This window comes from Triticum aestivum, chromosome 3A (assembly GCF_018294505.1).
Source record: "Triticum aestivum cultivar Chinese Spring chromosome 3A, IWGSC CS RefSeq v2.1, whole genome shotgun sequence".
NCBI lineage: Eukaryota > Viridiplantae > Streptophyta > Magnoliopsida > Poales > Poaceae > Triticum > Triticum aestivum.
The window spans coordinates 698,024,536-698,096,624 of record NC_057800.1 but is presented as its reverse complement, the minus strand read 5'-3'; the positions used below and the strand labels follow the sequence as shown (position 1 = coordinate 698,096,624).

The following is a 72,089-nucleotide window of genomic DNA, read 5'->3' as shown; positions in this document are numbered from 1 at the left end:
CATTAGAGATCTTCTTCTTCCTCCATGGGAAGAGACCGCCAGCTGCTAAAATAACACATAAGGACAGCACAACACCAACATAGGAAGATATCGGTCGTTCCATGTACTTGCAGCTAGAGCAAGTATGCAACGGAAGCGACTGCATTACTCCCGATTGCTGTCTCTAAAGACAATGTGCTCCTACTATATACAGTACTTTAATACAACAAAAGGCTAGCACTATAAATAACATCTTGCTTGCTCTGGCCATGGAATATTATACTCTCGACAAGAAATACACAGCACATTTTCTGGACAGAGAAATAGACTAGCATCTCAGCACAAGTAACTGCAAACTGACAAAAATGCTCGGGGACAGAATTATCAAAGTGTTTTATAACCTATAGGTTAAAATAACAACATTTTTATTGTCACTTGTTAGTCGGTAAATCTAGCTATCTCTCCTGTGTAAACATGTACATGTTGGCATTAATTGAAAAAATGGATATGAACAAGAAGGCGCTGCTGCACAATAATGAATGAGAACAATCAGGTACTGGCAGGGGTATATGGCTGCACCATTGGTCAATGCAGGACACTGCCAGGAATGTTAATGCAGTAGCAACCTTTCTAACGTTTAGAGCACTCTCACTATGCTATAATTAACTGCATTTTCATTTTCAGCAAACACTTACGGAGCACTTAGTTCTAAATAGCAGTCATGAAACTAGGAGACCCATCTATCTGAGATCTAGCAAGCAAGGTAGCTAGTTGCACTTGCACCACTAGTTAAAGTTGGTCTTAACTTTCATCAATATACATGCTCACTGTACTCTGGATCAATGGACAAGCATTAGTGAAGCAATGTCAGAGAGTGAGATCAAACAAACAGAGCATATGAGAGCGCATGCAGGATGGAGTCGGCGGTCATGAAGTTGTAGGCGTAGTCATTGGCGCTGATCTCGCCCACCCACGTTCTTTTGGCAACAACCCGGCGCGTCGAGGTGCGTATCGAACCATAGGCGTTGTTTTCTGAGAGGAGGGGGTCCGGTGGCGGCCATGAGCGGATCCTGTGGTGGAAAGAAGGGGATCTAGTTGCCGACTGTTCAACACACAAACACATCAGATCGGAGACGCACCAAACAAAGCTAGCCGAGAGGAAGGAAGGTAAGGGGATCACCGGGCACTGACCTTTCTCGAGGTTCATGAAGGATTTGGAGGAGAGGGTGATGCGGATGTGGTGCTGCACCTCCTGGGTAGCCTCGAACCCGAGCTTGCTCGACTTCATGGGCGGCGCGTAGGAACCTCCATCGCCATGGCTGTTAGGGGAGGACGGGAGGAGGCCGTGGCGCTGGGAGCGAGATAGGGCCGAGGCGGCGGCGGCGGCCGGTGACGAGGTCGGAGACTAGCACAAACTCGTTGCTGGAGTTGCAGACGGTGAAGATGGGCGTGCCGGTGAGTGCACACGTGACCTCGTCGGGCCCGAGCGCGAGGAACTGGGCGGTGCCATGGGGCCCCGGCGGGTGCACCGCGGCGAGCGCGGGTCAGCGAAGCAAGACGCGAGGTGGGAGAGGTGGTGCGGGAGCAACGAGGAGGCGACGGCGAGGGAGTTGGGAGGCAGGGAGGGGGTGGCGGCGGCGTCGATCTGAATCGGGGGCGGATGAGAGGGGATCTGATCAGCGGAGAGGGTGAGTTAGGGTTTGGGGTAGTTGGGCTGTGGGACGGGGAGGGGCAGGACATGCGGCGACGGCGCGGATCTGGATCGGGGGGAGGGGATGAGAGGGGATCGATGGGAGTTAGGGTTTTGGGTAGCTGGGTTGCGGCTGGGGGTTTTTTCTCCTTTTTTTCTTTTAGATAAATGAGATGGATGGATGGATGAGTGTCATGTCATCAATCCATGGCACAAACGTTTCAACAAATGAGAACAAAGTTCTTTTTGTTTCTCTTGTATTTTTTGCACAAGGGTGCATCTTGAAATGGCATAGTTTGTTCAAATGACATCATATTTTGCACAAGTTTGTATCTTGGAATGGCAAACAATGTTGTCTAACAAAGTTTTCATTTTCTTTGCATGAAAGTTTCATTTTCCATTTTCCGAGTGCCCAAAATGAGTTTGTTTGTAAAGAACCTACCAAATATTTATTGCAAAATTAGACCAAATCATTTTTCTAAAACATTAGGCGATATTTAATGTACAATTAACCAAATGATTGGGTGCTAAATGCTTTGATCTACCTCTCGTGGAAAAGACAAATTTCCGTCGATTCAGGAGGAAGCGGGTCAAATTTGAACTACATTTGCCTCATAGTTTGATTTTTATTTTTTTCAAAAATCATTTTTGGGTACATAAGTATCTATTTAAGCATAGAAACACCAAAAGTTTTCCAAGATTCAACCACTAGGTAGGAACGGTCATGCCCGCCATTTCGACCTCATTTTGAAATGGGCAGGAAAATTTCAAAAAAAATTGGAAAACCTTCACATTGTGTCATTACATGTGACCAAGTTACCAGGAAAATAATAAACTATAAATACATCATTTAAGAAAAGTGTTCTTATAAATGAGCTATCATGTGTGAAAATTCATGGCTTTCAAGCCAAATGATCAATCTTATGGCCACATCATGGCACAGTTTGTTCAAATGATCTCAGATTTTGCACAAAGGTGCATCTTCCAATGGCAAACAATGTTGCTTAAGGAAGTTTTCATTTTCTTTGGACGAAAAATTTATTTTCCATTTTTGAGTGCTCAAAATGAGTTTTTTCTGAAGGACCTACCATATATTTATTGCAAAATTGGACCAAATCAATTTTCTAAAATATTAGGCCATATTTAATATACAATCTTCTATATCTAAATAGCTAGCCCCCACTAAGGTATTTCTCTCAACATGCAAGCATGTCACCTCATCATTCAACATGCATAAGAAAAGGCCCACCTCAACATGCAACTATGCATATTAAAAATCCACTACAACATGCATGCATGTAAAATTCCATTTTTTATTATGCTATTTACATTTAATTCTTATATACTTTCAGAAACTATTGTTTCAAGAATTCATGTTCCATATAATCAAAATCTCATTGAAATATTGCAAACATTTTCGCAACAACGTGCGGGGCATCATCTAGTTGATCAAATGGTTGGGTGTAAAAAGTTTTTGATCCACCACTCGTGAAAAGGACAATTTTCCGCCGATTCAGTAGGAAGCGGGTCAAATTTGAACTACAGTTGCCTCATAGTTTGCTTTTTACTTTTATCAAAAATCATTTTAAGGTACATAAGTATCTATTTAATCAGATAAATACCAAAAGTTTTCCAAGATTCAACCACAGGGTAAGAATGGCCATGCCTGCCATTTTAAGCGCATTTTGAAATGGGCATTAAAATTTCAAAAAATTGGAAAACCTTCGCATTGCGTCATTATATGTGACCAAGTTAACATGAAAAATAATAAACTTGAAATATGACACATTTTTTAAAAGGTGTTCTTATAAATGAGCTATCATGTGTGAAGATTCATGGCTTTCAAGCCAAATGATCAATCTTATGACCACATTCATGGCATAGTTTGTTCAGATGATCTCATATTGTGCACAAGGGTGCATTTTCTAATGGCAAACAATGTTTCCTAAGAAAGTTTTCATTGTCTTTCGACGAAAAATTTATTTTCCATTTTTGAGTGCCCAAAATGAGTTTTTTTATGAATAACCTACCATATATTTATGCAAAATTTGACCATATCAATTTTGTAAAATAGTAGGCTATATTTAATATACAACTGAACAAATGGTTGGGTGTAAAAAGTTTTTGATCCACCTCTCGTAAAAAAGATAAATTTCCACGGATTCATTTTCCATTTTTCGAGTTCCTAAAATGAGTTGTTTTGTGAAGGACTTAACAAATATTTGTTGTAAAAAATATCTCCATTTTTCAAGAATATTAGACAACATTTTATGAACAAATTTGTGTAGACTAGAAACATTTTTTATACATATTAAACAATTTTTATTTACATCATTAACATTTGTAATAAATATTTTGATGTTTAAAATTTTGAACACATGTCTACATTTTTTAGGACACATTGTACATATTGTTTATAATGTTTAACATTTTTTAAATACATGATTAACATCTTTTCATATATTCCCAACAAAAAAAATCTTTGCATACATACGTTTTGATGTCTATATTTGTTTTTACACATTGCACATTTTTTGTATACATATAAAACATTATTTATATAGGTTAGAAAAAATTAAATACATGATTAACATTTTAAGAAAATCTTTTTTTGTTATCTAATTTTCCATATATACGTACTCATGACTATTTTTTATACGCATGAAACTTTTTTATACATATCTAATATTATTTATGATTATCATTTTTTATATGCATGAAACTTTTCAAATAAGCACTTAGTTTTTTAAGCACATAATTGCTAAACCATGTAGCAAGATTCACGAAGGAGTTCATTATTTTCCTAATCTTATAACTTTATATTGTTTAATTGGTTTCGGGATTTTTCTATAAGGGAAAACCTTTTTAGAGTTATACAATGAAAAACCTGTTTTTTGGACAATAATGAAAACTTTCTTTTTGCAGATAACTGACCACCGTTACCAAATGGTAATATTGAAAAACTTGTTATTTTCCCATTTTTTCCTTGGGCAGAATATATGTTTTTTTTAGAAATATAAGGGCATCCCACATTTCTTCCTGGATGGGCCAATGCCTACATGGCACACGGAAATTTAAACAGAAAAAAGGAGGTGGCCCACCTCGAGGGACACCTTAAGTACCGATGCATCCACATTCACAACCTCATGACCATTTATATTGGTCGTAATCAGGTAGAAATAAGGTCGTTGAGCACTCTTGTCTGCTTTATGACCATTTGGTGTAAGTCAATTTCAGGGTTTGAGCCCTTCCAAGCAAAATGGTCGTGGATTTACGACCAATTCAGCCGGGGTCACTGAGAGAAGGTCACAAGTTGACATATTTAGTGAAGATGCTGAGTTGTTCAGATGTTTACAGGGCATCAATTACTCTGGTATTCTTGAGAAATACAATGAAATAGATATTATCATGCCCTAACAAAGTAGATGAGAAGAGCTTCACCTTTTAGTCTTTTTACCATCTTGTGGCCTGACAAAAGAAAAGAAGCAACGACAATTTGGTAAAGATACATTAAAACCTATTTGTTTAAGTTATATAGGTAAGGTGAACACATTTCTTCATGGCTTCCTATTTGCATGTAAGAGCAAATCGAGCAGAATTATCATAACAACCTAGCCGACATAAGAACCGCTAGCATGGTGATTTTGACCGAAAAGGCCACTCTACCAAAGTCGCCACCCATCCCTCAACCTACATAATTTATGGAGTGCACTCCATATTCAACCAGCAAGCCTCCATATTTGATGGCTTGAGGCGTTGATATGGTGTGGCCCCAACTGATTATTCATTGGGAAGAACACCCATTCGCGGGTATATATATAACCCACATCTTCCCCATCGCCGACGCCACCACACTTGGCCTATCTACCCCCATCACCACTACCCCACCCACTATCTTTCCCTTTCCCAGTGGCCGCCACCCCCATCGACCATGTCGTGGCTGCGCCCTCCTCACGTAATCTTTCCCCGACGAAACCAAAGAGGACCACGGCGAGAGAGTTCTTGGAGAGGGCATGGGAGTACTCGAAGTGAGGCCAGGACGATGCTTAAGGCTGAATAAACCATCGGTTGCGTTCTCCTCCCCTCCGCCCTGGAGTAGTTTGGCTGCATTTCGATGGTTGCCGCCATAGAATGGCAGTTGATCTCACACCGGCCTTCAATATTGTGGCATTATCCCACATCCAAGACACACAGGGAGTTCGCACCCATGGCAGCCATCATTGGTGCCACCACACTCGACGTATGTGCCGCCATGGCCAGTCGCCACCCCACTCCCTATCCCCCCTTCCCAATTGCTACCACCCCCATTGACCATGTCGTTGTTGTGCCCTCCTTGCGGACCTTTCCACAGCAAGACCGAAGTGGCCCGCGCCAAGAGGGAGTTATCGAAGAGGCCATGGGAGTACTCGGAGTGGGTCAAGGACCATGCATACCTAAAGGTCGAATCAACCATTAGCCGCATGCACCTCCTTGCCGCCCGGGAGTACTTTGACCGCACTTCGATGGTCGTCGCTGCATAAATGGTCGTCGAGCTCATGCCGGTCTTCAAGACTGTGGCCTTATCCCGCATCCAGGACGCATATGTGTTCATCGACCGCATAGTCGCGGAAGTAGCAACAGCCGAAGCCTCCCCTGCATGTGAGGTCACTCCCAAGAGGAGGAAGAGCCCATAGTTTAGCGAAGAATCTTTGTAATCATTCTTGAAATTCACTTTGTAAATCCATGTTGAAATCAACGTTTAATCATGTACCAAATAACTAACATTGTTGAGGGTGGGAATGAAATTGAATTGCAATCTGAATCAAATTGTTCTAAATTTTGGATTTTTTTTGGGAAAACCCATTGTAGTCAATGATGAATGACACACACATGTAAGAAAAATATGAAGGCTGCCTTTTTGACCAATCCGTATTTGATCATAGTGGATGTGGCCTCCATACGTATGAAGTGCTCAATATCCCATATGAAGACCAAAGAAATGGCAACTCTGGTAGAGTTGCTCTAGCAGTTGTGGCCTAACACAACATAACCAAACACACGGGTGAATATCTAGTGCTCCCATGGCTTAGATGTTAGTATGAGACTTCAATCTCACAAAAGCCATACTATAAAATTTCAAAAACTTCTGTTTTTTTGTGTGTGAATGTTCACAAGATAAATGTGTGCAGCCCGTAAAACTTTCAACTCCAAATTCCAGATAAGCATAAAGATGAAGGAAAAAAAAGAGGACAAACTCAGACATGAATAGTACCATTTTTGTTTTTGTCTTCTTGTGACAACATTCATGTTGGAATTGTCTTTTTTTTATCTCCATGTGAATCTTGAGTCTGGAGTTAAAAGTTGGACCCTGATAACGGATTTTGCCCATAGCAAATCAAATGTTTTTTATGGCAACTTTGGTCGACGCGATGATGACAAGTCCAATTATCCAGAAAATTGTCATGTGTGTCTACTAATTTTCTCATCCTTGGGTCAACTGAATTTGTCCTAAAAAAACATTCGATTTGCCATGAGTAAAATCCAAACGTTCGGGATGTATCTTTACCGTAAAATTTTTAGTGGTTGTACACAATTATCTTGTGAACAACCACAATGTCTTTCGAATTTATTTTTTTGAAACTTCAAAATTTCAATTTTGTGAGGTTTTGGTAGCACCTAGTCCTAGGCAGGCTGCTGGGTGTGCATGATGGCAGCAGGAGTGCATCATCACGGGACGAGCGAATCCCGCACCGGCTTGGCGTGTGTCAGTGATTCAAAGATATTTGACCCTCTCCCTCCATTTCCTTTTCCTCTTCCGTCACCCCCTTCCTGCGGTACCTTGTGCTGCCTGCCACTCTCGTTTTTGCTCGTTTGCTCCTCTGGTATGCAAATCCTCTCCCACTTCTCCATTTCTCGGCAGCCATTTCTTGATCCACTCTGTTCCATCCATCCACGTCGCTGCTCCTCGCTCACAAGCGGCATCCCTTTTCCTTTGCAGGGTCGAGCGAAGGGGCCGTGTTCATGTCCCAAGAACCGAAGCGTGCGACAATGGCGGCCGCGCCCGCTAGAGCTCGCGCGCCGCGGGCCGCCTCTGTCGCCCCGCCCGCCAAGAGGAAGAAGAAGGGCCCGCCAAGTCGTCTCCGAGCCTCGCCGGTCCTTCGGGCCGCGGGCTGGTCCGCCCTCCCGCCCGACCTCGTCCGCCGCGTCGCCGACTGCCTTCTCGCCACCAACGACCTCGACTGCTACATGGACTTCCGCGCCGTCTGCTCCGGCTGGCGCGACGCCACCGACGACCCCAGGAGCGACCCCTCCGACCCCCGCTTCCGCCCGCGCCGCTGGGTCATCCTCCTCGACGAGGGCTTCCAGCTCCAGAGCGACGGCGACGCCGACGGCGGCGCTGGTGGCGAGCTGCTGCTCCTGCTGAACGCCGCGACGGGGCGCTTCATCCGCAAGAGGCTCCCGCTGCTCCGCCGCTACTACGTCGTGGCCACCACCCTCGGCGGCCTCTTCGTCCTGGCGAACAGGAACCCTCCCCACGCCGCCCGCGTCTTCAACCCGCTCACCGGCGTCCTAGTCCGGTTCGCGGCGCCCGTGCCCGCCGAGAAGGAGGTGTCCGCCTTCGTTAAAAGTGACAGCTCCGGCTTCTGGCCCCTGCTCGGCTTGCTCTGCGCCTCATCTCGCAGGCCGTGCGTGGCTGGTCCCGACAATGATAGTTTCTTCTGTTAGGTTTAATCTTGATTCATGTATCTGCATATTTAGTTTGCTTTTGTTATGCATGTTGCATAGGTTAGAGAGTAGCTAGTCCGGTGAAGTTTCAGCGGAGGCATGCGGAGACTGCGAGATGCCGGGCTGCCGTGTGATACGGCGAGATGCCGGGCTGCTGATGGCGGCGTGACACCGCGGTGCCGCGCGAGGCGGCAAGGTCGTGTGATACGGCACACACGTAGATGGCTGAAGCAGGACTGGCCGGCTGGACGGTGAGTTAGTTTGCATGAATGGAGTCGTCGTTAGCTGCATGTATGGGTTGGTTAGTGGGCTAGCTAAAAGGTCGGTCATGTAGCCATGCATGCGTTGAGTCTGTTTGTGCATGACCGAGTGTAGGTTAGTTAGCAGGTGATGCATATCCTGAAGAGATTCTAAGAGGAGATGGTGTTATGCCGACGTGTGTAGGATAGTGGCCGAGTGCGTCGGTCAGCCTAGTGTGTGCGTGCGTGAGTTAGTGGCTGGGTGTGAAGTCATTTGTACTGCCTATTTAAGTTCAACAAATGAATGAGAATAGGGAGGCCGTGAGGGCTGAGCACCAAAGATGTAGCCAGTGTATTCATCAAGGAGAGAGCGCCTCGGCAAAGCTCTTGTGCTTCTTCTTGATGTATGCGTGTGTGTGTGTTGAGTCTTCTTTCCCTTGTGTGTGTTCTTGAGAAGAGAGAAACACAAGTGAGAGTTGTGAGAGGCAACTCGAGGAAGAAGATGAAGTGCGGCGCTGCGGGAGGCGGCGCCAACATCTTCTACGGTGGGTACAAGGCCAAGGAGTACCCTAACTACAATTCCGCACGGATGGCGGTCGCAGGTGGTCTCTACACCAACGACGCCACAACGGGATTCATTGCAGAATCAGAAGGCTGGTTCCCCAAGATCTGCGATCTGATTCATGTCAATCCTCATAAAGAAGATGTCTGGCGTTTCCTGGTTCAACTTGGTGGACAGGTGCTGATCGTCGTCAGGCTGCGGGGGCGCGTCAAGGTTTTCAAGTACGACGACGCCGAGCCCGTGCCCGTCGAGAGCATCGGCAGGCATGCCATCTTCGTCGGGCACCACAGGTGCCTCGCCGTGGACGCCGACAGGTTCCCGTCCGTCGAGGCAGACTGCGTCTACTACATTGATCGACGGGGTTTGTCAGCCCACATCTGCGTGTACAGCCTCAGGGACGGGAAAGAGGAGAGGGTCTCTGCTGGGGCCGTCGATTTCGTGAAGCCGCACAAGCTGTTCGTCCTCGTCGCCGACCGCCCTTTCACCGTCATCCAGCTTCTCTGCAGCTACACCATCAACGCCCGGGATTCTCAGCTGCCTTTGAAAGAAGACGCTGGCAACGTTGACAAAAAATGGTTTTAATTTTCTCTCTAGTCTTCGTTCTGTTAATTTTGGCTAAGAACTTCAGAAGAGGCTGACTCTAGGTTAATTAGATCACCTGTGGTGGATGGAAGGAAGTACTGTTTGTGGCCTTAACTAATTAGGACCTGATATGAACCCAATGCTCCATCTATTTTAGCCTGATGCTATCTCTCATCTCTGTTTGTGTACACTTGTTCTTCCCTTGTTTCAGTTTGCAATGCAGTCTGGTGCTAGCAATAGTTGGTTCAGACTTTTTTGCTGTTTCTGAATTTAGCCCTGCAACTGAACCGTTGAATTTATGCGGTTCTCTGCAGCATTTGTTCATTTTTCAGTAGCAAATGCAGGCTCTGTTTTTCGCTCCTTTCTGAATTTGGTTTCGCAGTTGATCCGTTGAACATTTGTCGCGTAGCTGGTTGTTCTCCAAAGGTTTTGTTTCTTGTTGCATTCTCTGGTCTTGCTAAGAAACCGGTTTGACTCTTGATTAGATTACCTGTGTTGGCACTACTGTTCGTGGGCTTAATTAAGGCATGATATGAACCCAATGCTCCATCTGTTTTTCCTGAATGCTATCATGTGTATATGTGCACTTGTTCTTCTCTTATATCACTTACTACTAATGTAGTATGGTGCTAGCAAATAAGTCATTGAATGTATGCGGTTCTCGGTAAGATCAGTTTATTTTTTACTAGTTGCAAATGTAGTCTCAGATTTTTTTCACCTTTCTGAATTTGGTTGTGGAGTTGAATGGTCGAGCATTTTAGTGCCAAATGTAGGCTTTGTTCCTTGTTGGACTTTTCATATCCTGATAAACTGATGCTCGGCGCTACTGCAGAATGGTTTGCTGTGTATGTCCAAATTTCTGACAGTTTACGATTTCTGCTTCTAGAGGGGTTTTGTAGACTCAGATGTTTTACATTTACATGTTTTTTGCTGGATGATACATGCGCACTGATTGAATCATAGTATGAACTAATGTTGGTTTGATACCAAATTCATCCTAAGTTGCCAGATAGTAGTAGATTTCAACTGTTTGCTATCCTAGCAAGCATTGTTTCAGACTATTTGTGTTTTTATTTTTCCGGCTGGTCATTTCTTGCTTTTATACCCCAAAAATGCTCCGCGCCGCCGGCTCCCGTCACTTCTGCGCCGCCGACAACCTCCGTCTTCACGCCGGAGGAGATGACCAGCACCCTGCGGGACCTCGTGACGGCCGTCCAGGGCATGTTCCTATACTTGGCTGGCCCGCACACCACCCCGCCGGCTACGCCCCTCGCCTACAGCCACCCGATGACGCACTGGCCGATCCAGAATGCGTCGGGCCCGAGCGGGACGCCCCTGCTGCCATTCCAGGCGGGCTACACCGGCGGGCCCCCGCCGCTGCTGCACCTGCCCTGATACTCGGTACCCGTGGCGATCGTCGGGGCCCATCCGTCGCTCCAGCCGCCGGCCGCCCCAGCGCCGTCCTGGCCGTAGTGGCCCGCGCCGGTTCTCGCGGTACCACCTGCGCCTCCCGCACCCGCCCCAGTGCCGCACTGGCCCTCGCCGCCCGCGCCGGTCCAGCTCCCACCGCCGCTGCCCAGCTTCGGACCGGGCCAGTCCACACCGGGAGGATTTCCGATCCAGCGGGTCTGGTTTCCGCCGTCACCGTCCCCGATCCTGGCCTGGCTAACCGGGACGTCGCCACCGCCAGTTTACACAGAAGTCGGGGACCCACCGGTTCCCACGCTGCAGTCTGGGGCTTCGTCCGGCTCCACGAGAGCCTACGACGGCCTCCCCACCATTGACTGGGCGCCGTCATCATCACTGCTCCGCACCACCGAGCCGGTCGGCCATGGCGCGCCGACCCAGACGCCACCACGGTTCGCCAAGATCATTTTCGCCACTTATGACGGCACGGAGGACCCGCTTAACTGGCTCAACCAGTGTGAGCAGTTTTTCCGTGGCCAGCGCACGCTCGCGTCGGAGCGCACTTGGCTGGCATCCTACCACCTCCGCGGTGCAGCCCAGACCTGGTACTATGCCCTCGAGCAGGACGAGGGCGGCATGCCCCTTTGGGAGCGCTTCTGCGAGCTCTGCCTCCTTCGCTTTGGGCCTCCGGTCCACGGGAGCCGCCTGGTGGAGCTCGGCCGCCTTCCCTTCACCTCCACGGTGCAGGACTTCGCCGACCGTTTCCAGGTCCTGGCATGCCATGCGTCGGGCATGACGGCGCAGCAGCGGGCCGACCTCTTTGTCGGTGGACTTCCGGATCACATACGCGTGGACGTGGAGCATCGGGGACCCCAGGATCTCCAGTCGGCCATGTACTACGCCCGCGCGTTCAAGCGCCGCGCGGTGGCCATCCAGCAGGAATCACCGTCCCGGACCACTGGGTCGCTACCCGGGCCGGATTCCACGTAGGGTCGGCCTGCGCAGGCTTTTGCGGCACCCCTCGCCGCGACCGCGGCACGCCCGTTCCGCCGGCTCACCTCAACCGAGCTAATCGAGCGTCGCCGCCAAGGGTTGTGCTTCAACTGCGACGAGCCCTACACGCCCGGCCATGTCTGCCCGCGACCCTTCTACCTGGAGGTTGCAGACTACATTCCGGAGGACGCCGTCGCCGCCGACCTGGCCGCCCCAGCTGTCGAGAAGGTGTTTGACACTGGTTGATCGCCTCGAGGAGTTCCGCAAGCGCTTCCCCACCTTACAGTTCGAGGACGAGTTGTCTGTGCAGGCGGGGAGAGGTGTTATGGCCGGTTTAGCTAGGCCCACCGGGCAATCTTAGCCCACAAGTTATCTTAGGTTAATTCTTATGCAAGTTATCTTAGGTTAATTCTTATGCAAGTTATTTAGGTTATAAATATAGGTTGTAAGACTCTTCTTGTAATTAAGCAATAAGAATATTATTATCCCTATTGCCCGGCTCCCAGAGGAGCCGGAACCCTAGCCGCCTCTAACCGTAGCCACCGCCATCTCCCTCCGACGCGACGGCGCCCAGCCGCCGACGCGCCCGATCATCGCCCTGTCCCACTCCATCCTTCCCCTACAACCTCCGAAGCAGATCCGGTAGGACCCCTGGTTCCACCAGTGGGCCATCCTAGTGTCGGTGTTGCTTGTTATCTATTGATAGCCGGTTTTTCACTTATAGCACATATGCCCGTGCGTTGCAACGGAAGAAAAATAGTGTGAATTATATGTGCAAACAAGACCCGGTATGCACACCGAGAAGGAATATTTAGGTTCTGGGTTTGCTGCGTGTGAAGTAATCAATTCGCTATTTTTCTGTTCATTCATCGAGGGGATTAAAGGTTTTTTTAGGTCATCGCGCGCTAGAGAAGCCCTGCGAATTATTCAATCTATTTTTCCATCATTCGATGGGATTTTAATGTATGGAGTTCCATAATATGGAAGTGAGGCGGGTCTTCTCTTTTTCCATGTACAAGCCACCGATATAGTACAACCGGAGTTAATTCTACTCTGCTATTTTTCTTTGTTCATTGATCGAGGGGATTTAAGGTGTGAAGTTTCATAAAATGGGAGTAAGCTGGGTCATCTCTTTTCCAGGCATCTAGTTCACATAGTCGGGTCTTCTCTTCTCTTTTCCCCGGGTAGCAACCTCAAGAAATTTAGGATCGTTTTGTACCTAGTTCACGTAGCAATTCATCCATCTAGCTCATGTAATGGAGTTAATTCTTTTTCTTTAAAGAAATTCATGGTCTTTTTCTAGCTGGCACACGTACCAATCCATCCATTCTTCATCCTGCTTAATTCATCCTTCCTTCATTCAGCTTACTACATTTAGTTTTGCATAGGTATGTAAATTGGTATGACTGTATGTGCAGGAGCAATCTGAGACTATTTAAAATATTTTTTCCTTATTTCCTAGGCAGTTGGGCCGGCTAAGTTGTGTGGGCTGTGAAAGGCCCAGGTACCGAAACGACATGTGTTTGTAAGGCGCGAGTAAAACTCCAAAAAAACCCAGGTTAAACGATTGAACTCATGACCTCAAAGACCCCGACCAAGTTCCTAAAAAAAGTGTTGCTGGCCACCTGGACAAACATGTCTTAACCAATAGCCATCACAAATATTTAAGTACATATTGCAGCATCATATTCGAGACATTTTTTATCTTTTAGAAAAATAACGAATTGCCAAATATTCTTGGAAACATGAACAATTTTTGAAAACCCAAACAGTTTTCAAAATTCTGTAATTTTTTTTGAACAACACGAACACAATTTGAAACGGAACATTTGTAAAAATACACAAACATCATTTGAAAACCTGACCATTTTCAAATTTTTGTGAATTTTTTTTGAAACGGGAACATATTTTCATGATTCAGAACAATTTTAGAAATGTATATTTTTTTAAACACGCACATTATTTGAATTGTGGACATTTCACTAAAACAAGAATATTTTTCAAATTTTGAGCACTTTGAAAATGTAATTATCTATCTAAAAATCTTGAACAATTTTGGAAAACACATTTTTTTTGAAAAAATGGTAAGTTTTTGAAGTTCTGAACATTTTTTCCAAAACACCAACAATTTTGGAATTCTTAAGATTTTGCCAAAATTATAAAAAATATCAAATATTTTTAATTTACAGAAAAATATAAAATTTAAACAATATTAAAATTTAAATAATAAAAAACAAACGAGAAATAAAAAGACAAGTGGATAGAGAAAGAAAAATAGAAAAGAACACACGAAGAAACTAAAATGGGCCGGGCCATTCTGGGCGCCCTGTGTGAAGCTCTGACTGTTTGTCGCTGCATGCAGTAAATAGGGTTTTCCTAGTGCGAAGGCAGGAAATTAGGTGGGCTGGCTTCGTTGGGTCACATCGTGCGCAGCTCACGTACGAAATACTGGACAAAGTAATTTTCCTCGAGCAACTAGTTAACAATCGCTCCTTCGGGAGCCTCCTAACGATCATTTGGGGTGGGCTAAGAATGCGCCACTAGGCGCGTTCCCTGCGGACTCCACGTGTCGGCTTTTGGGCTTTCCTTCGGATTTTGTGTCTTTTTTTGCTCACGCGTTTTCGGTTTTTTAGACAACTTTTGTTTGGATTTTTTAGGCTTTTTGGTTTTCCACTGGTCTTTTTTAGCGTTTGGACATTTTGTTCATTTTTTTTGCGAGAAAAAAGGCTTGTCTTTCTTTTGCTTCCGGGAGAAGTATGGTTTTGCTTTCGCGAGAGGCACCTCTCGGAAATGGAAAAATGTGTTTTCCTTTTTTTCCTAAGAGGTACGGTTTTGCTTTCACGAGAGATACGATCCTTTTTGCTTCCGTGAGAGGCACGCTTTTTCTTCCGTGAGTGGCACGATTTTGCTTCCGCGAGAGGCACAATCGTGCTTCTCGGACGAAAAATACGCATTTTCTTTTTTTTCTTCTTCTGTGAGATGTGTGGTTTTGCTTTCACAAGAGGCACAATTTTGATTTTGTGAGAGGCATGACCGTGCCTTTCGAAAACGAAAAAACGTATTTTTTCTTTCGCGACAGACATGATTTTTTCGTCTGATTTTCATTCTGTTTTTTTCGTGGAAAAAAGTTCATCAAAACCTATCAACATGGATTCTAGTTTTGAAGATCTCGACGTGGGGATTTCAAAGGTGAAAACGGTTTGAGATTTGGACGCACGGTTTAAGAGATAAACCATTTTGAATGAACGGATCTATAAACTAAGGAAAAACTCGCAGGTTGCGACAAGTGGCGCACATGCAGTGTGCCACTTGTCGCAACCTGGGAGTGTGAGGTGATCTTTGGAAGGAGTACTTCTTAATTAGTGATTTCGTAGTATTTTTTTTCTAACAAACATATGCATAAAAAATTAGTACCACCTTGATAAAAAAAATCTACGGTGAGCGGATTTAAAAAATCAAAGGAACGCACCTTACTTTATTAATAGGTAAGTATAGATACATATGTAGTAATGCAAGAATAGAAAAAACATCGCCCCACAATAGACATCACAGTTTGGTTGACATTATTCAAGGAGAGCAAGTAAGCATTTTGACCTTTATGTAAGCAGTTTTGTAGTCTCTGTTTATAGAACAGTACTGGGAGCGCCGTGGCTTACACTCAAACATGCTCATAAAATCTTTTTTTTTTCCGGGGAATTTAGAGCTTTATTCAAACAAAAGCGTTCTCTAAACAGTCAGCTAAAAGGCTGCTGATCAGGAAGCTGGGAGTCTCCGTAAGCCAGCTTTCGGTCACAGCCACATTGCATGCACGTTTAGCACATAGGTGAGCTGGACCATTAGCTGATCTACTTACATGCTGGATTACAAAAGAATGAAAACTAGCTGAAAGCTCTTTAATTTCTAAGATAATTGGTGCCACAACCGAACGACTGTTGAGGCGAGTGTTCCAGAGGTTTACCACCTCCAGGTTGTCTGTCTCCACCACCACATGCTTGAACCCTCTGAGATTTGCAAAGATTACTCCGTCTCGAACAGCAAGGGCTTCTGCAATCATGGGTTCAGTAACTCCAGGGTGTGGTTTACACCAGGCACCCAATAAGGCCGTAGACGATCTTGCCACGCCGCCGGCTCCACTCTTCCCCTCATCGTGATCAACTGTCGCGTCGGTGTTGATCTTAACCCGATTTGGTTCTGGAGGGCGCCAGCCGTGCCCGGGTAGAACGTGTGCATGTTGTATGGGAATATCAAGGAGGGCCAGGGCTTCTCGAGTGAGCTTCATCGAGTTGGCCGGGTCTAACTTGTCCCCATCATGCGTCCATAGATTGCATGAGGTCCAAATGGACCACATTATAGTAACGATTGTAGCGCGCTTTCTAGCCGAGAGCCCTGGTTCACATAAAATGTCGGATGCCCAAGTTGTGGGATGTAGCCTTGGTAATTTGATGTCCAGAAGCTAGCGTGCTTCATCCCAGAATCTCCTGGCATGTGAACAAAACATAAGAGCATGCTGAAGATCTTCATCATGTGCCTGACAAAGCTTGCAGGTGCTAATGTCTCGGATATGACGGTATTTGAGCGTGCATTCGTCCGGCAGTATACCACGAAGTACCCTCCACCAGAACACACGCACCTTAGGGACCACCTTGAGAGACCAAAGAGCTTTCCACAACTGTTGTTTGTTCGCTAAAGCTTCTGTAACCGGCCCTTCTTCACGAGCTTGATGCTCTTTCTGAATCACTAGAGCTCGGTACGCTGACTTGACAGTGTAGTTGCCTGTCCTCTCATGTGCCCATGCAAATGAATCTTCGCCTAGCCGTGTCGCAAAGGTATGTTCAGTATAGCCTCGGCGTCAGGTGCAATAAAATTCTGCCGAACTAGGTCTTGTTTCCAAGTCCAGTTATCTGTGTCAATTAGGTCACTGACTAGTGAAATGATGGGAGCCATTGGTGTCAACAGTGGCGTTCCTCGTGAGTGTTGTTGGGATCCACTTGTCAGCACATGCATTGATCGTGGTACCATCACCAACCCGTGTGACAATTCCGGCTAGCAAAGCCTCTCGCCCTGCGATGATAGCTCGCCAAGTAGCTGACGCCGCCTTGGGTGCCGAGGCCTGCAAGAAATCTGAATCCGGGAAGTACCTTCCTTTCATAACTCTCGCACAAAGTAACATTGGGTTTGTCAGGAATCGCCACCCATGTTTGCCGAGGAGAGCCAAGTTGAACAAATGGAGATCTCGGAAGCCCATTCCTCCCTGACATTTCGGTTTAGTGAGCTCCTTCCAAGAAACCCAATGGAGTGACCTCTTGTCGATTGAGCTACTCCACCAATACCGTGCCATGCTTGAAACAAGCTTTGCATAAACCTTCTTCGTTAGCAGGAAACATATCATACTGTATGTGGAAATTGCCTGAATGATAGTTTTGATGAGTGTCTCTCGACCAGCACACGCAAAGAGCCTCTCCGACCAACCCTGCATTTTACTCCTGGACCTTTCACCGATGTGGTCAAAAGTGCCACTCGTGATCCGTCCAACTGCCGTAGGTAAGCCAAGGTATTTGTCACTGAATGCTTCTACCATGACTCCTAGTGTTCCTTTGATAGACTGCCTAGTGGATCTGGGTGTATTTGGGCTGAAGTAAATAGCACTATTGTCCTTGTTCACACACTTTCCGGACGCTTCGCCGTAGATCCATAGAATATCATTCAGTCTCTCCGCACTTTGGGAGTAAGCATTGAGAAAAATCAAGCAGTCATCTACGAACAACAAATGACTAACCCATGGTGAACAGATGCTCGCCCTAATCCCTCTATCAATATGTCCTCCATGATATTTGAGTAGTGACGAGAACCCTTCTGCACAGAGCAAAAATAAATATGGTGATGCGGGATCCCCTTGCCGAAGCCCCCTAGAGGGCGTGAAGTAGGGCTGTTGTTCACCATTAATCCTGACAGAGAAGCGCACTGAGGTCACACACTTCATGATCAAGCTAATCAAAGTCCTGCTGAAACCCAGCTTCGTCATGATGGCCTCTAAGTAGTGCCACTCCACTCTGTCGTACGCTTTCATCATATCGAGCTTCATTGCACATGCATGATTTTGGCCTTTCTTCCTTCGACGTAAAGTGTGCACACTCTCGAAGGCCACCAATACATTATCAGTAATGAGGCGTCCAGGAACAAATGCACTTTGTTCCTCGCTAATAATTTCATCCATACAACCTCTCAATCGGTTAGTAATAACCTTGGCCGCTATCTTATAGAGTATTGAACAAAGAGCAATTGGGCGGTATTGAGAGATTGATTGGGGGTACCGTACCTTGGGGATCAAGGTAATGGAAGTATCATTTAAGCCCGTCGATAGTTCTCCCCCGTTTAAGAAATTTAACACTGCATGAGTTACGTCATCCTTCAACACCGGAACATGATCTAACAGCGTGCTTGTATCAGACACTCCTTGAGAACTATAGAGTGCTTGATAAAACGCCTGCACTTCATGCTTATCTTCACTCTCGTCGGCGCAAACAGAGCCATCAGCTCTTTTCAATCCTCTAATCTTGTTCATTCTTTGTCTTTGTTTGGCTTGAGCCTGGAAGTAACCTGTGTTACGGTCACCCGCCCGTAGCCATAGGACCCTGGAACACTGCCGTAACCATATTTCTTCCTGTCGAAGGGCTTCACGTAGTTTGATGACAGTAGCTTTTTCTTCCTCCGACGGGCCACGTCCAATGGACTGTCTTCGCAGTTTGTCAAGTTTCTTTTGAAGCTGCCTGACTGTTCTAGCGAGACATCCGAATTCTTTTGCCCCCCATGGCTCAAGTTCCCTTTGTAGAGCATTGAGTGACTCTACAATCCATTGCAAGCCTGGTGCACGCTCTTGCTTTCGCCATGAGTTTGTTACTAGTTTCTCATAATCAGGATGGGTTTGCCAAACAGTCTCATATCTGAATTGCTTCGCCCGCGGTGAACCATCATTCTTCCTTGTCCCATGAAACTCTGCCACCACAAAGCAGTGATCGGACTCGGTAGCGTTGATGTGTCTCACCCGTATATCCTCATAGTGCTGCCGAAAGGCTTCATTAGCAAAAGCTCGATCTAGCCTTGCTTTAACATTGTGGTGTCCACCTTTCCGGTTATCCCATGTGTAAGCCATTGCAGACCAACCTAGGTCTTGGAAGGAAACGTCCTCAACGACTTCTCTGAATGCCTTCATTTGCCATTCCGGCCTCGCTGTCTGGCTAAAGTGTTCATCTCCAAACAAAGTCTTGTTGAAGTCACCCATGCAAATCCAAGAGGAGTGTGGCAGGGTATGCAATGTTCGAAGAAAGCGCCAACTGTGGTGCCTCTCTTCAACTCTTGGTGCACCGTAGAATCCAGTGAATCTCCACTCCGAGGAGGCTTGATCCTTGACTCTCACCAGCACATCAATGTGACTCTTACTATAGTTTTTCAGGTCGACATTGACGTCATTGGACCAGAAGAGGCCACCCCCTCCGCTAAGCCCAACATATCCACGGCAAAACAGCCTGCAAAACCCAGTGTGTATCGCAAATCTTCTACTCGTTTAGCCTTGATTTTAGTTTTCATGACAAAGAGCAGGGCAGGACCTTCTTGCTTCACCAAGCGGCGAAGCTCTCGAACTGCCTTGGGGTTCCCAAGCCCCTGACAGTTCCAATTGATGCAAACCATTGGGATGGGCAGCGCTGCTTTGCAGACGCTGCCGAGTTGTCGGGCGTTGGCTTTTTCTTCTTTGGTACTCGTTCCACCACATTCTCATCTCCCTCCTTGGCATACAACGATGCTTCTATTGGTACTCGTATATGAGGTAGTAATAGGAATATTAGCCACTGGATCTTAACAATCTAACGGCTTATATTAGCTGGAAAACCTCCGAGGTCCCAGCCAATCAGCTCGGTTGCCGTATATCAGCAGCATACACCATAGGATAAGCACACCCATTATGTGTGACAAGTTCGTTGGAGAACTCTCAAGGTTCGCATGAACTGATGGTATACTTGAAGGCAGACAGAAACCAAATTTCTGGTAATCCACACCTGGTGTACAAAACCAAATTTCTGCTAGTAAAACCCCCTCTGTGATGGACTCTCTTACAGTCCTATGCTAATCCTCTCATGTAAAAATGTTCATTGATCTTCACAGTAAAACTAAAGGAACGTTGATCTGTGATTTTGCTGTGTAATTAACTAACCAGAATGTACAGCCCCTCTCTATTCTTGTACCGACTGACCTCAGGTTCAGGTCCGCCCCTCAATGATGTGCCCGTCGCGTGTACTCTACCAAATCGAACAAGACGACAATGGCGAAAAACAGAGCAGAAGTCATATCATGTCATTCATATGCCACTAGACAGCACCGAGCTGCCAACGAATCTTCCACCACTGCCGGCGCCATTTTCCCGGTGCTCCATCTCGACGGCCCTCAGGTCCGGGTGGCCGTACTTGGCGGCGGCGACGGCGTAGCAGCCGAGGGCGTAGGCGAAGACGAGGAAGACGTAGGCGAAGAGCTGGAAGTCGGCGAGCTGCTCCGCGCGCTCCCCCGCGGCGTGCCCGTGGCACTCGATGTCCCCGGCGGCGTCGCGGTGGCACCCCTCGGGGAGCATCGGCCCGTAGAGCGTGAAGGCCGTCTGGTAGAACCACAGGCCCTGCAGGGTGATGAGCAGGCCGCTGGCCAGGTCGGCGGGGAAGCTCGCCGGGAGGAGCGCGCCGAGGACGTTGGAGGCGACGCAGAGCCCGACGAGCACCACCAGGAGGTAGTGGTAGTACCCCTCCAGCCCCTGGTGCGTGGTCGAGTGGAAGTAGAAGAGCAGCAGCTCGGCCGTGAAGGCCGTCGCCGCCAGCAGGCTCAGCGCGCCCTCCGTCAGGGGCAGGTACCTGATCGCCGGTGAAAAAAGAGCCCAAGTTAGCTCACTGTTATGTGTACTTTTAGAATGAGATGTACGTCTATTTTGTTGTACTACTAACAAGAGATGGCTGCATGGACAAGGTGAAACACAACGGCAATATGATTGCAGGGCAAAAAGGTTACACAGAAACTCCACTGAGAACGATCAAGGTAGGACCCTCGGGTACCACGGAATGTGAAACAGAGTCAGGTTGCATTATCTGCTCACAAAAATGACAGAGACGGCCTCTGGCCCCCACCCCCGACTCCTAAGAAATTAGTACAAGTACAGACACGAAACTTCTCCACGGAATATGATTTTTCTTTCTTTCTGTCAAGCGAAAGCATGATGAGCTAATTGAGCTACGTTCATCTGAATGCTAAATTGGACTTTGTCCTGAAAGCAATGGCCACTCACGGGAAGAATCTTCCGATTTCAAATAAAAAAAGAGCTCACAAGAAGAACCTCCATTTGAATATTCGTGGCAAGCTTCTGCTGACTCACCCCAACGGGGTCATCCATTCTAGAACAGGTGAGTCTAGATTATATATAGAAGTAAAGAGCCTATGAACACCCCTGAATTTTGCAAGCAAAATTTTGCCAAATGAATCTACTAACATACCAGCCGCGCTAGGCAACTTGGAGACTAGCTCGTGACCACATGGGCTAGCCTGGACCAGATTAGCCAATCCTTCTCCCTCTGGTCCGTCCTGTCCTTGGAACATTCAAGGTGCCACACCAAGGAAGTCAAAACATCAACCAACTATCCCAACAACCATCTCACCTCTTTTCCATTTCCAGATCCGCAAATTAATAAGAAACCGGTCGATCGATCGATCTTTTTTCCGAAAACCAAATTCGAGAATGAATTTTTTAAAAATTGTGATCCTCTTGCTTGAGATGATCGAGTGAAAAAGAGAAGGAGATGAATGAAATTCCGAGGAGAAATGGATGGATGAACTTGGGATCATGTGAACGGGATGATGGATGGATGAAATGGATGGTGAGCTGACCTGGTGTTCTCGGAGAGGAGGGCGAGGGCGCCGACGAGGAAGAACATGAGCAGCATGCCGCCGTGCTCGAGGTCGTTGAGGTGCGCCGGGTTGACCCCGCCGCCGGGCGCGAATATGTGGAGGTGGGTGGAGTAGAGCACCTCCACGCACATGTCCAGGAAGGCGCCCCCGGCGATGACGTAGAGCTCCAGGTGCCGCAGCGCCCCGCTGCCGCTGCCCACGGGGTTCCAGACGCGGAGGCGGAACCCGGCCGGGTCCATGGCGAAGCGCGCCACCGCCGCCCACACGTGCCACGCGCCCACCGCCAGGAACAGCGTCCCCGGCAGCACGTGGCCCTTGAACGACCCCATCGATCACCGCCGCTGTTCGCCTGCCCCGCCTTCGGATCTGAGCGCGGCCCGCCGCCGGCGTTGACTTCTGTGGTCCTAGCTAGCGCGCCGCCCGCCTGAAACAACGGATCAGCGCCGACTCGGTTATAGCCGCGTCGCCCGCTGGCGACATGCACGCCGCGTCTCGCTGGCCAGAGTAAAAAAACCGAAAGCAAATCTCGACGAGGCCCGCCGGCGAAGGAGAAGACGACCGACGGAACCTCGAGACGAGGAAGGGCGGCACGCACGTACCTGGCGACGACGATGATTGGTGGATGATGGTGTGGGGGGAATCAAAATCCCGCGGAGGAGAAGCGTAAAGCGGCCAGATCCTTTTTTTCTGCTCGGAAAGCGCCTTTTCCTTGCCTTCTTTTTCCCCTCTGCAACGTGCGGCGGCGCGGATGATATCAGCACCGTTCCGTTCGAGTGTAGGAAGAGAAAGAGAGAGGGAGAGTGGGGTGGAGTGGAGGGAGGGAGAAGGGGAGGCGTTGGGGTTGGTACCTGATGGATGGATGGATGGATGGATGGATCGGTGCTGCGGGCAGCGCGGCGGCCTGCTTCTCTATTCTGCTGTGCTCCTCTGTTCTATGCGGTGCGGTGCCTCTAGAGGTCGGTCCTGTCCAAAACTTGAGTTTAGAAAAAGTTCCCTTCTGCACATGCAACAGTGACAGGAATAGTTAGAGCATCTACATCCATGGTTCCTCGAACAGCCGCTCCCGCGCGGCCGGGCACTGACTGGACATGTCTTAAATTTAAAGAGTTGCATCTGAACATTTCATACTTGATTCTTAAATTTATACGTAGACATGCAAACTAAAAAAACCTAAATACTATGCCAATCAACTAGCTACTCGTCATCGGGGATGTCAACGATCTTCGTGCCCGGCTCCAGTAGCATGGGCGGCAACTACAGCTTCGGCTGCTCCGCTCCGGCCTCCTTTGTCTCTATGTCCGCCTCGAGTTCGACGAAGAGCGCGACGGGCGCCGCCTGCTCCTGTCGGAGAAACGCCTGGTTGGCCTCCACATAGGCCTCATCCTGGATGGACTCCACGATGGCCTGTTGCTCCACCATCTCCTCCGATTGGGCGACGCCGAACTCCGCCTCCGCCTGTTCCATGCTGAAGCCCGACAACTCTGGTTCCGACTGCTCCACCTCCTCCACCTCCACCGGAGCCAGCTCCTCTCCCTCCTCTTCCCCCGGATTCTCCTTCTCCTCCTCCGGCTCCAGCAAGTCCGGAGGCAGCCCGACAGCGATGCGGGCAGCGCGCGGCCTATATCACCCAGATCTCCTACTGGATCTCGTCCCGGCGCTCCGGCATGAGGATTGTGTAGTAGGTGATCTTCCTCCGGACCATGGTGGAGCGTCGGAGCATGGACAGAGCGCCGGAGCGGGAGAAGGAGGGGTGGATGGGCTCGGACTGGCGGCACAGAGAGGGGGAGGTGGATGGGTTAGGGTTGCGGGACACGAACCGGCTTAAATAGCAGGATTTGGTCTCCGACAGCGAGCCGGAGCAACGCCACGCGGCGTTCACACCGCGGCGTTCGTCGGACCGTCGGGTTTCCGGGCGTTTTCGCATGGGACCCTGCCGTCAGACCGACGTGGCGGGCATGTCTGGGCGCGCCCGATCGCCCCCATATCCGCCTCATATTTATGCTGGATATGAGGGATGTCGGTCAGCCCGGACATTTGAGGTCCATTTGTGGGGTCCGTCTGAATCAAAAAATTGTGACCGGACATGTCGCTCTGACGTTTTAGGCCGGTTTGGGGGCGTCCGGCTGTAGATTCTCTTCATAATGGATTAAGGAGCACTTCTTCAAAAAGATAAATCAGAATATCAAGTGGGCCCATTTACTTCTCTAGTGAGTCCTCAGAGAAAAAATCAACACAATTCAAGTGCATCTTCAAGATTAACACAAGGGGCCAACAAACTTCTGTCATCCAAGAATCACAGCCTACCTCAAGTAAACAAAAACCATTTTTTTCTTTCATACTCCTCATATTGTTCAAATCTCGTGTTAAGTGAAACTATAGCTTGATCGACAATATGCAAAAAAAAAAACCCATTCCCTCACTAAACCATGATTCTTCCTCGGCGATGGCCTGGTTCCTAAGCATGTTGCATCAAAACTTTTGTGAAACACCACAACCTATACATGCCATATGAGATCACCGTGCCAAATTTCATGCTTTTCGTACTTCATTTGCATGCTTCATAACTAAAAAACCCAACAAACTTCATGCTTGGGGTCATGTCTTGGCATTCTCACATTTGAAATTCTTTAATTTTTCTTCGATAAGGCCAATAGATGGACTCAAGAACACAAATAAGATTTTTCAATACAATTTTGCCAACTTTTCCATGCACTTGCAGTTTAAATCTTAATAATATTCACTAAATGCATTTAATAACTTAAATATAGCAAATAGACACAAAAAGATGCCAATTTCTTACATGGATCATGTGTGTAGATTTTTTTTCAAGACCAACAGAGGAAGCAGCGGGCAGCGCGCCGGCCTGCTCCTCCGTTCTCTTGTGCTCCTCTGTTCTATACCAAGCGGTGCAGTCAATGCGCTGCGCCACCTCGGGGGGTCGGTCCTATCCAAAACTTTGAGTTTACAAAAGCACCTTTCTGCACGTGCAACCGTGATAGGAATGGTTAGCAAAATTTTGCATGTAATCAACATCAGGATGGATTAAGGAGCACTTTTTCAAAAAGTCAAAATATCAAGTGGGCCCATTTACCTCTGTAGTGAGTCCTGGAGAAGAAGTCAACACAAATCAAGTGCATCTTCAAGATTAACACAAGCAGCCAACAAACTCTTTATCCAGGAATCGAAGCCTACTTGAAGTAAACCAGAAACCAAATTTTTTCGTACCTCTCATATTGTTCAAATCTCGAGTTAAGTGAAACTACAGCTTGATCAACAATATGCAGAAAACTAATACCCATTCCCTCTCGAAACCATGATTCTTCCTTGGCGCTCGCTGTTTCTAAGCACTGTACGTCAAAACTTTTGTGAAACGTTCTAAATTTTTTACCACAACCTATACATGTCATATGAGGTCACCATGCCCACTTTTCATGCTTTTCGTACTTCATTTGCATGGTTCGGATTTAAAAACCAACAGTTTTTCCAATTCTTTAATGACACAAATAAGATTTTTCAACACAATTTTGCCAACTTTTTCATGCACTTGCAGTTTAAATCTTAATTATGTTCACTAACTACATTTGATGGCTTAAATATAGCAAACAAACACAGAAAGATGCCAATTTCTTACATGGATAATGTAATGGTGTATCATGTGTGTATAATTTTTTTCAAGGCCAACAAATGAACCAACGGTCACATCACCTTTAAAGATGGCCCGTTCCCTCCACAAATCATGATTCTTCCCGATAGAACGTTTGGTTTCTAAGTCATCTATGTCCCAAATTTTGTGAAACCTTCTCAAATTTTTACCACAACCTCTAATATCATTTGAGGGATCCATTCTCAAGTTTCAGACTTTTCAAACTTTTTTTTTGCACTTTTTGAATTTATAAAACCAACAGACTCAATGTTTGGAGTCATATCTTGGCATCCTCATGTTTGAAATTACTTTCATTTCCTTGGATAATGCCTAAACAAGAACTCAAGAATACACATATGACTTTTCAACACAAAGTTGCAAACTTTTTTATGCACCTGTAGTCCAAATTTGAATTATATCCATTAATGCCTATAAATGCACTTAATTAATAAATATAGCAACCGACCCCGAAAGAGGCTAATTTTTGATGTGGATCGTGTAATGGTGTATCTTGAGTGTATAAAAAATTTCAAGGCCAATTAGTGAAATAGAGGTCGCATCGCCATTAAACCTGACCCGGTCCCTCTAGAAACCATGATTCTTCCTCAGAGATGGTCCAGTTCTTAGAAGTGTACAACATAACTTTTGTGAAGCTTTCTAAAAAATTTACAACAACCTCTAGGTGTCATATCTGAGTAGTGAGAACCATGCCAAGTTCTATAATTTTTGAACTTTGTTTGCATTTTTGAAATTAAAGACCAACAAACTCAATGTTCAGGGTCGTGTTTGAAATTACACTACAAGAAATATGTCAACTTGTGACCACCACTATTGGTCACTGAAAGGTCATGGTTTTTCATTTGTGACCTTTTTGTGACCAAAAATAGAAGGTCAAAAGCTGGCGGTCATAAACTGACTATAGCGACCTTTCTTCTGGAATGGTCGAAGACGTTTACGACCAAAATAAGCCTATTGTTCTGTTTTGGTCACTAGCAACCTCCCCAGGCCACGTAGGCATCCAGCGTGGCAAGCTGATGTGGCACAAGATTCAGCCCGGTCCAATTCGGTTTTCTACATGGGCCTAGCCCATTAATTCAGCCTTTCTATATATTTTTTTCCTGTCAATTTTTGGTCAGACTTCATGGGCCAAGCCCAACAATTCAGTCTTTTATTTATTTCTTGGTCGTGGCCTTTTAACATTTGTTTGGGCCTAGGCCATTATATTTTGTTGCTGGTCCCACCAATCATATGGATACCACTTGTCATAATCTCACACATTAGACCCACGTGACAGAAAATTCAAAAGTGATTTCATAAGTGGGCTCCATGAATCAGGTTCCATTTCACACGCTTTGAAACCACATAATGAATATTTCAAATAGAACATAACAAATGTAGTTCGTCAAAGAAGGATAAATAAGTCAACTACAATCTATACATAGTCTATTACAATATTATTCAAATCTTTCCAGTCTATTACACATAAGACAGAACATATAACTCTTTGCTACACGGCTTAGAACTTCAAATATACTTCCTAGTTCACTTTGCTGGAGCTCTTGTAAATGAGAGGAAACACCATTTTCGGGTATGTTTGTAGAGGCTGAACCAAGGCATCTAACAATAAACCAAAAGAGTTAGAAAAAAATAAAAACAAATATACAAAGCAGATAGGGACTAAATCCTGAAGTATATGTACATGTAACAACCACAACGAATAGCTAGTTAAGAGCAAAATAGAATAATCTTACAACAGAATATAACCACACGTCACCTCTATCTATTCTGTGTGTATAAGTAAAGAAAATTATGTACCAAAAATTATATTATGGGACGGAGGGAGTAGTACATATGATTACTTTCAGGTTATAATTTTTCTTCACCTACAGTCTACTCCTATATTCAGGGAACCTTAGTCAGGTATCACTAGTGAGCATAGAACAAAATAAAACAAAATAAAGGTGTTGGCTATATAAGTGAAGACTATTCACGGCTTTTTAGAACGTACAATAAACCAACAAGGACTTACAAGTTGCAAATAATCAAAACTTAGTAGCCACTGAACCTTGCAAAACACATATTGTGGCATAGTTCATCGAAAAGAAAGATGATCGCAATAACAATTAACAAGATTGTGGTGGCCAGAAGACCACCACCACAGATGCATCTTAACAAGATTGTGATCGCAATAACAATAACAATTAACAAGATTGTGATGTACGCTATCAGGGAAGAGGGGGAGGGAGATGGAGGAGCTACCTGCCGTGATCGCAATGGAAGCAGAGGAGCAGACCCCTCCTGCCCCTCCCCCATGAGCAGGACAGGGCTGCCGGCTGGGCACGCCCCTACTCCTCCGCCTCCTTGATCAGGAGACCCCCTTCCCCTACTGCTGCTTGGCGCGCCGCATCACTAGTCACCTCCTCATGCAAGAAGTACACAATAAATAGACAGACGGTCAGTGAGGTACATTTTCACAGCAACAGAAGCTTAAAATTAACAGAAATACACACATCAAATGAAGTCACTAAGATACTTAAGTGCACCACATGGTGTAGAATTATGTGGTATATAATTGCAACACATGAACCAAAAGAGGAATAACATCATCACCAAGAGTTTCTGATGATAAGCATAGCTCCCTACAAAAAAAGAACTAAGGGCACAGTGACTAAAGCATGCAGACCACAATATTCAAAGCAGAAGCAAGCGGGCAGTATGAGCTACCTACTGGCAAAGTATAAAACCTATATAGTATAAATGAATCAAGAAAACAAGAACTGACAATGAGAACTGCATACTAATGCACCAGATGATCAACATCAAGCGTAGTATATTCACATAAGTTTGCTTATTCGGTAAATTATTGTATACAAATAGCTTCAGTTGAAACTTATAAAAAGATTAAGCACTTTCAACTGCCAGATCTAGACCCATAGTCTGCATGTTGCAATGTGACATTCCTAGAAGCATACAGTTACAGAATAGAAGAAATTTTAGTTACCCAGGTACCCACGACACAACCCCACTACATCTGAAACGCCTCCTGCTAATCAATAATCCAAGACAAGAATTAACGCAATAGACATACAGGTATGGTAAGGTCACAGAAACAGGGGCAAAGCTAGTGGTTTGCTTAATCTTGGTTCAGTTACTTACACAGTTAAGGGGAAAGAGAAAATGAAATTCGTTATCCTACTTGTACAATTCATACCAACCATGCAATTTCCTTAACACCAGGACAGACAGTTACAGGAACAAGAGCTTGCTCCTGACTGCATGTGACGATCAATCTAACTAACTACATCCTCACTTGCATCAGTTCTATGACTACACAGCTACCATTGCTTGTATAATCTGCATGCAGGAAAAATGTACTCCTCTCGTAGAGCACACACCATCCATCCAATAAACTCAAGAGGCTAGATTCTATCGCCCTTCTAGATTTCACGCGGGCACACAGCAGCATCCGCAAAAATTGATCTAGGGCGCCAGATCTCAACTGGTGCATGGAAATCAAAGGCCTAACGAATAGGCCGCCAGATCCCGCGCGGATCGAGAGACGAAGGAGGGGAAGGGAACAGGGGGGCTCACCGCTGTCGCCGATGAGGAGGAGCTTGATGAGGTAGTCGTAGTCGGCCCGAGCCCTGGCCGGCGGCGCCGCCATCGCACCGTAACTCCTGGGCCTGTCAAAAAAACCGCGGCGAAATTAAAATTAGATCAACACGGTGAATGGGGGGCGAGGCGAACGGCGCGACGGACTGAGCGAGGCGGGGACGGCTTCGCGCGCGCGCGTGCTCTGATGTGGCGGCGGCGGTGGAGCAGAGAGCCCCGCGGGCGAGGGAGGCAGAGGAGCATCGGAGGAGGACCTCGGGCTTCTCTTCTGTCGTGCGCGGGCGTGGAGTGGCGGCGATGTGAGAGCCCCGCGGGCCGCGAGGTTGGTCGAGGACGAGGGAGACGAGGGGAGAGTGAGGGCAGCGGCAGAGGTGGGTGGCGGGGAGGTTCTGAGGGGTGGGTGGCGGCGACGAGGGGGATCTGCATCGGGGAAGAGGGGGAGGGAGAGAAAGAAAGAAAGAAAGGAGGCGGGGGGGGTGGATGGAAAACGGGGGAGAACAGAGCTAGGGTTTCGCCTCACGTGGGGTTGGTGGGGGAGGCGAGGGGTGAGGGCTGCCGTTGGATCTGGGAGGATCCAACGGTGTTTCGTGCTTGATCCGCGTGTCTGGTCCACAGACCAATCAGAACGCAATACAACATTATGACCAATTAAATTGGTCGTGATAGATTTAAAAATAAGATGTTAAAATCATGTAAGCTATTTTATGATCACAGAAATTAAAAAAAAATTAAAGACCTTCTCATTGTGTCACCAATTGTGAACTACCTTTCAGGAAAATAACAAACATGGAATGGCAAACAATGTTGCCTAAGAAAGTTTTCATTTTCTTTGCACGAAAAAATCATTTTTCATTTTTCGAGTGCCCAAAATGAGTTTTTTGTGAAGAACCTACCAAATAATTGTTGCAAAATTGGACCAAATCAATTTTCTAAAATACTAGGACATATTTAATGCACAATTGACAAAATGGTTGGGTGTAAAAAGGTTTGATCCACCTCTCGTGAAAAAGACAAATTCCTGCCGATTCAGCTGGAAGCGGGTCAAATTTGAACTGTAGCTGCCTTGTAGTTTGCTCTTTATTTTTTCCAAAAATCATTTCTAGGTACATAAGTACCTATTTAATCAGAGAAACACCAAAAAAATTCCAAGATTCAACCACTAGCTAGGAACGGTCATTCCCGCCGTTTTGACCGCATTTTGAAACGGGCATAAAAAATTCAAAAAAAATCAAAAAATTGGGAAACCTTCACATTGTGTCATCATATGTGACCAAGTTTTCAGGAAAAATAACAAACTTGTAATACGGTAATTATTTAAAAAAAGTGTTCTCAGAAATGAGCTATCATGGGTGAAGATTCATGGATTTCAAGCCAAATGATCAATCTTATGGCCACATTCATGGCATAGTTTGTTCAAATGATCTCATATTGTGCACAAGGGTGCATATTGGAATGGCAAACAATGTTGCCTAAGGAAGTTTTCATTTTCTTTGGACGAAAAAACCATTTTCCATTTTTCGAGTGCCTGAAAGGAGGTTTTTTTGTGAAGGACCTCCCAAATAATTGTTGCAAAATTGGACCAACTCAATTTTATAAAATACTAGGACATATTTAATGCACAATTGACAAAATGGTTGGTTGTAAAAAGGTTTGTTCCACCTCTCGTGAAAAAGGCAAATTCCCGCCGATTCAGTTGGAAGCGGGTCAAATTTGAACTGCAGCTGCCTCATAGTTTGCTATTTATTTTTTACAAAAATCATTTCTAGGTACATAAGTACCTATTTAATCAGAGAAACACCAAAAAAATTCCAATATTCAACCACTAGCTAGGAACGGTCATTCCCGCCGTTTTGACCGCATTTTGAAACGGGCATAAAAAATTCAAAAAAAATCAAAAAATTGGGAAACCTTCGCATTGTGTCATCATATGTGACCAAGCTTTCAGGAAAAATAACAAACTTGTAATACGACAATTATTTAAAAAAAGTGTTCTCAGAAATGAGCTATCATGGGTGAAGATTCATGGATTTCAAGCCAAATGATCAATCTTATGGCCACATTCATGGCATAGTTTGTTCAAATCATCTCATATTGTGCACAAGCGTGCATATTGGAATGGCAAACAATGTTGCCTAAGGAAGTTTTCATTTTCTTTGGACGAAAAAACCATTTTCCATTTTTCGAGTGCCTGAAAGGAGGTTTTTTGTGAAGGACCTCCCAAATAATTGTTGCAAAATCGGACCAAATCAATTTTCTAAAATACTAGGCCATATTTAATGCACAATTGACCAAATGGTTGGGTGTAAAAAGTTTTGATCCACCTCTCATGAAAAAGACAAATTTCCGCCGATTCAGTTGGAAGCGGGTCAAATTTGAACTGTAGCTACCTTGTAGTTTGCTCTTTATTTTTTTCAAAAATCATTTCTAGGTACATAAGTATCTATTTAATCATAGAAACACCAAAAAAGTTCCAAGATTCAACCACTAGCTAGGAACGGTCATTCCCGCCGTTTTGACCGCATTTTGAAACGGGCATAAAAAATTCAAAAAAAATCAAAAAATTGGGAAACCTTCGCATTGTGTCATTATATGTGGCCAAGTTCCTAGGAAAAATAACAAACTTGTAATACGGCAATTATTTTAAAAAAGTGTTCTCAGAAACGAGCTATCACGTGTGGAGATCAATGGCTTTCAAGCCAAATGATCAATCTTATGGCCACATCCATGGCATAGTTTGTTCAAATGATCTCATATTGTGCACAAGGGTGCATATTGGAATGGAAAACAATGTTGCCTAAGGAAGTTTTCATTTTCTTTGGACGAAAAAACCATTTTCCATTTTTGAGTGCCCAAAAGGAGGTTTTTTTTGTGAAGGACCTACCAAATAATTGTTGCAAAATTTGACCAAATCAATTTTCTAAAATACTAGGACATATTTAATGTACAATTGACAAGATGATTGGGTGTAAAATGTTTTTATCCACCTCTCGTGAAAAAGACAAATTTCCGCCGATTCAGTTGGAAGCGGGTCAAATTTGAACTGCAGCTGCCTCATAGTTTGCTATTTATTTTTTCCAAAAATCATTTCTAGTTACATAAGTACCTATTTAATCATAAATACATGGTTTGGTGGCGATACGTCGAGGTTTGGGTGGTGGCCGAGGGCCCCAACTCTAGAGCGCGTAAACTCGCATGCCCGCCGCGTGGTCACCGCGTGACCGTGGTGTTGCCATGTGTTCTGGGCGGCCTAGGCATGTCTAGTGGGTTGGGCACTCCCCAGGTAGGTGCTAGGAAGAAAATTACAACATAAGATTCTCACGAGGAGACCGATCGATGCTCAAACATGAATTAGCAGCCAAGTGTTTGATTAGCGGTACGGGAAATGTACATGGCTAATGGGCGTGAGTTTTGGCTGAGGATGATCAGTTACTAAGAAGACCGTCTTCACAAATTTTCAGCTCAAAAGGAGGAGCCTAGGTGGTACTTGCTTTGCAAACTACCACACTGGACATGACTACGAATGTTGAAGCTCGGCTCAAAATAATAAATGGATTGAGCTGGCATTTGGTGGAGGATGGTTATTTGGGCATAGGAAAGCACTGTAGAAAATGGATACTATTTGGACATGCCAAAGTGGTACTTCCTTCACAAACTGTTGTTCTGAACAGAATAGAAAAATTGAATATTTTTGAATTATTTTTGAACTAGGCAAGGAAGGTTTTTACATATTTGACGAAGATATGGCCCAAAAAATTTATGAGATTTTTTTGGGAATTTTGGGAATGACAGAAATATAGGTTGCTTCACAACTTAGGGCAAAAACTGCCACATACATGACACATAGGCAAAACTGATGAGATGGCGCCTAGTCATAGCAACCCACCACAATTTACAAGGCTATGACCATCTATATTGGTCGTTAACAACTAGAAATAAGGCTGCGGACTAGCGTTGTTTGCTTTATGACCATTTCTTCTAATGAAATTATGACCTTTCTGACCAAAATGGTCGTTATGGTTTAGGGTTTAGAGCCCCCCACACAGCTTTTGACCAATTGGTCTAAAATGGTCATAAATTTATGACCAATTCTTCGAGGGTCACTGACAGAAGGTCATAAGTTGACATATTTCTTGTAGTGTTACTTCCATTTTCTTGGAAATGCCTAAACATGGACTCAAGAAGATAAATATGATTTTCCCACATAATTTTCTCAACTTTTTCATGCACTTGCAGTTCAAATTAGAATTATATTCACCAAATGCCTATAAAATGCACTTAATGACTTAAATAGAGCAAATTGACATCTAAAATGACAAATTTTGACATGGATTATTTTATGATGTATCTTAAGTGTAGAAAAACAATCAAGGCCAACAAATGAAGTAATGATCACATCACCTTCACACATGACTCATTTCCTCTCAAAACCATGATTCTTCCTCGGAGATGATCTGGTTTCTAAGTAGTGTACGCTACAATTTTTGTGAAACCTTCTCAAATTTTTAACACTACTTCCTAGGTGTCATATGCGGGCATGCCAAGCTTCATGCTTTTTGCACTTTGTTTGCATTTTTTGAAATTAAAAAACAACAAACTTAATATTTGGGTTGTGTCCTGGTACCCTCATGTTTAAAATTCATTTCCATTTCTTGGATAAGGCCTAAACATGGACTCCAGAAACACAAGTATGAATTTTCAACACAATTTTTACATTTTTTTCATGCACTATCAGTTCAAAATGTTGTTATAATAACTAAATGCTAGAAATGCATTTAACGACTTAAATATAGCAAACCGACCACGAAAGCTGCTAAATTTTGACATAGATCATTCAGTGGTGTATGTTAAGTGTACAAAACATTTCAAAGAGCATTGGAATGAAGTTTGGTCTTGAAAATCCAAATGGATACATGCATCTTATTGATTTTTAATTGTTTACCGAGGGCCTTATAAAAACACTTGGCAAAGACCTATTTGCCGAGTGACTTATGAATGACAATCGACAAAGACCCTGCTTTTGCCAAGGGTTTTCTGTTTGTCGATTACCCATTTTGTGCCGAGTGTTTTGTGTCTAGGTATTCGACACAGACCTTGTTTGTTGAGTACCCCGTAAAAAAACACTCGGCAAATAGCCCGACACTGGGCAACATGTGTTTTCTTCGTAGTGAATCCCATATGTGAGAATAGAGATCTTTTTGATGTTTATGTTTTCAGACATGCAACTAAGTTTTCCTTCAAATCTCATATTCAAGAATCATTGTAATTATACAACAGAAATATATATATATATATATATATATATATATATATATATATAAATTATGAACATGAAATAAAATAGCAATTTTAATATTACATTTAGTGCATATTTTTCCAACACCGCGGTCTGTAGGTCATATATAAAATAATGTTCTTTGAAGTAAAATAATAACTTTATTATTGTCTTTAGGACATATTTCCAACACCACCGGTAGGTCTCTTATGGAGCCGCTTCGGCTCGACCACACCCCGGTACACACTCTTGCGTGTATGCACCAGGTGACACAGCAAACGGACCAGGCCCCCTCCTCGCGTGACATCCCCGGCTGTCAACGATCCGCTCCTCATAGTTGAGCAGCGCCGACCTATGCGTGGATCCTCGCCGAAGAAGGAAGGCCGGCCAAAACGCGAGGAGGCTCGCCGCCCACAAGTCGGAGACAAAATCGACTTGCCAGCGTGTGTCGCATGCCATTTCTTCAACTTTCCAAGCTAGTTGAGTTGGGCGCATTCCGCTTCTATTTTTTTTAAGCAGTACGACCTTATTCCTTAGATAATTGATTGAAATATCGTTTACAAGGTGAGTTTGGCGCATTGCTCTTTGTTCTATCTGAATGACTATCTCGCAATGTTTATGTGGCGCTGCAGCGGCTAGTGAACTTTGGCCCTCGCCTATTGGAAATTCGGGAGAAACAATTTCATAGAACTTTTGTGTTGTTGTTTCTTTTGCTCCTCTGTTTTGCTCATACGTTTTCTCAGAACTTAGACATTTTCATATTCTCTTGCTTTCGTCTGCCCCCCTTTTTTTTATTAAAAGGGATTTTCTCCCCCGATTTCATATAAAGAAATCAATGTGAAGCCAAAATGCCCAGGATCTCACATAGTTCAGTTTGTGTAAGGTTCGAAATATTTATTGTCAAGTGTTAGACTCGAACAGCAACGACGGTGAGCAGCAACCTGGCTATTAAAAACACGCACCAACCATGCCACAGCCTCCAATTCGGTCGTTTACGGTTCCCCTAATTTTGCAACGCCGTGCATGCCCGCGCGCATGCAGTATATATACAACACGGAAATCCTCCCCCCGACTTCTCCCCGCCACAAATCCATCTCCGGCGTTCAGCTCCCTCCTCGCCGTGTCGCGCCATGGGTTGCGGCACCTCCAAGGAAGCCGTGCTCAGCAGCGACGGCAGCGGCAGGTGCAGCCGCAGGTTCCGGCGGAAGTCCAGCGTCGTCGCCACCGCCGCCCACCAGCCGGTCGCCACCAAGGACAATGGCGACGACGTCAAGGTCCACAGGTCGGCGTCGGCGAAGGAGAAGGCCCCCAAGGAGCGGGACGGCAAGCCCGGTTTGGCGGCGCTCGTCGTCAAGGACGGCGACGAGGCTGCGTCCACCGTGGTCGGGGCCAAGGTCGTCGGGGAGAAGAGAGTGGGGGAGAGCAAGCAGGACGGTAAGAAGGGAGCAGTCGCCGTCCCGGACGCCAAGGGGAAGGGGACGGCGACCGAGGAGGCTGCCGGGCCGAAGAAAGACGATGGCGTCAGCCATAAGGAGGTTGTCGCCGATCGGGACGACGGTGTGGCATCGACGAGCGAGAGCATCATCGTCGTCGAGGAGATGAGGAATGGCCAGCCTGTCGAGGTGTCGATCGCGCCTACCGTCGAGGCGGGAAGAGACCGTCGGCGGGGCGAGGATGAGGAAGGGTGGTCGGCCGAGGCGAATGAAGACGAGGCGGCGTCGTCCAACGAGAAGGACATCGAGGAGATCAACGTGGAGGATGACGGTAGTGTCGCCATCCCGGATGCCCCCGTGGGCGTAGTCACCATTGAGGATGACAGTATCATCTCGGCCGATGCTCCGGCGATAGAGAAGGACGAGATTGGCACGTTTGTGCCTGCTCCGGTGGCCAACGAAGATGCCGGTGCCACCTTCCTGGCTGCCCCGGTGGCCGGTGATGATGGCAGTGCTTCCTTCGTTGCTGCGCCGGCGGCCAAGGAGGACGAACTTGTATCCATCGCGTCTGCTCCGTTGGCGGGGGAGATTGAGGGTATCACCATGTCGGTTGCTCCGGTTGCCGACGAGATTGATGTTGCCACCTTCCCGGCCGCTCCGGTGGCCAAGGAGGAGGAAAGTGAAACTGCCGCCTTGGTGGATGCTCCGGTCGCCGAGGAGGTTAACGTCGCCGCCTTCCCATCCGCTCCGGTGGCCAAGGAGCAGGAAACTGAAACTGCCGCCCTCGTTAATGCTCCGGCCGCCGAGGAGGTTGGCGTTGCCTCCTTCCCGGCCGCTTCGGTGACCAAGGAGCAAGGAAGTGAAACTGCCGCCCTCGTGGATGCTCCGGTCGCCGAGGAGGTTGGCGTTGCCGCCCTCCCGGCAGCTCCGGTGGCCAAGGAGCAGGAAAGTGAAACTGCCGCCCTGGTGGATCCTCCGGTCGCCGAGCAGGTTGACGTTGCCTCCTTCCCGGCCGCTCCGGTGACCAAGGAGCAGCAAAGTGAAACTGCCGCCTTGGTGGATGCGCCGGTCGCCAAGGATGAGCAAACTGTAACTGCCGCCTTGGTGGACGCCCCGGTGGCCAAGGCAGATGGAAGTGCAGCCACCGCCGAGGCTGCGCCGGTGGTCACGCGGGAGCAAGAAGAAGATGCCGTCACCGTAGACGCCCCTGCCCCGACGACGGCCAACGAGGACGAAATTGCCACCGGGGCGGCTGCTCCTGCAACCAACGTGGACGAAAGCCCCGCATTCCCCACCAAGCCGGTGCCGGAGGTGGAGGTGCCAGAGGCGGCAGAGCAACCCACGCCTTCCTTGAACAACGACGATCTGAGAAGCGAGCCAGAGCTGCCGGCGCCTACTGTCGTCAAAGAGGCCGCAGTCGAAGCCAATGATGAGACCGAGCAAACTAAGGAGGCAACGGCGACCGAGGAGGAGGTGGTCACCGTCGAGGAGGTCGACGTCGTGCCGCAAGAGGTCGAGAGCGTCTCCCGGGAGCCGGAACAGGAGGAGACATCCGCGGCCACTTTGAGAGACGATGATGGTACGTAGGTTCAATTTCTTCATTTGCTATCCATGTCATTGCACATTTGCATCTTCAAGATTTCTTTGTTTCTTCTCACAGTTTATAACATTTCGATTTGATCTGTGGTTACCGTTTGCAGGGGAATCGGACGGAAAAAAAGGCACTGATGTGAAGGAGGCCGCAATAAGGGCAGAGGAAAAGGGAGGGGAGGATAAGCTGACCGTCGAGGAAGAGAAGAAGGACGGCGAAGAACAAGAACCAGCCGTCGCTCCGGTCGAGTCATCGTCTAGTTGAAATTGAGATGTGAGATCGTGCATGCCAACTCGGATGTATTGGTGCGTGTATGAACCACTGAATGTACAGTTTGCTCTCTTCCTTTTTCTTTTTCAGCCAAAAGGATCCTTCCCCAATGTAAAAAGCTTTGCGTATCGACGCATTCGTAGAAACAAATTATGTACACGGGGGAATGTTTGGCTCGATCTACATCCAACAACAATTAAGCTAGGTACCATCACATGCTTTTGGGTATGTGTTTCCCTGCATGGTGGGGCGACCAGTGTTTCCACTGCACCGCCGCCACCCCCAACCCCCTCTTCGTTGTCGCCACCAGAGGCAGCCGCCGAGCAACCTTACCCATCCATCGAGGAGGGTGCCGGTCAGGCCTCAGATGCTTCGTCATTCGAGCGGAGGGCCTCTAGTGCGCCAGCACGACGGCCTTGGGTGGTGGGGTACCAAGGGCGGCCACGTGGGCAGTGAGGCATCGACGCAAGAGGTTCGTTGCCCCGGGGTTGCAGCGTTTGGCCCCGGTTGCTTGGATCTGAAGCTCGGCGCCCTCCCTCCGCCTCTAGTCCCTTCCCCACCGAATCCACACTAGTAGAAAAAGGGCCTACTGTCCAGCTCATTAGTGCCGGTTGCAACGACTAGGCATGCGGCGCTCATTAGTCCCGGTTCGTGGCGATCCTCTAGTGCCGGTTCGTGCCACATATCGGGACTAAAGAAGTGGTGGCAGGCTGGTGGCAGGCTGGGGCCCCACCAACATCTTTAGTCCCGGTTCGTATAACCAACCATGACTAAAGATCATCCTATATATACCCTTCGTCGAGCCCGAGCTCTTTGTTCTTCCCTTTTCCTCTCCTCTCTGTTTTCTTCCTCTCCTCTCGAGCTCATCCTCCATTTTTGCCAAAATTTATCAAGATTTGAAGGCACCCCATCCATCCAAGTGAGCACAAAGGTTAGCAACTTTGTCCTTTCATCTTTCATTGCTACATTAGCTATTGCAATGCTCTATAAGTATAGTGATTTGTGGGTTTTAGTTTGGGAGGAATTATATGTGGTAGTTTATTTGATTTATATGCAATTTGAGCTCAAAATAACTCTTAGTTTGCATATGTAGGTGTGGTTTACTTAGTGCCTTCCCGTCTCCGTCCTAACCACCGTCGATCGCCCGCACCGTCCCGTTGCCGGCACCACCTTGTGGTTAGCCTCTTGTTCTTATCCTTCTTATGTAAAAAAAATAAATCATGTTTGTGTGATTTACATATATAGTTACTTGTATAATTTTCTTACCCGTACGTTGTATGTTAGTGCCATGGTTTTGATATCCATCCCCATCGGTCCTCGTCCGGTTTATGATTCAGATGTGGTATATTCTCTTTTATAACTATTTGTTGCATTTCTTGTTTATGACAAATCATGCCCATCAAGTTGACATAGATATTTTTATCTAGGAAGTATGTGAACCGGAAATTCCAACCGACCCTCTTGTCGAGAGGTTAAATTTAGTTGAAAAAGAAAACAATTACTTGAAGAAAAAATTGAAAATAATTGAGGAGGAGAAGATGAAATTGGAGTTGCATGTTGCCGATGTCGTCGATGATCACAAGATCAAGATGGAGAAAATGCGCTTGAAGATTAGAAAGATTAGAAAATATGCCATTGATACTGAGGCTTGGTATCATTATGCTGTTGGATCAATTGTTACCTTAGTTGCGATCTTGATCACATTTATTGTTGCATTTAAATGCTTTAGCTAGAGAGTTTGTATGTTGTTTTATGAGAATAAGTGTGTATGAAATTTATGTATGAACTTGATGTATGAACTTGTATTAATTTGGTCTTTTCGGTGATGTGTAATGAAGATGAGCCGGCAATGAATGTACGATGACCGATGCTCTCCCCAGTTCATTAATGGCGTGCGTACTATTATGCTTGCGGCTGAGGCAAACAAGCGAGCGGATGATTTTATGTCTTGTCCATGTGCTGGCTGTAAGAATGATCACAATTAGTCTAACTCAAGAACCGTCACTGGCACCTATTTGAGTCCGGTTTCATGTCCCACTATAATGTTTGGACCAAGCACGGAGAAAGAGGGTTATTATGGAAGACAATGAAGAAGAAGAGGACGACGACAACTATCCTGGCCATGGGTTCCCTGAATACGATGGTACAACAGCGGGGGAAGAAGTTGAGCTGACAATGCAGAAAGAAGCTGAAGAAGAGGCATCAGATGAGCCCATTGATGATCTAGGTCGGGCCATTGTTGATGCAAAGAGAAACTGCGCAAGTGAAAAGGAGAGGCTGAAGTTGCAGCGCATGTTAGAGGATCACAAAAAATTATTGTACCCAAATTGCGAAGCTGACAAGAAAAAGCTGGGCACCACACTGGAATTGCTGCAATGGAAGGCAGAGAATGGTGTATCTGACAAGGGATTTGGAAACTTGCTGATAATATTAAAGAAGATGCTTCCAAAGGACAACGAATTGCCCGAGAGTACGTACAAAGCAAAGAAGGCTGCCTGCCCTCTAGGATTAGAGGTGCAGAAGATACATGCATACCCTAATGACTGCATCGTCTACCGTGGTGAGTACGAGGATTTGAACGCGTGCCCGGTATGCGGTGCATTACGCTATAAGATCAGCCGCGAGCGCTCCAGGAAGAATATTCCTGCCAAGGTGATGTGTGCTCCTATAATACCACAGTTGAAACGTTTGTTCCAAAACAAAGAGCATGCCAAATTGATGCAATGGCACAAAGAAGACCGTAAGAAAGACAAGAAGTTGAGAGTACACGCTGATGGGTCACAGTGGAGAAAAATTGAGAGGAAATGGGGGGACTTTGCAGGTGACGCAAGGAACATATGGTTTGGTCTAAGCGCGGATGGCATTAATCCTTTTGGGGAGCAGAGGAACAATCATAGCACCTGGCCTGTGACTCTATGTATATATAACTTTCCTCCTTGGTTGTGCATGAAGTGGAAGTTCATTATGATGCCAGTGCTCATCCAAGGCCCTAAGCAACCCGGCAACGACATTGATGTGTACCTAAGACCATTAGTTGAAGAACTCTTACAACTGTGGAATGAAAAAGGTGTACGTGCGTGGGATGAGCTTGATCAAGAAAATTTTAACCTACACGCGTTGCTGTTTGTGACCATTAATGATTGGCCCACTCTTAGTAACCTTTCAGGATAGACAAACAAGGGATACTGCGCATGCACGCACTGTTTGGATGATACCGACAATATATATTTGGATAATTGTAAGAAGAATGTGTACCTGGGACATCGTCGATTTCTTCCGAGCAGGCATCCCGTAAAAAAGAAAGGCAATCATTTCAAAGGTGAGGCAGATCACCGGTCGAAGCCTCGCCACCGTACTGGTGATGATGTACATGATATGGTCAAGGATTTGAAGGTAATTTTTGGAAAGGGTCCTAGCGAACAATCTGTTTCGAATGAAGCCGATGGACGCGCACCCATGTGGAAGAAGACGCGCACCCTGCTCATTATGAAGGTCCCGTCTGGCTTCTCGTCGAATATAAAGGGAATAATAAATATATCAAAGAAAAAGTTCCAGAACCTAAAGTCTCATGACTGCCACGTGATTATGACGCAACTGCTTCCGGTTACATTGAGGGGTCTTCTACCGGAAATCGTTCGATTAGCCATTGTGAAGCTATGTGCATTCCTCAATGTAATCTCTCAGAAGGTAATCAATCCAGAAATCATACCAAGGTTAGAGAATGATTTGGTGCAATGTCTTATCAGTTTTGAGTTGGTGTTCCCACCATCCTTCTTCAGCATCAGGACACACGTCCTAGTTCATCTATGCGTAGAGATTAACGTTTTGGGTCTTGTATTTCTACATAATATGTTCCCCTTCGAGAGGTTCATGGGAGTATTAAAGAAATATGTTCATAACCGTGCTAGGACATAAGGAAGCATCTCTAAGGGCCATGAAAATGAGGAGGTCATTGAGTTTTGTATTGACTTTATTCCTGACCTTAAGCCAATTGGTGTTCCTGAATCGCGGCATAAGGACAGACTGGGTGGAATCGACATGCTAGGACCGAAACAAATAATATGTATGGATGGGCATTCTCCCACTCAAGCACACTACACAGTTCCACAAAATTCTACCTTGGTGGCTCCGTATATGGAGGAACACAAGAATATTCTACGCTCCAAACACCCGGAGCGGTCTGACGACTGGATTACACGTGAACAAACGAGGACTTTTGCCGGTTGGTTGCAGACACGTGCCATGCATGACGATGCTGTTGAAGATGACCTGTACTTGTTGTCCCAGTTACCATCTTTGAATATAATGACTTTCAAAGGGTATGAGATAAATAGGAATACATTTTACACGATCACCCAAGATAAGAAGAGCACCAACCAAAACAGTGGTGTCCGCTTTGATGCAGCAACCAAGAGGGGAAAGGAAATTTATTATGGTTACACAGAGGAGATATGGGAACTTGACTCTGGACGTGGTTTGAAGGTCCCTTTGTTTCGGTGCAAATGGGTCAATCTGACACGAGGCGGGGTAACAGAAGACCCGCAGTACGGAATGACAACAGTGGATCTCAACAATCTTGCGTACGTAGACAAACCATTCGTCCTAGCCAATGATGTGGCGCAGGTTTTCTATGTGAAGGACATGTCTACCAAGCCGAGAAAAAGAAAATATAAGGAAGCGAATACATCATATGATGAGCCAAAGCGCCACATATTTCTTTCAGGAAAAAGAAACATCGTGGGAGTGGATGATAAGACAGACATGTCAGAAGATTATGAAAAGTTTCATGAAATTGCTCCCTTCACAGTGAATATTGACCCGAGCATCCGATTAAATGATGAAGATTGTCCATGGTTATGACGCAAAGGGACACACACGAAGAAAATTTTCACACCCAAAGATCCCAATCTGGATGTGACCGGCTTCACTGTCATCACTTTCTTCTCTAGTGAGTTTCCGGACTTATATATATGGAAAGTCCCACTTTGGACAAACCATAGGGAATCTTTGTAATAGGTAGGGTGATTATGTGTTTCGGCATTTGAAACGGGTACTTTTGTGCTTCAGACAAACGTGTACCTTTCTGACTTCATTTGCTATTTTTCAGCTCATTTACCGAATTTTTGAGCTAAATGACCCTGAAATTGAAAAGCACTACAAAATGAACTCTAAAAAGGTTGAAAGTTGGCATGGTATCACCATTTCACCCAGATAGAATGTGCTAAAAAGTTGAGAGGGTTACGGCAAAAACATGATGCAGTTCGTGTACAAAATGGACAATCTCTTTCGAAGTATCATGGTTTCAGACGAAAACTCATCTATTAAAAAGGCATTTCATTTTTTAAACTTATTTCCAACTTCAGACTTTTTGTGCGTTTAGTATGCACCGTTCAAAGCCACATCGTTATTTTTTCAACCCTTTCTGACTTCATTTGCTATTTTTCATGCATTTATTGAATTTTTTGAGCTAAATGACCCTGAAATTGAAAAGCACTACAAATGAACTCTGAAAAGGTTGAAAGTTGGCATGGTATCACCATTTCACCCACATAGCGTGTACAAAATGGACAATCTCTTTCGAAGTATTAGGGTTTCGGACGAAAACACATATGTTACAAAGGAATTTTAATTTTTTAAAATAACCTAAGTATTACCAAATTGGATATAATGATAAAACACACTAATATTAAATAGCGTAAAAAAGAATTACTGAAAAATCTATTTTTGAAATAAAGTTATTCACAAACGAGTGATTCACACAAAATTCAAATAATTCAAATTTTAACTATCCAAATTTGAAAACTACTCGCACTAACAGAAAGTTCATTATTATTTTTACCTAAACCAAAAAGATTCACAAAGGAACTCTAAATAAAGCAAAAAACAACTCAGAAATAAAAGAAAATAAATAAAGCAGAAAATAAAAAATAAAAATAAATAAATTGTAAAAAGCCCGCCTACAGGGCCGCCACGGCCTGCATACAACTAGAAACCCAACCTCTACTAGGGCCAGGATGCAGGCCCATGCGGCCCAGTTGGCCCCACAGGGCAGAAGAGTTGGAATAGGCCCACAAAGGCCTGCTTAGAGAGGAGCTCGACACGGTAGCCGTGGCGGGGCTTATAAACTGGTGCGAGCTCCTTTCAACTAGCGAGGTGGGACTAAACATTGGATATAGGAAGCGCGGGCCTTTAGTCGCGGTTGGTGGCTCCAACCGGGACTAAGGGGGGGGGGGTGGATCTTTAGTCCCGGTTGGAGCCACCAACCACAACTAAAGGCATGCACTTCCCGCCGCTTGGCCTGGCCAAAACAGACCTTTAGTCCCGGTTGGTGGCTCCAACCAGGACTAAAGGTCCCTCCTATATATACTAGCACTTCAACAATTTGCAGTTTCTTCTCTTCTTCCTCTGCTTCGACCTTTGCTTCGACGACATCGCCGCTGCCCCCCGTCGCCACCCCCGTCGCACGCTGTCGCCATCCCCGTCCCCGTCCCCGTCGCCGCCCCGGCCCATCCCCGTCGCCGCCCCCGTCGCCTCGCCTCGCCGGCCGTCGCCCCGCTGTGAGACCCCCTGCCGCCATGGCCGCCCTCATCCAATCGATCCCGCACACACAGAGTACACACACACACACACATTTTCTTAATTATTTTCTATTTTTCTGTTCTTTAGTTTTAATACTTTTAGTTATAGAAATGTTAGATGAATTAGATATATATAAATGTTAGATTAATGCCAAACTTTTATATGAATTTGATTAATATCACATTTTAGATGAATTAGCTAGATATATTAATGTTAGATGAATTAGTTTTTTATACTTTTAGTTAGATGAATTAGATATATTAATGTTAGATGAATTAGTTTTTATACTTTTAGTTATATGAATTAGATATATTAATGTTAGATGAATTAGTTTTTATACATTTGTCAAATGTTAGATGAATTAGCTAGATATATTAATGTTAGATGAATTAGCTAGATATCATATGTCAAAGTTTAATCACATGTCAAAGTTTGAATTTTGACATATGCAACATTTGATCATATGTCCAAGTTTGAAGTTTGACATATGCAACATTTGATCATATGTCAAAGTTTGAATTTTGACATATGCAACATTTGATCATATGTCAAAGTTTGAATTTTGACATATGCAACATTTGATCATATGTCAAAGTTTAAATTTTGACATATGCAACATTTAATAAGGGATTTATCAAGAATGCCCCCATTAATAAGAGATTTATCAAGAATGCCCCATTATGGATGTGCATAATTAAATTGATCCATATTTTTCCTGATACCATCTATGCTTCTATATGTGCACGTTCTCTTGTGTCAAAGTATTGAACAAACCCATGGTTTCATCATTAGCCAGAAGTAACAGGCGCATGATGGTACAAAGCTCTCCAAAGTTCTTTTGGAACGGAGTCTTGATAGCATAATTCTCTTTTTGGTACGAAGTTCAGCAAAGGCCTTCCAAATAACGATATTCGGAAGGCTCTTGCTGAACTTCATACCAAAAAGCGAATTATCCTATCAGGGACTCCTTTCCAAAACAACTTTGGAGAGCTTCGTACCATCATGCGCCTGTTGCTTCTGGCTAATGATGAAGCCATGGTTTTCTTGAATCCTTTGACACTAGACAACGTGACATATAGAAGGGTAGATGAGATCAGGAAAAATATGGACCATTTTCTGCACATCCAGAATGGCGCCATTTTGTTAAATCCCTTAAAAGCTAAGAGAATCCCTTATGATTATGAATTCTGTTCCTATAGACAGAGACTAAAGGTTTTCCTCGTATATAAGAAATCACAATCCAATCATTTAAAAATGTTACATTTGCATATAGAATTTGTTCTCGACGTCAATGATGCCCGGCCCGCATCCTCGCCGTCAACCCGTTCGCGACAACATCCTGCTTCAGAGGAGCCATGTTCGGGACTGGGCTCCGCCGGGCTGGCACTAGGAGGTGCTATCTTCAGGGGTGCGCCGCTTGGTGAGGAACACGGCCCCGGGTCCCGTCGTTGACCCGGAGCTCCTTTGGTGGCGTTCGCGTGGGCCACTTTCGGTGTGGAGGAAGCCGGCCCCGCTGGAGGTGGTACGTTGCCGTGTCAGGGAGGAGGACGAGCACGTCCATCGCTACATGGCTGCGTTGGACGTCAGGTTCTCTAATACCTGGTAGGTTCTTCGGGGATCTCACCCGAGCTATGATCCTTTGATGGTTTCTTCTCTTTGGGTGTCCAACGCCCACACGTTAGGAACCACGAGTGAACTAGATTATTCGATAGTATTCGATCTGTATTAGCTAGCTAGTGATGTCTTCGATAATATTCGAGACGATGTATTCGATATTATATTATTTGATAATATTCGAGAGGATGTATTCTAGATTATATTGGATGGTGCATATTAATTATCTGGATTATTCAAGATGCATATTATGTACTATGATTCAAATTTTCCTTATTGATTGCATGCATGCATTCTAATTTGAATACTTGATTTTTTATAATTATTCTGGATTAGTTAAATAAAAGCTATGGACAATACCGACAGAGAAGGAGAGGAGGCCCTGTTCAACATCATACGCTCATCCCCTCGCCCAGATGAGTTTGAAGATGACGGCTCGCAATATCTGAACCATACCGGTGAGGATATGATATTTGATGAAGACGAACGAATAGATGAAGTCGAGAACTATGATGACAAAGAAAATGTTGTTCTTGAAATAACAAATATCAGCGAGGTATATTTATATAAGCAGGCATCTGGTGATCATCACATGTTTTAATTGATTTTTATATATATTAACGAATCAATCTTTCTTCTTTCAGCCCTCCGGATCGAGCAAATCTTCTACAGGCAGCAGGACAGTGCGAGGCCCGGCCAAAAAGTTGAAGGATGGCGTAAAGTACAACATCGATTCCATAAAAACTAATGGCGAACCATGCGAGCCAAAGAAGAATGCGGGCAAGTTCATTCATCAGTGCGGAGTTCTTGTGAAGGACCAAATGCCAGTCTCCATTCAAGAATGGAAAAAGCCATCAAAGGAACGTCCACATCTTACTTTTGTCGACCAAAGAGCAAAAGATCGGCTTTGGGAATCTCTCATGTCACATTTCACCCTACCATCTCATTTCACAGATGCAGATGTGGAGAAAGTCAAGAATGGTTCTCTTAAGTAGATGGCGATAGCTGATACGTCCATTTTGCATCATGCTTTTATATCGATATTTATTGAATTATGGGCTGTTATTACATATTATGTCACAATACTTATGCCTTTCTCTCTTATTTTACAAAGTTTACATGAAGAAGGAGAATGCCGGCAGCTGAAATTCTGGGCTGGAAAAGGAGCAAATATTAGAGACCTACTCTGCACAACTCCAAAAGTCCTGAAACTCCACAAAAGTGAGTTTTGGAATATATAAAACATATTGGGGGAAGGAAGCACCGGAGGGGGGGCCACCCACTATCCACGAGGGTGGAGGGCGCGCCCCCTACCTCATGGGCCACCTGGAAGCCCCCCGATGCCCATCTTCTAGTATAAGGTGTCTTTTGCCCTGGAAAAAAAATCAGAAGGAAGCTTTCGGGACGAAGCGCCGCCGTCTCGAGGCGTGATACGTTCATTTTGCATCATGCTTTTATATCGATATTTATTGCATTATGGGCTGTTATTTCACATTATGTCACAATACTTATGGCTATTCTCTCTTATTTTACAAGGTTTACATAAGGAGGGAGAATGCCGGCAGCTGGAATTCTGGGCTGGAAAAGGAGCAAATATTAGAGACCTATTCTGCACAACTCCAAAAGTCCTGAAACTCCATGGAACACCTTATAATAAATAATGAAAAATCCTCACCAAAGATGAAGACCAGGGGGCCCACACCCTGCTCACGAGGGTGGGGGGCGCCCCCCCTAGGGCGCGCCCCTACCTCGTGGGCCCCCTGGTGGCTCTCCGATACCATCTTCTCCTATATGAAGTCTTTCGTCAAGAAAAAAAATAAGAAGCAACCTTTCGGGACGAAACTCCGCCGCCACGAGGCGGAACCTTGGCGGATCCAATCTAGAGCTTCGGCAGAGCTGTTCTGCCAGGGAAACTTCCCTCCCAGAGGGGGAAATCATCGCCATCGTCATCACCAACGCTCCTCTCATCGAGAGAGGGCAATCTCCATCAGCACCATCTCATCTCAAAACCCTAGTTCATCTCCTTTATCCAATTCTTGTCTCCAAGTCCGGGATTGATGCTAGTAGGTTGCTAGTAGTGTTAATTACTCCTTGTAGTTGATGCTAGTTGGTTTAATTGGTGGAAGATCATATGTTCAGATCCTTTATGCATATTAATACCCCTCTAATTACGAACATGTTCATGCTTTGTGAGTAGTTACGTTTGTTCCTGAGGACAAGGGAGAAGTCTTGCTATTAGTAGTCATGTGAATTTGGTATTCGTTTGATATTTTGATGAGATATATGTTGTCTAGCCTCTAGTGGTGTTATGTGAACGTCGACTACATAACACTTCACCATTATTTGGGCCTAGAGGAAGGCATTGGGAAGTAATAAGTAGTTGATGGGTTGCTAGAGTGACAGAAGCTTAAACCCTAGTTTATGTGTTGCTTTGTAAGGAGCTGATTTGGATCCATATGTTTCATGCTATGGTTAGGTTTACCTTAATACTTTTGTTGTAGTTGCGGATGCTTGCAATAGAGGTTAATCATAAGTGGGATGCTTGTTCAAGTAAGAACAACACCCAAGCACCGGTCCACCCACATGTCGAATTATGAAAGTACCGAACGCGAATCATATGAGCGTGATGAAAACTAGCTTGACGATATTCCCATGTGTCCTCGGGAGCGCTTTTCCTTATATAAGAGTTTGTCCAGGCTTGTCCTTTGCTACAAAAAGGATTGGGCCACCTTGCTGCACTTTATTTACTTTTTTTACTTGTTGCTCGTTACAAATTATCTCATCACAAAACTATCTGTTACCACTTATTTCAGTACTTGCAGAGAATACCTTGCTGAAAACCATTTATCATTTCCTTCTGCTCCTCATTGGGTTCGACACTCTTACTTATCGAAAGGACTATGATAGATCCCCTATACTTGTGGGTCATCAAGACTCTTTTCTGGTGCTGTTGCCGAGGAGTGTAGCGCCTTTGGTAGGTGGAATTTAGTAAGGAAAAAATTATATAGTGTGCTGAAATTTACTGTGACTTGTTACTATGGAAAGTAACCCTCTGAGGGGCTTGTTCAGGGTATCTTCACCCCGACCAGTAGAGCAAAGAGTTGCTCCTCAACCTACTGAACCTATTGAAAATGAATATGAAAATGAAATTCCTTATGAGTATCCTTCGGGTATGATAGAAAAACTGCTAGCTAATCCTTTTATAGGAGATGGAACAAAGCGTCCTGATGAACACAAATATATGTGGATGAAGTTTGTGGATTATTTAAGCTTGCAGGTATACCCGATGATGTTGCTAAGAAGAAGGTCTTCCCTTTATCTTTGAAGGGAGACGCATTGGTATGGTATAGGCTATGTGATGATACGAGATCAAGGAATTATAGAAGATTGAAATTGGAATTTCATCAAAAGTATTACCCTATGCATCTTGTTCATCGTGATCATAATTATATATATAATTTTTGGCCTCGCGAAAGAGAAAGCATCGCTCAAGCGTGGGGGAGGCTTAAATCAATGTTATATTCATGCCCCAACCATGAGCTTCCAAGAGAAACAATTCTTCAAAAATTTTATGCTCGGCTTTCTGATAACAATCGCACCATGCTTGATACTTCTTACTGGCTCTTTTATGATGAAGACTATTGGATTTAAATGGAATTTATTGGATAGAATTAAACGCAACTCTGAAGATTGGGACCTCGACAATGGTAAGGAGTCAGGTATGACACCTAAGTTTGATTGTGTTAAATCTTTTATGGATACCGATATTTTCCATAAGTTTAGCACTAAATATGGACTTGATTCTGAGATAGTAGCTTCTTTCTGTGAATCTTTTTCTACTTATGTTGATCTCCCTAAGGAGAAGTGGTTTAAATATCATCCTCCCATAGAAGTAAAAGTAGCCGCACCTATTAAAGTTGAAGAAAAGACTGTCACTTATAATGATCCAATTGTTCCTACTTCTTATGTTGAGAAACCACCTTTCCCTGTTAGAATAAAGGATCATGCTAAAGCTTCAACTGTGGTTCGTAAAAGCAATATTAAAACATATACACCTCCTAAGCAAGTTAAAGTTGAACCTAATATTGCTATTGTTAAGGAGCTCTTGTCTGATAATATTGATGGGCATGTTATTCAGTTCTGCGGTGAAACTGCTAGAATTGCTAAACCTTGCGCTAAAGATAAACATAGACCTGTGGTAGGTGTGCCTGTTATTTCTGTTAAAATAGGAGATCATTGTTATCATGGCTTATGTGATATGGGTGCTAGTGCTAGTGTTATACCTTATGACTTGTATAAAGAAATCAAGCATGAAATTGCACCTGCAGAGTTAGAAGATATTGATGTCACAATTAAACTTGCTAATAGAGATACTATTTCAGCAATGGGAATTGTTAGAGATGTTGAAGTCTTGTGCGAGAAAACTAAATATCCTGCTGATTTTCTTGTTCTAAGTTCACCACAAGATAGCTTTTGTCCCATTATATTTGGTAGACCCTTCTTAAACACTGTTAATGCTAGGATAGACTGCAAAAAGAATTTAGTAAACTAAGTTCACCACAGGATATGACTCATGAATTTAATTTCTCTAAATTTAGTAAACAACTCCGTGAAGAAGAATTGCCTAGTAAGGATGAAATTATTGGTCTTTCTTCTATTGCCGTACCTCCTAGTGATCCTTTAGAACAATATTTGCTAGACCATGAGAATGATATGTTTATGAATGAAAGAAGGGAAATAGATGAAGTAGTCTTTAAACAAGAACCTATGCTGAAACACAATTTGCCTGTTGAAATCCTAGGGGATCCCCCTCCACCTAAGGGTGATCCCATGTTTGAGCTTAAACCGTTGCCTGGTAATCTTAAATATGCTTATCTTGATGAAAAGAAGATATATCCTGTTATTATTAGTGCTAACCTTTCAGAGCATGAAGAAGAAAGATTATTGAAAACTCTGAAGAAGCACTGTGCTGCTATTGGGTATACTTTTGATGATCTTAAGGGCATTAGTCCCACTCTATGTCAACATAAAATAAATTTGGAAGCAGATGCCAACCAGTTCGTGATCCTCAACGACGTCTGAATCCTAAAATGAAAGAAGTGGTAAGAAAAGAAATACTAAAGCTTCTGGAGGCAGGTATAATTTATCTCGTTGAGTCCTGTTCATTGTGTCCCTAAGAAGGGAGGTATTACTGTTGTTCCTAATGATAAAGATGAATTGATTCCACAAAGAATTATTACAGGTTATAGGATGGTAATTGATTTCCGCAAATTAAATAAGGCTACTAAGAAAGATCATTACCCCTTACCTTTTATCGATCAAATGCTAGAAAGATTATGCAAACATACACATTATTGCTTTCTAGATGGTTATTCTGGTTTCTCTCAAATACCTGTGTCAGCTAAAGATCAATCAAAGACTACTTTTACATGCCCTTTTGGTACTTTTGCTTATAGACATATGCCTTTTGGTTTATGTAATGCAGCTGCTACCTTTCAAAGATGCACGATGGCTATATTCTCTGGCTTTTGTGAAAAGATTTGTGAGGTTTTCATGGACGACTTTTCCGTCTATGGATCTTCTTTTGATGATTGCTTGAGCAATCTTGATCGAGTTTTGTAGAGATGTGAAGAAACTAATCTTGTCTTGAATTGGGAAAAGTGCCACTTTATGGTTAATGAGGGTATTGTCTTGGGGCATAAAGTTTCTAAAAGAGGTATTGAAGTTGATAAATCCAAGGTTGATGCTATTGAAAAGATGCCATGTCCCAAGGACATCAAAGGTATAAGAAGTTTCCTTGGTCACGCCGGATTTTATAGGAGGTTCATTAAGGACTTCTCAAAAATTTCTCGGCCTCTGACTAATTTATTACTAAAAGATATACCATTTGTCTTTGATGATGATTGTGTAGAAGCATTTGAAATACTTAAGAAAGCATTAGTCTCTGCACCTATTGTTCAGCCACCTGATTGGAATTTACCCTTTGAAATTATGTGTGATGCTAGCGATTATGCCGTAGGTGCTGTTCTAGGGCAAAGAATTGATAAGAAACTAAATGTTATCCATTATGCTAGTAAGACTCTAGACAATGCTCAAAGAAATTATGCTACTACTGAAAAAGAACTTTTAGCAGTTGTATTTGCTTGTGATAAGTTCAAACCTTATATTGTTGATTCTAAAGTAACTATCCACATTGATCATGCTGCTATTAAATATCTTATGGAGAAGAAAGATGCTAAACCTAGACTTATTAGATGGGTTCTCTTGTTACAAGAATTTGATTTGCATATTGTTGATAGAAAAGGAGCTGAGAACCCCGTTGCAGACAACTTATCTAGGTTAGAGAATGTTCTTTATGACCCACTACCTAGACGATAGCTTTCCTGATGAACAATTAAATGTCATAAGTACTTCTCGTAGTACCCCTTAGTATGCTGATTATGCTAATTACATAGTTGCTAAATTTATACCACCTAGCTTCACATACCAACAAAAGAAAAAGTTCTTCTATGATTTGAGACATTACTTTTGGGATGACCCACATCTTTATAAAGAAGGAGTAGATGGTGTTATTAGACGTTGTGTACCTGAGCATGAACAGGAACAGATCCTACACAAGTGCCACTCCGAAACTTATGGAGGACACCACGCGGGAGATAGAACTGCACATAAGGTATTGCAATCCGGTTTTTATTGGCCTACTCTCTTCAAGGATGCCCGTAAGTTTGTCCTATCCTGTGATGAATGTCAAAGAATTGGTAATATTAGTAGACGTCAAGAAATGCCTATGAATTATTCACTTGTTATTGAACCATTTGATGTTTGGGGCTTTGATTATATGGCACCTTTTCCTGCCTCTAATGGATATACACATATTTTAGTTGCTGTTGATTACGTTACTAAGTGGGTAGATGTTATTCCAACTAGTAGTGCTGATCATAACACTTCTATTAAAATGCTTAAAGAAGTTATTTTTCCTAGGTTTGGAGTCCCTAGATATTTAAGGACTAATGCTGGTTCACATTTTATTCATGGTGCTTTCCGTAAAATGCTTGCTAAATATGACGTAAATCATAGAATTGCATCTCCGTATCACCCACAGTCTAGTGGTCAAGTAGAATTGAGTAATAGAGAACTCAAATTAATTTTGCAAAAGACTGTCAATAGGTCTAGAAAGAATTGGTCCAAGAAACTTGATGATGCATTATGGGCCTATAGAATTGCATATAAAAATCTTATGGGTATGTCTCCGTATAAAATGGTATATGGAAAAGCATGTCACTTACCTCTCAAACTAGAACATAAGGCATATTGGGCTATTAAAGAGCTCAACTATGATTTTAAACTTGCTGATGAGAAGAGGTTATTTGATATTTGCTCTCTTGATGAATGGAGAACCCAAGCTTATGAAAATGCTAAGTTCTTTAAAGAAAAGGTTAAAAGATGGCATGACAAAAGGATACAAAAGCGTGAGTTTAATGTAGATGATTATGTATTGCTATACAACTCTCGTTTAAGATTTTTTGCAGGAAAACTTCTCTCTAAATGGGAAGGCCCCTATGTTATCGAGGAGGTCTATCGTTCCGGTGCCATAAAAATCAATAACTTCGAAGGCACAAATCCGAAGGTGGTAAACGGTTAGAGAATTAAACATTCTATCTCAGGTAATCCCATAAATGTTGAAACCAATATTATTGAAACCGTAACCCCAGAGGAATACATAAGGGACACTTTCCAGAACGTTTCAGACTTCGAAAAGGAATAGGTATGTGGTACGGTAAGTAAACCGACTCCAAATTTTTGAAGGCAATATTTCTCTGTTTTGGAATATTTAGAAAAATAGAAAATTCAGTAGAAGTCCAGGAAGGACACGAGGGCCCCACGAGGGTGGAGGGCGCGCCCTACCCCCTGGGCACGCCCCCTACCTCGTGAGCTCCTTGTGTGCCTTCCGGACTCCGTTTTCTTGCACGATACGTATTTTGGTCGGTAAAAATTCATTATATAATCTCCCGGGGGTTTTGACTCCCGTATCACGCAAATATCCTCTATTTTTGTTTCGAGCTGTTGCTGCTACAGATTAGATCAAGATGTCTTCTCAAGAGTCAGTCGGGGAGAGCCGGGTATCTGATCCGGCACCGGAACCAAGGGCAAACAGCGACCCTGACCACTTTGGGCCAGCAACAGAGGAAGAGATGGAGGCTGACTTAATGAGGGTAGATGCCATGGAGGATCAAGAAGTCACCTCTCGCTTCCGAGCTGGGTTCACGATGGGGGAATTGCAGAGCTCAGCTATTCCAAACTCAGTTATCCCTTTCAATGTTAGATTTCTTTCTTATGAGAATATGAAAAAGAGTGTCACTGGTTCTCCCGCAGCTATGCAGCACCCTTAGGTGCAGGGAGCTTTGGCTGTTATAGGAAAACTCCGAAAGGAAATAATGGATCTCAAGCAGCAAGTCAACAAGCTTGAGGAGGAGAATCGTATCTTGAGGGGCATCATCGCCAAGAACATCATATCACCATCCCCGAAAAGAGAGACATAATCACCTGGGTATGGGCACTCCCCTTGGCAACTGCCAAGCTTGGGGGAGGTGCCCTGGTATCGTATCACAATCACAACTCCTATCTTTACCATTTTTCTTAGTTCGATCCTATTAGTAGTATTTTGATCTAGTAGAATAAAGTTTATGGCATGATCTAGTTTCGAGTTTTGCTTTATGATCTCTCTATGTAATCGAGTCTGTGAGCTATATAATAAAGATTAGTGATTGGGTCAAGGGCTTGCTTATTTTTTCCATGATCCCATATAAAAGAAAATAAAAGAGAAAAAGAATAAGAAGAAACAAAAGTTCATATTGATCTTATTGATAGTAATGACTTCACATAGAAAGAGTGTGATGATTAAAAGTTGTTGGGAGTTGGCAGACATAGCTTCGGTCATCGTTGCAATTAATAGGAATTAATAAGGAAAGAGAGGTTTCACATATAAATATACTATTATTGACATCTTTTATGATTGGGAACACTCATCAAAATATGACATGCTAAAGAGTTGATGTTGGACAAGGAAGACAACACAATGGGTTATGTTTTCTTATATCTGAGATAAAGTATGTTGTCATGGATCATCCAACATGTTGAGCTTGCCTTTCCCTCTGATGCTAGCCAAATTCTTAGCACCAAGTAGAGATACTACTTGTGCTTCCAAATACCCTTAAACCAGTTTTGCCATGAGAGTCCACCATATCTACCTATGGATTGAATAAGATCCTTCAAGTAAGTTGTCATCGGTGCAAGCAATAAAAATTGTTCTCTAAATATGTATGATTGATTGGTGTGGGAGAAATAAGCTTTATACGATCTTGTGATGTGGAAGTAATAAAAGCGACAGACTGCATAATAAAGGTTCATATCACAAGGGGCAATATAAAGTGACATTCTTTCGCATTAAGATTTTGTACATCCAACCATAAAATCACATGGCAACCTTTGCTTCCCTCTGCGAAGGGCCTATCTTTTATTATTATCTTCTACCTTATGCAGGTGTCATGGTGATCTTCACCTTTCCTTTTTCATTTTATCCTTTGGCAAGCCCAGCATGTTGGAAAGAACCTGATATATATATATATATATATATATATCTAATTGGATGTAGGGGGCATGAGTTATTATTGTTGACATTACCCTCGAGGTAAAAGTTTGTGGGGCGAAACTATAAGCCCCTATCTTTCTCTGTGTCCGATTAAAACTCCGTAACCACAAGTATTGCGCGAGTGTTAGCAATTATGAAGGACTAGATGATAGTTGAGTATGTGGACTTGCTTTTTAGCTCTGACATAGACTCTTTCTGATGTTATGATAAATTGCAATTTCTTCAACGATTGAGGTTATAGTTTGTTGGTTCTCAATAAGGTTTCTGATTCATACTTTTGCATTGTGAATAGATCATCACTTGAACATAAGTAATCATATGACAATATTTATATATGTTGCTGTTATGAGAATAATCATGATGCCCTCATGTCCGTATTTTATTTTTATCGACGCCTCTACCTCTAAACATGGGGACATATTTATTGTTATCGGCTTTCGCTTGAGGACAAGCGAGGTCTAAGCTTGGGGGATTTGATACGTCCATTTTGCATCATGCTTTTATATCGATATTTATTGCATTATGGGCTGTTATTTCACATTATGTCACAATACTTATGGCCATTCTCTCTTATTTTACAAGGTTTACATAAGGAGGGAGAATGCCGGCAGCTGGAATTCTGGGCTGGAAAAGGAGCAAATATTAGAGACCTTTTCTGCACAACTCCAAAAGTCCTGAAACTCCACGGAACACCTTATAATAAATAATGAAAAATCCTCGCCAAAGATGAAGACCAGGGGCCCACACCCTGCTCACGAGGGTGGGGGCGCCCCCCTAGGGCGCGCCCCTACCTCGTGGCCCCCTGGTGGCTCTCCGTTGACCATCTTCTCCTATATGAAGTCTTTCGTCGAGAAAAAAATAAGAAGCAACCTTTCGGGACGAAACTCCGCCGCCACGAGGCGGAACCAACGCTCCTCTCATCGGGAGAGGGAAATCTCCATCAACATCTTCATCGGCACCATCTCATCTCAAAACCCTAGTTCATCTCTTGTATCCAATTCTTGTCTCCAAGTCCGGGATTGGTGCTAGTAGGTTGCTAGTAGTGTTAATTACTCCTTGTAGTTGATGCTAGTTGGTTTAATTGGTGGAAGATCATATGTTCAGATCCTTTATGCATATTAATACCCCTCTGATTACGAACATGTTTATGCTTTGTGAGTAGTTACGTTTGTTCCTCAGGACAAGGGAGAAGTCTTGCTATTAGTAGTGATGTGAATTTGGTATTCGTTCGATATTTTGATGAGTTGTATGTTGTCTAGCCTCTAGTGGTGTTATGTGAACGTCGACTACATAACACTTCACCATTATTTGGGCCTAGAGGAAGGCATTGGGAAGTAATAAGTAGATGATGGGTTGCTAGAGTGACAGAAGCTTAAACCCTAGTTTATGCGCTGCTTCGTAAGGTGCTGATTTGGATCCATATGTTTCATGCTATGGTTAGGTTTACCTTAATACATTTGTTGTAGTTGCAGATGCTTGAAATAGAGGTTAATCATAAGTGGGATGCTTGTTCAAGTAAGAACAACACCCAAGCACCGGTCCACCCACATGTCAAATTATCAATGTACCGAACGCGAATCATATGAGCGTGATGAAAACTAGCTTGACGATATTCCCATGTGTCCTCAGGAGCGCTTTTCCTTATATACGAGTTTGTCCAGACTTGTCCTTTGCTACAAAAAGGATTGGGCCACCTTGTTGCACTTTATTTACTTTTGTTACTTGTTGCTCATTACAAATTATCTCATCACAAAACTATCTTTTACCACTTATTTTAGTACTTGCAGAGAATACCTTGCAGAAAACCGTTTATCATTTCCTTCTGCTCCTCGTTGGGTTCGACACTCTTACTTATCGAAAGGACTATGATAGATCCCCTATACTTGTGGGTCATCAAGGCGGAACCTTGGCGGAACCAATCTAGGGCTCCGGCGGAGCTGTTCTACCGGGGAAACGTCCCTCCGGGAGGGGGAAATCGTCACCATCGATCCTCTCATCAGGAGGGGGTCAATCTCCATCAACATCTTCACCAGCACCATCTCCTCTCAAACCCTAGTTCATCTCTTGTATCCGATCTTTGTCTCAAAATCTCAGATTGGTACCTGTGGATTGCTAGCAGTGTTGATTACTCCTTGTAGTTGATGCTAGTTGGTTTATTCGGTGGAAGATTATATGTTCATATCCTTTATGCACATTAATACCCCTCTGATTATGAACATGAATATGATTTGTGAGTAGTTACATTTTTTCCTGAGGACATGGGAGAAGTCTTGTTATAAGTAGTCATGTGAATTTGGTATTCGTTTGATATTTTGATGAGATGTATGTTGTCTTTCCTCTAGTGGTGTTATGTGAACGTCGACTACATGACACTTCACCATTGTTTGGAACTAGTGGAAGGCATTTTGAAGTAATAAGTAGATGATGGGTTGCTAGAGTGACAGAAGCTTAAACCCTATTTTATGCGTTGCTTCGTAAGGGGCTGATTTGGATCCGTATGTTTCATGCTATGGTTAGGTTTACCTTAATTCTTGTTACATAGTTGCGGATGCTTGCGAGGGGGGTTAATCATAAGTGGTATGCTTGTCCAAGGAAGGGAAGTACGCAAGCACCGGTCCACCCACATATCAAATTATCAAAGTAACGAACGCGAATCATATGAGCATGATGAAAACTAGCTTGACGATAATTCCCATGTGTCCTCGGGAGCGCTTTCCTTCATATAAGAGTTTGTCCAGGCTTGTCCTTTTCTACAAAAAGGATTTGGCCACCTTGCTACACCTTGTTTACTTTTGTTACTTGTTACCCGTTACGAATTACCTTATCATAAAACTATCTGTTACCGATAATTTCAGTGCTTGCAGAGAATACCTTACTGAAAACTGCTTGTCATTTCCTTCTGCTCCTCTTTGGGTTCGACACTCTTACTTATCGAAAGGTCTATGATAGATCCCCTATAATTGTGGGTCATCAAGACTCTTTTCTGGCGCCGTTGCTGGGGAGTGAAGCGCCTTTGGTAGGTGGAATTTGGTAAGGAAAAATTTATATAGTGTGCTGAAATTTACTGTCACTTGTTGCTATGGAAAATAATCCTTTGAGGGGCTTGTTCGGGGTATCTTCACCCCGACCAGTAGAGCAAAGAGTTGCTCCTCAACCCACTGAACCTGCTGAAAATGTTTACTTTGAAATTCCTTCGGGTATGATAGATAAACTACTAGCTAATCCTTTTACAGGAGATGGAACATTACATCCCGATATGCACCTAATCTATGTGGATGAAGTTTGTGGATTATTTAATCTTGCAGGCATGCCCGAGGATGTTTTCCAGAAGAAGGTCCTCCCTTTATCTTTGAAGGGAAAGGCATTGACATTGTTTAGGCTATGTGATGATATTGGATCAGGGAACTACAACTGATTGAAATTGGAATTTCATCAGAAGTTTTATCCTATGCATCTGATTCATCGTGATCGTAGTTATATATATAGTTTTTGGCCTCGGGAAGGAGAAAGTATCACTCAAGCTTGGGGAGGCTTAATTCAATGTTATATTCATGCCCCAATCATGAGCTCTCAAGAGAATTTATTATTCAAAATTTTTATGATCGTCTTTCTCTCAATAATCGCTCCATGCTCGATACTTCTTGTATTGGTTCTTTTATGATGAAGACTATTAAATTCAGATGGGATTTATTGGAAAGAATTAAACACAACTCTGAAGATTGGGAACTCGATGAAGGTAAGGAGTCAGGTATAACACCTAAGTTTGATTGTGTTAAATCTTTTATGGATGCCACTGCTTTTCGTGAATTTAGCACTAAATATGGACTTGACTCTGAGATAGTAGCTTCTTTCTGTGAATCATTTGCTACTCATGTTGATCTCCCTAAGGAGAAGTGGTTTAAATATCATCCTCCCATTGAAGTAAAAGTAGTTGAACCTATTAAAGTTGAAGAAAAGACTATCACTTATAATGTTGATCCTATTGTTCCTACCGCTTATATTGAGAAACCACCTTTCCCTGTTAGAATAAAGGATCATGCTAAAGATTCAACTGTGGTTCATAAGAGTAATGCTAGAACACCTACACCCTCTGAGCAAATTAAATTTAAACCTAGTATTTATATGGTTAAGGATCTCTTGGTCAATAATATTGATGGGCATGTTATTTACTTCTGTGATTAAGCTGCTAGAATGGCTAGACCCGATACTAAAAAAACATAGACCTGTTGTTGGCATGCCTGTTGTTTCTGTTAAAATAGGAGATCACTGTTATCATGGCTTATGTGATATGGGTGCTAGTGTCAGTGCAATACCTTATACTTTATAAAAAGAAATTATGCATGATATTGCACCTGCTGGGATAGAAGATATTGATGTTACTATTAAGCTTGCCAATAGAGATACTATTTCACCAGTTGGGATTGTTAGAGATGTTGAAGTCTTGTGGGAAAATTAAATATCCTACTGATTTTCTTGTTCTTGCTTCCCCACAAGATGACTTTTGTCCCATTATATTTGGTAGACCCTTCTTGAATACTGTTAATGCTAAGATAGACTGCGAAAAGGATATTGTTACTGTTGGTTTCGGGGATATGTCTCATGATTTTAATTTTGCTAAATTTCGTAGACAACCACATGATAAAGAATTGCCTAGTAAAGATGAAATTATTGGTCTTGCTTCTATTGCCATGCCTCCTAATGGTCCTTTAGAACAATATTTGCAAGACCATGAAAATGATATGTCTATGAATGAAAGAGGGGAAATAGATGAAGTATTCTTTAAACAGGGACCTATTTTGAAACACAACTTGCCTGCTGAAGTTCTAGGTGATCCTCATCCACCCAAGGGTGATCCCGTGTTTGAGCTTAAACCATTACCTGACACTCTTAAATATGCTTATCTTGATGAAAAGAAGATATATCCTGTTATTATTAGTGCTAACCTTTCAGAGTAGGAAGAAGATAAATTATTGAAAACTCTGAAGAAGCACCGTGCTGCTATTGGATATACTCTTGATGATCTTAAGGGCATTAGTCCCACTCTATGCCAGCACAAAATAAAATTGGAGAAAGATGCTAAACCGGTTGTTGATCACCAACAACCACTACTGTAGGATGCTGCTAACGCGACACTACGATGAGAGACCCTTCGATGAAACTATGTGTGATGCCATAATCGCAAACGGTGGTGTAAAAAACGGTCAAAAAAGGTGCAAAGCGTTTGCGATGGAGGATGCATCAAACACAGTTCAGATTTTAGTTGCGTGTGCGATGAAGGGCATACTGTTCAGTTCAATTAACTGATTGCGATGAGGAGGAACAAAAGAAATGGGCAGCCAGATGAAGGAGTGTGCGATACATAGCATACGGTTCACTCGGATGAACTGTTTGCGATTAGGCAACACAAAAGAAACAGGCAGCCAGATGAAGGTGTGTGCGATATACAGCATACGGTTCGCTCGGATGAACTGTTTGCGTTGAGACATGAGAACAAAAATGGTTCAAATGTACAAGATGTGTGTGATATGAGGCAAATAGGTCTGTAATCAGAAATGTGTGCGAAGACCGATAACAACACAGACGATTACTGCTAACAAGCCGTGTGTGTTGTGAGCAAATGATTGCTGGTATACAATTATGAGTGATTGATGAAAACATCACCGATAGGTTCCATTGTTTAGTCCGTGTGCGATGTGATTTTCTTTGTCCGCACAACATCTACGCTCTGTCTACAGAGCATCAACATATATACTTGAAATGACAACATTGCATAACCAAATTAAGCATACAATTACACAAGTGACTACACACATAATATTTCCACACACCAAAGAAAGCAATTACATGCATTCCAAAGTAGGAGAAACGAGGATCTAATCATCTACTTACTATTGCGACGACGCTTGCCATTGCTCTGCTTCTGGCTGGACCCCTAGCCGTTTTGGGGAAGGAGACACTTCCTCATGTCAATGATCCACTTGTACATGTCGTAGATCGTGTACGCCTCCTTGGCCATGTACACGACATGCGCTTTGTCGAGTTTCTCCATCCAGACCGAGTGCCAAGCATGCTTGTCCTTGTTGCACGAATCCTTCATGTCTCTGTAGTAGGGGTCGATGATGGGCTCGGCAAGGTGAACCAGTGAGTCCTTCTCATGCTCCTTGCTTGCCCAGATCTTGTATTGGCCCTGGACGTCGACAAGATTCTGGCAGGCGATGCCCTAATTCTCGAGCGCCTTTACATCATTGGTGATGTCCACCGTAGCGAATATGTAGTAAGGAGAATTGTAGTTGTAGCGCCTCTACAGTTAGACGCGCTACTGCTATGATCTTAGCCGCGGCGCGTTTGGATAACATGCGCTAGTGGTAAATTGTAGTAGCGCTTCTTTTTGTCCTGCGCTACTGGTAAGTTTCTGTGTATAAGGTTTTCCCTAGTAGTGGGGGGCTGTTGACAAACCTGGCAAAACGCTCGCGAGGCCTTGTGGCCAAACAGTAGTGGTAGACGAGGACGTGGTGGCGTGATACGTCTCCAACGTATCTATAATTTTTGATTGTTCCATGCTATATTATATTCTGTTTTGGACATTATTGGGCTTTATTATACACTTTTATATTATTTTTGGGACAAACCTATTAACCGGAGGCCCAGCCCAAAATTCCTGTTTTTTTGCCTATTTTAGGGTTTCACAGAAAATGAATATCAAACGGAGTCCAAATGGAATGAAACCTTCGGGAACGTGATTTTCAGAACGAACATGATCCAGAGGACTTGGACCCCACATCAAGACATTAACCAGGAGGCCACGAGGTAGGGGGGGCGTGCCTACCCCCCTGGGCGCGCCCTCAACCCTCGTGGGCCCCCAGTTGCTCCACCGACGTACTCCTTCCTCCTATATATACCTATGTACCCCCAAACTACCAGATACGGAGCCAAAACCCTAATTCCACCGCCGTAACTTTCTGTATCCATGAGATCCCATCTTGGGGCCTATTACGGAGCTCCACCGGAGGGGGCATCGATCACGGAGGGCTTCTACATCGACACCATAGTCCTTCCGATGAAGTGCGAGTAGTTTACCTCAGACCTACGGTTCCATAGTTATTAGCTAGATGGCTTCTTCTCTCTTTTCGGATCTCAATACAAAATTCTCCCCCTCTCTTGTGGAGATCTATTCGTTGTAATCTTGTTTTGCGGTGTGTTTGTTGAGACCGATGAATTGTGGGTTTATGATGAAGTTTATCTATGAAAAATATTTGAATCTTCTCTCAATTCTTTTATGTATGATTGGTTATATTTGCAAGTCTCTTCGAATTATCATTTTGGTTTGGCCTACTAGATTGATCTTTCTTACAATGGGAGAAGTGCTTAGCTTTGGGTTTAATCTTGCGGTGTCCTTCCCAGTGACAGTAGGGGCAGCAAGGCACATATTGTATTGTTGCCATCGAGGATAACAAGATGGGGTTTATTTCATATTGCTTGAGTTTATCCCTCTACATCATGTCATCTTGCTTAAAGAGTTACTCTGTTCTCTTGAACTTAATACTCTAGATGCATGCTGGATAGCGGCCGATGTGTGGAGTAATAGTAGTAGATGCAGACAGGAGTCGGTCTACTTGTCTTGGACATGATGCCTATGTACATGATCATACCTAGATATTCTCATAACTATGCTCAATTCTGTCAATTGCTCAACAGTAATTTGTTTACCCGCCATGAATACTTATGCTCTCGAGAGAAGCCACTAGTGAAACCTATGGCCCCCGGGTCTATCTTCTATCATATTAATCTTCCAATACTTAGTTATTTTTATTGCCTTTTATTTTACTTTGCATCTTTATCATAAAAATACCAAAAATATTATCTTATCATATCTATCAGATCTCACTCTCGTTAGTGACTGTGTAGGGATTGACAACCCCTTTCGCGTTGGTTGCGAGGATTTATTTATTTGTGTAGGTACGAGGGACTCATGCGTGGCCTCCTACTGGATTGATACCTTGGTTCTCAAAAACCGAGGGAAATACTCATGCTACTCTGCTGCATCACCCTTTCCTCTTCAAGGGAAAACCAATGCACGTGCTCAAGAGGTAGCAAGAAGGATTTCTGGTGCCGTTGCCGGGGAGGTCTACGCAAAAGTCAACATACCAAGTTCCCATCACAACCCTTATCTCCCGCATTACATTATTTGCCATTTGCCTCTTGTTTTCCTCTCCCCCACTTCACCCTTGCCGTTTTATTCGCCCTCTCTCTATCCTCCCTCTCTTTCCCTATTTGCCTCCTTTTGCCCGCTTCTTGTTTACTTGTGTGTTGGATTGCTTGCTTGTCACGATGGCTCAAGATAACACTAAATTGTGTGACTTTACCAATACCAACAACAATGATTTTATTAGCACTCCAATTGCTCCTCTTACCGATGCTGAATCTTGTGAAATTAATGCTGCCTTGCTGAATCTTGTCATGAAAGATCCGTTTTCCGGCGTTCCTAGTGAAGATGCCGCTACCCATCTAAATAGCTTCGTTGATTTGTGTGATATGCAAAAGAAGAAAGATGTGGATAATGATATTATTAAATTGAAGCTATTTCCTTTTTCGCTTGGAGATCGTGCTAAAGCTTGGTTTTCGTCTTTGCCTAAAAATAGTATTGATTCATGGAATAAGTGCAAAGATGCTTTTATCTCTAAGTATTTTCCTCCCGCTAAGATCATCTCTCTTAGAAACGATATTATGAATTTTAAGCAACATGATCATGAACATGTTGCACAAGCTTGGGAGAGGATGAAATTATTGACACGCAATTGCCCTATGCATGGTTTGAATTTGTGGATGATTATACAAAGATTTTATGCCGGATTGAATTTTGCTTCTAGAAATCTTTTAGACTCGGTCGCGGGAGGCACTTTTATGGAAATCACTTTAGGAGAAGCTACTAAACTCCTAGATAATATTATGGTTAATTATTCTCAATGGCACACTGAAAGATCTACTAATAAGAAAGTGCATGCGATAGAAGAAATTAATGTTTTGAGTGGAAAGATGGATGAACTTATGAAATTATTTGCTAATAAAAGTGTTTCTTCTAATACTAATGATATGCCTTTGTCTACTTTGATTGAGAATAATAATGAATCTATGGATGTGAATTTTGTTGGTAGGAACAATTTTGGTAACAACGCATATAGAGGAAACTTTAACCCTAGGCTGTATCCTAGTAGTTCCTCTAATAATTATGGTAGTTCCTACAACAATTATTATGGAAATTATAATAAGATGCCCTCTGATATTGAATCTAATATTAAAGAATTTTTTACTTTGCAAAAGAATTTCAATGCTTTGATTGAAGAAAAATTGCTTAAGATTGATGAGTTGGCTAGGAACGTTGATAGAATTTCTCTTGATGTTGATTCTTTGAAACTTAGATCTATTCCACCTAAGCATGATATCAATGAGTCTCTCAAAGCCATGAGAATTTCCATTGATGAGTGCAAAGAAAGAACCGTTAGGATGCGTGCTAAGAAAGATTGCTTTATAAAAGCGTGTTCTTCTAGTTTCCATGATAATAAAGATGAAGATCTAAAAGTTATTGATGTGTCCCCTATTAAATCTTTGTTTTGAAATATGAATCTTGATAATTATGGGACTGAATATGATCCACCTTTACCTAGACGGCGTTCCCAAAATTCGGAATCTTTAGATCTTGATGCTAAAATTGTTAAAAGTGGGATTGAAGAAGCCAAAACTTTAAATATTGATGAACCCACTATTTTGGATTTCAAGGAATTCAATTATGACAATTCTCTTTGATAGATTGTATTTCCTTGTTGCAATCCGTGCTAAATTCTCCTCATGCTTATAGTCAAAATAAAGCTTTTACTAAACATATCGTTGATGCTTTGATGCAATCTTATGAAGAAAAACTTGAGTTGGAAGTTTCAATCCCTAGAAAACTTTATGATGAGTGGGAACCTACTATTAAAATTAAAATTAAAGATCATGAATGATATGCTTTGTGTGATTTGGGTGCTAGTGTTTCCATGATTCCAAAGACTTTGTGTGATTTGTTTGGTTTCCGTGATTTTGATGATTGCTCTTTAAACTTGCACCTTGCGGATTCCACTATTAAGAAACCTACGGTAAGAATTAATGATGTTCTTATTGTTGCAAATAGGAATTATGTGCCCATAGATTTTATTGTTCTTGACATAGATTGCAATCCTTCATGCCCTATTATTCTTGGTAGACCTTTCCTTAGAACAATTCGTGCAATTATTGATATGAAGGAGGGGAATATTAGATTCCAATTTCCGTTAAGGAAAGGCATGGAACACTTCCCTAGAAAGAAAATTAAATTACCTTATGAATCTATTATGAGAGCCACCTATGGATTGCCTACCAAAGATGGCAACACCTAGATCTATCCTTGCTTTTTATGCCTAGCTAGGGGCGTTAAACGATAGCGCTTGTTGGGAGGCAACCCAATCTTATTTTTATTCCTTGCTTTTTGCTCCTGTTTAGTAATAAATAATTTATCTAGCCTCTGTTTTGTTTGTGTTTTTTGTGTTTAATTAGTGTTTGTGCCAAGTAGAACCGTTGGGAAGACTTGGGGAAAGTCTTGTTAATCTTGCTGTAAAAAACAGAAACTTTAGCGCTCACGAGAACTTCTGCTATTTTTATTTGGACAGTGATATTTAGTTAATTATTTTTGCAGATGATTAATAGATAAATTACTCACGTCCAGAAATTTATTTTAGAATTTTTGGGGTTCCAGATCTTGCGTTATCTTCAGATTACTACAGACTATTCTGTTTTTTGTGTGTTGTTTGCTTATTTTGATGAATCTATGGCTAGTAAAATAGTTTATAAACCATAGAGAAGTTGGAATACAGTAGGTTTAACACCAATATAAATAAATAATGAGTTCATTACAGTACCTTTAAGTGGTGTTTTGTTTTCTTTCGCTAACGGAGCTCACGAGATTTTCTACTTTAAGTTTTGTGTTGTGAAGTTTTCAAGTTTTGGGTAAAGATTTGATGGATTATGGAACAAGGAGTGGCAAGAGCCTAAGATTGGGGATGCCCATGGCACCCCCAGGATAATCTAAGGACACCTAAAATCCAAAGCTTGAGGATGCCCCGGAAGGCATCCCCTCTTTCATCTACTTCTATCGGTAACTTTACTTGGAGCTATATTTTTATTCACCACATGGTATGTGTTTTGCTTGGAGCGCATTGTATTATTTGAGTCTTTATTTGTTAGTTTTACACAATCATCCTTGCCGCACACACCTTTTTGAGAGATACACACATGATTCGGAAATTATTAGAATACTCTATGTGCTTCACTTATATCTTTTGAGTTATATAGTTTTTGCTCTAGTGCTTAACTTATATCTTTGGGAGCACGTCGGTGGATTTGTTTTATAGAAACCATTGTTCTCTCATGCTTCACTTAGATTATTTTGAGAGTCCAACAAAACAGCATGGTAATTTGCTTTAATTATTTGAGGCATTCAAGATTAAATAAATAAAATTTTCTTATGAGTGTGTTGAATACTATGAGAAGTTTGAAACTTGATAATGGTTTTGAGATATGGAGATGGTGATATTAGAGTCGTGCTAGTTGAGTAGTTGTGAATTTGAGAAATGCTTGTGTTGAAGTTTGTGATTCTCGTAGCATGCACGTATGGTGAACCGTTATGTTAAGAAGTCGGAGCATGATGTATTTATTGATTGTCCTCCTTATGAGTGGCGGTCAGGGACGAGCGATGGTCTTTTCCTACCAATCTATCCCCCTAGGAGCATGCGCGTAGTACTTTGCTTCGATAACTAACAGATTTTTGCAATAAGTATGTGAGTTCTTTATGACTAATGTTGAGTCCATGGATTATACGCACTCTCACCCTTCCACCATTGCTAGCCTCTCTAATACCGCACACCTTTCACAGCTATCATACACCCACCATATACCTTCCTGAAAACAGCCACCATACCTACCTATCATGGCATTTCCATAGCCATTCCGAGATATATTGCCATGCAACTTTCCACCGTTCCGTTTATCATGACACACTCCAACATTGTCATATTGCTTTGCATTATCATGTAGTTGACATTTTAGTTGTGGCAAAGCCACCGTTCATAATTCTTTCATATAAGTCACTCATGCATCATTGCTATCCCGGTACACCGCCGGAGGCATTCATATAGAGTGATACTTTGTGTTAGTATCGAGTTGTAATCATTGAGTTGTAAATAAATAGAGGTGTGATGATCATCATTCATAGAGTATTGTCCCAAATAAAAAAATAGAAAGGCCAAAAAAAAGAAGGCCCAAAAAAATATAAAAAAATAAAAAGGGGCAATACTACTATCCTTTTTCCACACTTGTGCTTCAAAGTAGCACCATGATCTTCATAATAGAGAGTCTCCTACGTTATCACTTTCATATACTAGTGGGAATTTGTCATTATAGAACTTGGCTTGTATATTCCAATGATGGGCTTCCTCAAAATGCCCTAGGTGTTCTTGAGCAAGCAAGTTGGATGCACACCCACTTAGTTTCTTTTTGTTGAGCTTTCATATATTTATAGCTCTAGTGCATCCGTTGCATGGCAATCCCTACTCACTCACATTGATATCTATTGATGGGCATCTCCATAGACCATTGATACGCCTAGTTGATGTGAGACTATCTTCTCCCTTTTTGTCTTCTCCACAACCACCATTCTATTCCACATATAGTGCTATGTCCATGGCTCACGCTCATGTATTGCTTGAAGATTGAAACAATTGCTTGGCTTGTCATCGGGGTTGTGCATGATTTGAATACTTTGTGTGGTGAAGATGGAGCATAGCCAGACTATATGATTTTCTAGGGATAACTTTCTTTGGCCATGTTATTTTGAAGAGACATAATTGCTTAGTTAGTATGCTTGAAGTATTATTATTTCTATGTCAATATTAAACTTTTGTCTTGAATCTTTCGGATCTGAATATTCATACCACAATTAAGAGAATTACATTGAAATTATGTCAAGTAGCATTCCACATAAAAAATACTGTTTTTTATCATTTACCTACTCGAGGACGAGCAGGAATTAAGCTTGGGGATGCTTGATATGTCTCCAACGTATCTATAATTTTTGATTGTTCCATGCTATATTATATTCTGTTTTGGACATTATTGGGCTTTATTATACACTTTTATATTATTTTTGGGACTAACCTATTAACCGGAGGCCCAGCCTAGAATTGCTGTTTTTTTGCCTACTTTAGGGTTTCACAGAAAAATAATATCAAACGGAGTCCAAACTAAATGAAACCTTCGAGAACGTGATTTTTGAAACGAACATGATCTAGAGGACTTGGACCCTACGTCAAGACATCAACCAGGAGGCAACGAGCTAGGGGCGCACACCTACCCCCTGGGCGCGCCCTCCACCCTCATGGGCCCCCTGTTGCTCTACCGAAGTACTCCTTCATCCTATATATACCTACGTACCCCCAAACTACCAGATATAGAGCCAAAACCCTAATTCCACCACCGTAACTTTCTGTATCCATGAGATCCCATCTTGGGGCCTGTTTCGGAGCTTCGTCGGAGGGGGCATCAATCACGGAGGGCTTCTACATCATCACCATAGCCCTTCCGATGAAGTGTGTGTAGTTTACCTCAGACCTACGGGTCCATAGTTATTAGCTAGATGGCTTATTCTCTCTTTTTGGATCTCAATACAAAGTTCTCCCCCTCTCTTGTGGAGATCTATTCGATGTAATCTTCTTTTGCGGTGTGTTTGTTGAGACCGATGAATTGTGGGTTTATGATCAAGTTTATCTATGAACAATATTTGAATCTTCTCTGAATTCTTTTATGTATGATTAGTTATCTTTGCAAGTCTCTTTGAATTATCAGTTTTGTTTTGCCTACTAGATTGATCTTTCTTGCAATGGGAGAAGTGCTTAGCTTTGGGTTCAATCTTGCGGTGTCCTTTCCCAGTGACAGTAGGGGCTGCAAGGCACGTATTGTATTGTTGCCATCGAGGATAACAAGATGGGGTTTATTTCATATTGCTTGAGTTTATCCCTCTACATCATGCCATCTTGCTTAAAGCATTACTATGTTCTCTTGAACTTAATACTCTAGATGCATGCTAGATAGCGGTCGATGTGTGGAGTAATAGTAGTAGATGCAGGCAGGAGTCGGTCTACTTGTCTTGGACATGATGCCTATATACATGATCATACCTAGATATTCTCATAACTATGCTCAATTCTGTCAATTGCTCAACAGTAATTTGTTTACCCGCCGTGAATACTTATGCTCTCGAGAGAAGCCACTAGTGAAACCTATGGCCCCCGGGTCTATCTTCTATCATATTAATCTTCCAATACTTAGTTGTTTTTATTGCCTTTTATTTTACTTTGCATCTTTATCATAAAAATACCAAAAATATTATCTTATCATATCTATCAGATCTCACTCTCGTAAGTGACCGTGTAGGGATTGACAACCCCTTTCGCGTTGGTTGCGAGGATTTATTTGTTTGTGTAGGTACGAGGGACTCGTGCGTGGCCTCCTACTGGATTGATACCTTCGTTCTCAAAAACTGAGGGAAATACTTACGCTACTCTGCTGCATCACCCTTTCCTCTTCAAGGGAAAACCTGTTGGGGAACGTAGTAATTTCAAAAAAATTCCTACGCACACGCAAGATCATGGTGATGCATAACAACGAGAGGGGAGAGTGTAATCTACGTACCCTTGTAGACCGGAAGCGGAAGCGTTAGCACAACGCAGTTGATGTAGTCGTACGTCTTCACGGCCCGACCGATCAAGCACCGAAACTACGGCACCTCCGAGTTCTAGCACACGTCCAGCTCGATGACGATCCCCGGACTCCGATCCAGCAAAGTGTCAGGGAAGAGTTCCGTCAGCACGACGGTGTGGTGACGATCTTGATGTTCTACTATCGCAGGGCTTCGCCTAAGCACCACTACAATATTATCGAGGACTATGGTGGAAGGGGGCACCGCACACGGCTAAGAGAACGATCTTGGAGATCAACTTGTGTGTCTATGGGGTGCCCCCTGCCCCCGTATATAAAGGAGTGGAGGAGGGGAGGGCCGGCCCTCTCTATGGCGCGCCCTAGGGGAGTACTACTCCCACCGGGAGTAGGATTCCCCCTTTCCTAGTCCAACTAGGAGTCCTTCCAAGTAGTAGGAGTAGGAGACAAGGAAGGGGAAGAGGGAAGAGAAGGAAGGAGGGGGCGCCGCCCCTCCCCCTAGTCCAATTCGGACTAGTCAATGGGGGGGGGGGCTGTCTCTTCCTCTCCCCTAAAGCCCAATAAGGCCCATATACTTCTTCCGCCGTATTCCCATAACCCCACGGTACTCCGAAAAATACCCAAACCACTCGAAACCTTTCCGATGTCCGAATATAGTCGTCCAATATATCGATCTTTACGTCTCGACCATTTCGAGACTCCTCGTCATGTCCCCGATCTCATCCGGGACTCCGAACTCCTCCGGTACATCAAAACTTATAAACTCATAATGTAACTATCATCGAAACCTTAAGCGTGCGGACCCTACGGGTTCAAGAACAATGTAGACATGACGGAGACATGTCTCCAGTCAATAACCAATAGCGGAACCTGGATGCTCATATTAGCTCCCACATATTCTACGAAGATCTTTATCGGTCAGACCGCATAACAACATACGGTGTTCCCTTTGTCATCGGTATGTTACTTGCCCAAGATTCGATCGTCGGTATCTTAATAGCTAGTTCAATCTCGTTACCGGTAAGTCTCTTTACTCGTTTCGTAATACATCATCTCACAACTAACTCATTAGTTGCAATGCTTGCAAGGCTTATGTGATGTGCATTACCGAGAGGGCCCAGAGATATCTCTCCGACAATTGGAGTGACAAATCCTAATCTCGAAATATGCCAACCCAACATGTACCTTTGGAGACACCTGTAGAGCTCCTTTATAATCACCCAGTTATGTTGTGACATTTGGTAGCACACAAAGTGTTCCTCCGGCAAACGGGAGTTGCATAATCTCATAGTCATATGAACATGTATAAGTCATGAAGAAAGTAATAGCAACATACTAAATGATCGGGTGCTAAGCTAATGGAATGGGTCATGTCAATCACATCATTCTTCTAATGATGTGATCCCGTTAATCAAATAACAACTCTTTTGTTCATGGTTTGGAAACATAACCATCTTCGATTAACGAGCTAGTCAAGTAGAGGCATACTAGTGACGTTTTTAGTTTGTCTATGTATTCACACAAGTATTATGTTTCCGGTTAATACAATTCTAGCATG

General features: G+C 43.6%; 3 protein-coding genes across 4 annotated transcripts; 2 read left to right on the top strand and 1 right to left on the bottom strand.

Moving 5' to 3' along the window:
- Positions 1-7,476: 7,476 nt before the first annotated feature.
- On the top strand, positions 7,477-9,933 carry LOC123059222 (uncharacterized). The gene is made up of 2 exons (XM_044481839.1): positions 7,477-7,530; positions 7,647-9,933. Exon 2 carries the CDS (start codon positions 7,670-7,672, stop codon positions 8,372-8,374), a length of 705 nt encoding a protein of 234 aa, XP_044337774.1. The 5' UTR covers positions 7,477-7,530; positions 7,647-7,669; the 3' UTR covers positions 8,375-9,933.
- Positions 9,934-20,130: 10,197 nt separating this feature from the next.
- LOC123063312 (transmembrane protein 45A) lies at positions 20,131-23,095 on the bottom strand. 2 transcript variants are annotated; one of them, XM_044487054.1, is made up of 4 exons: positions 22,939-23,095; positions 22,690-22,817; positions 22,070-22,514; positions 20,131-21,045 (listed from the first exon to the last, which is right to left on the bottom strand). In XM_044487054.1, the coding sequence occupies exons 3-4, from the start codon at positions 22,417-22,419 to the stop codon at positions 20,508-20,510; spliced, it is 888 nt and encodes a 295-aa protein (XP_044342989.1). In that variant the 5' UTR covers positions 22,420-22,514; positions 22,690-22,817; positions 22,939-23,095; the 3' UTR covers positions 20,131-20,507. The 2 variants fall into 2 exon arrangements, with proteins under 2 accessions (XP_044342989.1, XP_044342988.1); XM_044487053.1 differs by lacking the exon at positions 22,939-23,095 and having other exon boundaries at positions 22,690-22,932.
- A 12,611-nt stretch (positions 23,096-35,706) lies between these two features.
- LOC123059221 (proteoglycan 4-like) lies at positions 35,707-38,087 on the top strand. Its single transcript, XM_044481838.1, has 2 exons — positions 35,707-37,629; positions 37,751-38,087. The coding sequence occupies exons 1-2, from the start codon at positions 35,748-35,750 to the stop codon at positions 37,903-37,905; spliced, it is 2,037 nt and encodes a 678-aa protein (XP_044337773.1). The 5' UTR covers positions 35,707-35,747; the 3' UTR covers positions 37,906-38,087.
- The last annotated feature ends 34,002 nt before the right edge of the window (positions 38,088-72,089 follow it).

Bases quoted from the DNA above. Each gene is read 5' to 3' on its own strand.
- LOC123059222 (XM_044481839.1), top strand. From the start codon at position 7,670: ATGTCCCAAGAACCGAAGCGTGCGACAATGGCGGCCGCGCCCGCTAGA.
- LOC123063312 (XM_044487054.1), bottom strand. From the start codon at position 22,419: ATGGGGTCGTTCAAGGGCCACGTGCTGCCGGGGACGCTGTTCCTGGCG. The intron at 21,046-22,069 runs GTCAGCTCACCA...ACCGGCGATCAG, and splicing joins CTCCTCTCCGAGAACACCAG to GTACCTGCCCCTGACGGAGG.
- LOC123059221 (XM_044481838.1), top strand. From the start codon at position 35,748: ATGGGTTGCGGCACCTCCAAGGAAGCCGTGCTCAGCAGCGACGGCAGC. The intron at 37,630-37,750 runs GTACGTAGGTTC...TACCGTTTGCAG, and splicing joins CACTTTGAGAGACGATGATG to GGGAATCGGACGGAAAAAAA.